This window comes from Gallinula chloropus, assembly GCF_964237585.1.
Source record: "Gallinula chloropus genome assembly, chromosome: 19".
Lineage (NCBI taxonomy): Eukaryota > Metazoa > Chordata > Aves > Gruiformes > Rallidae > Gallinula > Gallinula chloropus.
The window spans coordinates 515,565-582,795 of NC_140104.1; the positions used below are offsets into that span (position 1 = coordinate 515,565).

At 47.1% G+C, this 67,231-nt stretch overlaps 2 protein-coding genes across 3 annotated transcripts; one reads left to right on the forward strand and one right to left on the reverse strand.

The window, feature by feature from the left end:
- Positions 1-25,610: 25,610 nt before the first annotated feature.
- LIG3 (DNA ligase 3) lies at positions 25,611-39,715 on the forward strand. 2 transcript variants are annotated; one of them, XM_084272936.1, is made up of 20 exons: positions 25,611-25,705; positions 25,947-26,516; positions 26,983-27,120; positions 27,813-28,010; positions 28,435-28,586; positions 29,502-29,668; positions 30,620-30,697; positions 30,809-30,977; positions 31,884-32,039; positions 32,494-32,625; positions 33,138-33,217; positions 33,465-33,552; positions 34,180-34,257; positions 34,484-34,607; positions 34,816-34,958; positions 35,704-35,778; positions 36,320-36,466; positions 37,289-37,463; positions 38,309-38,400; positions 39,198-39,715. In XM_084272936.1, the coding sequence occupies exons 2-20, from the start codon at positions 25,967-25,969 to the stop codon at positions 39,429-39,431; spliced, it is 2,976 nt and encodes a 991-aa protein (XP_084129062.1). In that variant the 5' UTR covers positions 25,611-25,705; positions 25,947-25,966; the 3' UTR covers positions 39,432-39,715. The 2 variants fall into 2 exon arrangements, with proteins under 2 accessions (XP_084129062.1, XP_084129063.1); XM_084272937.1 differs by having other exon boundaries at positions 25,613-25,705; positions 26,048-26,516.
- A 736-nt stretch (positions 39,716-40,451) lies between these two features.
- Positions 40,452-58,561, reverse strand: RFFL (ring finger and FYVE like domain containing E3 ubiquitin protein ligase; the record flags this gene model as incomplete). Its single annotated transcript, XM_084272982.1, has 7 exons — positions 40,452-42,969; positions 43,513-43,536; positions 44,262-44,469; positions 44,827-44,910; positions 46,939-47,343; positions 52,162-52,352; positions 58,534-58,561. The coding sequence occupies 7 exons, from the start codon at positions 58,559-58,561 to the stop codon at positions 42,788-42,790; spliced, it is 1,122 nt and encodes a 373-aa protein (XP_084129108.1). The 3' UTR covers positions 40,452-42,787.
- Positions 58,562-67,231: the final 8,670 nt, after the last annotated feature.

A 67,231-nucleotide genomic window follows, 5' to 3' on the forward strand; every position in this document is an offset into this window, starting at 1 on the left:
CAGCATCCAGGGGAGGGGTGATGCACAAATTCAGAAATATGACACATCCTTTGCAATCACTCTTCATGGCCTTGACTCCTTAAAACACCATGGGCTGCAGCAGCATTTCTTCCACAGTTCAATTGCTCTCATGTAGCGCTCTGCCACCCTCCTCCTGAGTTATGGAGGGGCTCAGCTATATTTCTAACATGAACCACATTAGCCAGTGGAATGAACGTGGCTACAAGGATCCACATTAATATTTCTTTTTGCCCCAGAGGTCGAGACCCTTGGGCTGAGGGGAGAAGAGATTGAATTCTCCACTAAAACCAATGCTTAAGGAAAAGACCTGGCAAGCTAGATCCCAAATATCAATGCAGAACTGGAGACAGGACCTCCCTGCTCTGCAAAGGATGTGGTAGAGGACTTCTGCAACACTCATGTTTCCCATCCATGCACAAGGCAAGTGAGAAAAGTTACCTGGAGGGCTGCAGCCCTTCTTCAAGATGCAGCAGTCTGCAGAGGGGGGAGGATTGGTATTATGAAGATAAAACTCCTGTTGAAAAGCACACTGCCTCTCTGAACTAGGTACCTCTTGTTTATCTAGGGATTGCTGCCCTCTCTGACAGGGAAAAAAATTCAAGAGGGCCCAGTCTGGGAATCCTGAAACTATCTGCAGAGAAAAATGGGATTGGAAAAGTCCAGATATGTTTATCCTCCCACACAACAGGAGGCTGCCCCTCAAGCAGGACAACAGCTAATCCTAGGTGTGAATCCCCCTTCCCACTTATCAAACAACACTGTAGCAAAAGACTTTCCATTCGTATCCTTAGAGTAAGGAAAACTTTAATCCTGCTGAAAAAGCCTTCAAGACAGCCTGGCTTCCCACCCAGCCTTCCCAGCAGCAAGACAAATCCCAAGTGCTTTTAACTCCATTGCACTGTAAACATGTGAGCACTAAAGAGTCCTCAGAAGCACATTTCTGAGTAAGCCTTGGGGACCTTGGGCAAAGTAAATAAAGTGGCAGAAAGCCTTTCTAGAGGTTTCATAGCCTCTAATTTCCTCACCCAAGAGTCACAAGTACAGCAGCTGTCACTTAAGGCTCTCAGCAATTCACACTTCCCAATCCAGCTCTTGCTGTTCAGTGTTTGAGAAACACTCAAAGCCATCTCCTCAATTGTCTCCAGAGTAAATAAAGTTCAAGGTAGTATGACAAGAAAATTAGAGGCTGTGAAGTCTTGAGAAGCAGTTGTAAGGTAAACTGTCTTGCCTGGTGCAAGGTGCATTAACTTACAGTCCCTCCTAAGTCATTTCTCCCTGGCTGGAGTTTTCACTCTGCAAAACTAGCTCCTCTCTAGGACACTCCAGTAAGTCCCCAGCTGAACAAACTGGAGTAGATGCTGCTACCCTGACCGGTGGGCATTCAAAAGACAGCGCACTCGAGTGTGTCAATCCGATTTCTCCAGACCTGAGGGAAAAGCAGAGCTGGCTCACAGGTGAGTGCTGCAGAGATGTTTCACTGGTGGGTTGTGTCTGGTAAGGGGACTGTTTGTGCAGGAGGGACTCCAGGCAAGTGGAGGAGCAATGTGAAAACCTACAAGTGAGGAAATCAAGGAAGAGCATTACACAGAAACAAAGTTTTGCTACAGAGCAGGAGTAAAATGGGAAGAGGACTACAAGGTTCTAGGCAGGGACAAAGGGACAACTTACAACAGATGGGCAACTACAGAGAAAGTACAAAGGAAATGAGAAACACAGTGCTGATTTAGACAGAGACCTTCTGCCTACCACACAGTGCAGAAGCTCTCAGGATACACACAGAAAGAGCTGGGCCAAAAAACATGAACAAGCCTACAACAGAGGTGAAAATACCCATTGATCAATCAGGTTTGAACACAGAAACTAAATGCAGTATGTCCAGGAACAAAAATAAGAGGCAATGGTGGGACTATTGATTCACAACAATAAAGAATACCTGTTAAATAGTCCCCAAGGCTCCTGAGTTTTGATTCCGGCTTCTGGAGGCTTCAGTTTGTTGGAGATAGTAGGTAAAGATGGAGGAGAGAAGATGAAGACAGGAGACTTTAGTCTGGCTTAAGGTCATCTTGGGGAGAAAATTAAGAAAGTTCTCTGGGTGCTAGTAGGCTGCTGGTCAATTTTGAATCCCCAAGGAGAAACAAGAAGGTATTCCTAAGCAAGGCTGCCAGAGTTCCATGGTCTTGGGCTCGGGGCAGGGAGGGAAATTTGCTTCTCAGGAGATCTAACTCACTGTTCTGTGCAGTGTTCTTCCTTTGATGGTGGAAAAAAAAATTAAGATGGAGAGGATAAAAGATGAAAAGTTAAGTGTGGGCAAGGAACCAAAAGCACAAAGACTACAAGACATGCAGTGCTGTGAGGGGAGGAGGAAGGTAACAGGTGGAATTCTACTGAGAGTCCTGTGATCCATATGGTCTAAAAAAAAGATAAAAAAAAGTTCTGTGGTGCCAGAGGCATTGCATTTCAGTTGTCATGAGAACACAAAGGAGGCAGAAAGAACTGCCTGACCTTGAACCGACGAGACACAGAAATAAGATCAAACCACCTAGAACAGAAGAGTTTTTGTCATGCATTCACTTCCCACAAATAATGGAGCTTCTGGACAAGTTTGGAGTCTCAGTCCTTCCAAGACCAGTTAAATAATGTAACTGTGACAGGCCAAGTGTGAGAGGTGAGGCATTTCTAACAGTGACAGAGCAGCAGAGAAACCTCATCTTTCCCTGTCCTGTTCAAAGACACAACACTGAGGCATAGAGGACCACCACGAGGATGTTAACAGAACAGAAGGTTTAACAAATGGACAACTGTGATTTGCAGTACTTCAGGTAGCTGCACACAGAGCTCCCAGGCACTCCACACTCTTCCCAGCAAGACTGCCCAGAAGCTGGAAAGCTGCACTGGCACAGCATGAGGCCTGGCTTAGTGCACCTCCCCAGCAAATGGCCAAGAGGTTGAACTTGCTGTAACCTTGCAAAAGAGATCTACCTTTAATCATGCTTTGTGGCTGAGCTTCCAGGCTGCCTCCCTGATGCAGAGACATGAGAGAAAAAAATTGCAGCCTAAACGTTGAGCTTTTAAAGAAAAAAGCTTCCTCTGCTATATACATCATTACCCAACAATACAGAGTAGCTACTTAGACTATCTATGTTCGTTTAGTAAGAGACCCGATTTTAAAAGCCAGCAGCTTTATCCATGGTGTAATGTATCAAGTGCAAGCTGAATTGACACTTATGCAAGTCAAAGCAAATGTTTTTAAGATGTGACAGCAGAGCCATTACCAGCTTCATATATTTCATTCTACTTTTGTGCACACAACCAAGCATATTATTGGCTTTTTATTTCCCTTCTTGTTTGCTTCAGGATTCTGATTAAAGCACGGAAATATTTCATGAACTGCCAGGTTGTGCTTAAACCATTAGGTCCATCTATGAAAAATATTTATTGTTTTAGGAAATGGAGAAAAAGGGAAGCTGGAGCACTGGTGATATATCTCTTCCACTTAAAATAGAGAGCAAAAGCTTTTCAGATCCTTGCTAGCCCCAGCTCTGTTTCAGGAGAGGCTGAAGTTGGCTCGATATCAAAAGCTGAAATGGCCAGATGATACAAAGCCCTGATCTGGTCTAAAGCTCCTGGATTTGTCCAGCTTCATATTGAAAATGTTAATGATGGTAACAGAATTTATGCTTGGTTAGTGTCTCGCAATGAAATCCCAGAGGCCTCTGGAACAGTCCTTTTTTGCAGCTTCCCCTCTGCCAGTGCTGCTGGAGGTCACTACATGACTGCACAGCTCCCTCAGCCTTAGGACTGCAGCACTGAGTCTCCTTTGGCAGGAGCCAGTGGGGTTTTACCCCCAGCACTCGTGAATAACTGCTTGCTTTACCTGACATGAGATAGCTGGAAGGGAAGCAAGGTCCAGAAGACACAACTACCTACTGTTCATAGTCCAAACTGCAGCAAATTCAGGTGCAAGGACTTGACTTGCTGAAGCTCCCGGAAAAAAGAGAACACACAGTGCATCAGTCCACAGGACTGCAGAACAGCCCTTCTCATGCTGGGATCACCACGATCACATGCAGTGCTGTGGCTCTGAAAGGGCTCCCCCAAGGGTGAGGGACTCCCAGTGGGTACTTGGCAATGCCAGAGCATCGCACACCGTGTCCAAAAAAGAGTCACAGCCGGTCACAGCTGACTGTGGAAGGAAAAGGCAGGGCCAGCAGTCCCAAGAACCCCCATTATGCAAAGGTATCCAGCACGATACGAGACAGGGTGAAATGCCAGGCAGCACACCAAAGGCTCACGTCAGTCCGAAGTCACTACTGCACCACCTTTTTGACTTCACTGGGCAGCTGCTTTATTCACACTTGGATTCAGAGTCACTGTGAAATTACAACCTGAAAGACCTGTCCTCTACACCACTTAGCTAAGCAGAGGTGGGCACATTCTCTCATTACCAAATATGAAATGAAGCAGAGAAGCACATTGTTTCTAGATTTGCTTGGGATAACAAGACCCTCTGGGGTAATTAGGGTATTTTCCAGCAATGCTGGAATGAGAACATGCCCATTTTCACTGTATCTTAGAGCTGGATGCGGTCTAAAACCTGCCACATTTAACATAACCAGCTCAAGGGCAGACAAAACCAAATCTTCACAATGGGAAAACATTGTTTTCACTTTTCATTCTTTAGGGAAACACAAGGCACAACCGGAGCTGGTCTGCAACAGAGCTGGAAGAAACCAGCACATGAAGTTTCTGCTCTTGAAGCTTCCACAGAGGTGAGGGGAGAGTCACAGCTGAGGTCGCAGCTCACAATGCCCTGTCTGCATCTCCAGGGCAGGTACAGAGCTGAATGAGTAATGGACGGGGGGGGAGAAGAAGAGGTGATTTATTTAAGAGGCTTCTAGATCAGCCCACTGAGATGGCTGACCTTCTGACAGTGACTTAATCAGCACAAAACATTTTCTTGATTTGTCACCAGGGAACGGCAAAATATTCTCGGAAGAGCTTCATCTTTTATCTTCAGAACTATTTACATCAAGGAGGTTAAGACACAGCCTTAACCACACATATAGCACAACCTCTGGAGCACCACCCGATCTGCTGGGCTTAAGAAACACTACCTGGAAACACAGCCTTTCTTGTCTTGACTTCTGTCTGCTTATCCACAAAAGAGAAAGCTCTGTGTCACATCGTTTTTATTCACAAAAATAAATCTATTGTGTATCATTCTAATGATCTCTTAAGTCTGCAATTTGTACCATTTTATAGCACTAAAAGTTAGAGATGCAGTAAGCCATGTATTTAAGGCTGGTAACTTAATGGGAACAGCACTAACTACCATTTCAGACTTTAGTTCTGTCCCCCTCCCCATCCTTTGTAATTACCTTGTTACTTAACAGCAGCATCAGCAATTTTATTGATGTGCTTTTAGCACAGGCCACTACCAGAGGACAAGTGTGCTGGAGCATGTTACAGCCTCCAGAGTAAATTTTGTCTCCTAGTCATTTTAAAAATAGTATGGGAGAATTAGCACCTCTCCCCTACCCTAAAAGCCATGTGTGCATTGGCAAGGCCTGCTGCACAGGCATTTTTAGCTAGTCCTCTTCTAAATGCTAACACATCACTTTTGGCCCCCAAATTAGAACCCAGGTTATCCCAGCAGAAAATATCCTGTAACAAGCCTGGCTTCCTTATTTCTGTCATAACCTTCTGGGGTGCGAGAATGGGAAGGAACTCTGCAACCCCATTACAATCAAGTCTAACTCATGATGGAAGTCTCTCTGAGTAAGTAAAGAAAGGTTTAACAAAAATATCATTGTGATCCTTCACTTACTTCTGACCTGGGCAATACTGGCCCATGAACCTTGAAACGGCCCATGCCTACTCATCCTGCTTCCTCTACCTCAGACAAAGGAGGGACCCCATGTAAGCATCCCCCCTGCAGCCAGGCCTCTTACCGAGGAGACACCATGCCTGCAAACAGCCAGCTCATATCAGGACTGGCCAGCACTCCTGCCCTGCTAAGCTACCTTCTCAGCCTTATAAACCAAATAATTCCACATTTGGCAATGTTCAGCCAGCATCTACCCTCATTACTGAATTTTCTGTACATCCCCACAGGTGCTGGGGAGAATGAACACTGTCTTGTAACAGCCTTTACATGACTGGCAATGGATTTGGGGAGTTGAATCTACTATTCCATTGTGCATTTTGTCCTGTACACATGCACCAGAAGAAGACAAAAGGCCCAGCACAGAGCTTATCAGCACATGGCAGGCATTTAAGCCACCTAGCAAAGAAAAAAAAACATGTTGTGCATGTAAGAGAAGGAAATCCCTAATTAGAAACACAATTGTCTGGTAAGAAAGGCTCCAGAATCAACAGCCACTCCAATTTATATGGTGTTTATCAAGCCAAATAGCCCCCAAGAGCTTTGCAAGATGAGACTCTAATAAGGCTTATAGAACTAGCCCTCTATAATAGAGGCTAGGGTGGGGAGCGGGGGCGAGTAAAAGGCCTTTAAGCATGTGAATTGTAACAGAAATGTAAGCCTGTCAAATCTTCAGCTGTTGATGAAGCTCGGAGGGGGTTTCATAAAATCATGGAATCATAGAACAGTTTGGGTTGGAAGGGACCTTTAATGCTCACCTAGTCCACCCACCCTGCAACTAGCTCAGGTTGCTCAGGGCCCCGTCCAGCCTGACCGTGACTGTTTCCAGGGATGGGGTTTCTGCCACCATTGTAAAAAGTGTCCTCCTTGTAACTAGTCTGAATCTACCCTCTTTCAGTTTAAACCCATACCTGTTGTCCTGTCACTACAGGCCCAGCTAAAACATTTGCCCTCATCTTTCTTATGGCCCTCTTCAGACACTGTACCCAGAGACTTCTCTCCAGGCCGAACAACCCCAACTCTCTCAGCTGTCTCCAGAGCAGACATGCTCCTGCCCTCTGATCATCTCCATGGCCTCCTCTGGACTTGGCCCAACAGCTCCATGTCCTTCTCATGCTGGGGGCCCCAAAGCTGAATGCAGCACTGCAGGGGGGGTCTTATGAGCATGCAGTAGAGGAGCAGAATCCCTTCCCTCCTACAGCCCAGGGCACAGTTGGCCTTCCAGGCTGCAAATGTACGCTGCCAGCTCATACTGAGCTTTTCATCCACCTGTAGCCCCAAGTCCTCTGCAGAGCTGCTCTCAATCCCTTCATCTGCCAGCCGGGACCTTGCACAACTGGTTTCAAGTCTATTTTGAGCTGAACACTGGGGTTGTCAATACCTTTCTTCTAGCAGTTCTACCGTGGTTTTAAAATAGCCATGGAAAATTCCAGACAGACATTTGTTGCAGAAAGAAACGTCTCCTTCCTTTTGCAACAAAGAGAGCAAGTGCTTTAATTGGGTTTACATGTTCTAAGAGGTGCTCTTTTGTGAGCGAGTCTGTAATGGCAGATCTGTGCTTTGTGGTGATGCTTTAAGAGGGATGTACCCTGCCCTGCCCTGAAGTTGGAAGGCTGCACACAGCCTGTGTTTCTAATCAACACATGCATGTCTACCAGTGAGCTAAGAGATTAAGTAAGGCTGTCAAGAGCTTCAGTGCCTTAAGATTATCTTGCTGAAGTCTAGGAGGGAAAAAAAAATCTTTTTTGACATTTTCTCAGACTTACAAACAAGTGGTACATGAAAATCATTGTGGTTCCAAGGGTAAAAAGCATGTCCATCTCTAGGGAAAGGTATGTAGTTTCAGAGCCACATGTCAGGGCTTCAAGTATATCAATAGGCTCTGCAATCACATGCCTTTAAGAGTTCCCCACAGCTCAAGACTGACCTCCAAACTTTGTCACAGACTGTGGCCAACTTATAGAGGCAGCTTGTGGCCCTGCAGGCTTCTGCACACACCCCTGCTCTCCTGTCTCCAAGCCACTTCATTTGAGCCACGGAAGAGGGATGAGCTCTCTGCAGAAGTTCTCCAGGCAATCACAAACATCCCACTTCTGGCATCGCATTGTACTGGGACCACGTTCCCCAGCCTGCAAGGGACAAGCAGCTTGGCACCCAGAGGGAGTGCTGTGAGCACAGCCACCAGAAGACAAAGCACCTGATTACCCAAAGGAGAGAATCACATGCACTTTTCAGCAAGTGCCTGCGACTGACCTGCTGGCTTAACTTCCCAGCTTGACCCTGGACCTGCCTTGGCACTATGAACTGGGCCAGTGATTTCTGGGCTGTGGCTGACCCTGGTTGCTCTCACTGGAGCTGCTCTGCTCCTCCTGCTGGGGTCCTGTGGGACTGCACCTCTTGTCTGCAAGGCCACAGCCTCTGCTTGCCTTGCTGTCACCTTTGGCTCCCGGCTCGTTCTCCCTTGCTGCTCCCTGACAGCATGAGCACACGAGTACGCCTGGAGTTAGTAACTTGAGTGGTAGAGGGGAATAAAAGCAGCCAGACAGGCAAGTAACTGGCCTCGATAGGAGACCAGCTTCCTCTCAAAAATACAACTCAGGTATGAGTAATGCACCAGAAAGCTCATGTCTCAAGTAATCCCCTGCTCAAGACTTTATCAATAATGCAAAATTGGATTGTGGAATACAAAACCCCTGAAACTTAATAAAAGAACTAGCTTAAGCACCACGTTAACATCATTGAAATTGACGAGCAAGGAAGGACAGCCTCAAACAAATTACACCTCGGAGCCAGATAAGACCTATCTCTAGTAGACTCGGAAAGACAAGGAGCTCAGAGTCGCTGTTCTTGCATCAACGTGAAGAGGCTCTGAGTGGAAAACAATGGCTGGAAGAATTAAACACACTTTCCAAACAGATTCTTCAGAACTGAAGGATTATAAACTGAGGGGGAGGTCCATCTAATGCTATTTTAGACACGCCGGTACTTGGCAAAAATTCATCCAAACATGGGGGTGGGGTGTTGGTACTACACCTGCACAGTGTAAGTCACCCAAAGGGCCTGGCCCCATACAACTCCCCCAAAGCTAGCAGAAGCTAACAGGATAGAATGGACCAGCCCAGCACCTCTCAATATCACCTTTATACATTGCAATCCAGAGTGAGAACATCTAGTCTGGAGCCAGGCTCCAACCCAGCTCTGAGTACCAACTGCAGGGAGATAGCTGAAATTAGAGTAACACAATTTCAATATCCTCACAGAGGTAAATGCATTCGGTTGCCTCAAGGCCTCTGTAATCATTAATTATTAACTTAATGTCTGTCTTCCCTAAGGTATCCATTATCCTGTGTATTAATGTGCCTTCCAATAAGGCAGGGGGTAAACAGCTTGCAGATTACCTGATAGTATTAATGAAAGTTTGCAAATTGATTTGGTTAGATTAGAAAGTGCTTGGCAGTTAACTGATCTCAGAATTTGGAAAAGCAGCCCTGTACAACGGAAGATATTTTCTTTCCTCTCAGCTTTATCTGCTCAGAAAAGAAGAGGAGCCAGGCACGGCAGTGCTCGCTGTTCTTTTGGATGCTGCTTCTCCCTGCCTTCCATCCAAAGTGTAATTAAGGAAAGCCTCAGGCAGAAAACTCAGTTGTAGCAAGAGGTAATATTAATGCTGCCATGTTCTAAATGCCCCTTCACAAAAGTTAAGTCAATCTTATTCCTAAACCTGGATATTTCCTTCAGGCTTCCGTGTTTTCACTGCCAAGCTATAGGATAGGCCCAAGGGGTCAGAATCACAAAAAGATTTTAGTGAACAAATTCCAATCCAGCCCAACACTGTGATCCTCAGAGCTGCCTAATCCTTTCAATACCTCCAGAGCCACAAGCACAGAGTGAGGGAAGGGTGACAGGCTGAGTATACAGACATTTACAATTTGCACTTTCTTCTTGCATAAGCTGCTGCTCAGCTTATTTTCTGACTCCCAGAAAGCTGCTTTTATAACCCTCTGAAACATCTCATTTAACCGAAGGAGTTTTGTTCATTAGCGTTACTTGCAGCAGGATGCACATGTCAGCGTGGGAGTTCAGTCCCCGAGGATATGACAAGACAATTCATACTGCAACACCCGGACTCGAGAGATGCTGCTGCTCAGAGTTTGCAGCTCAGCTCTCACCTCAGTTCCACTGGCTGCCACCTCCATCCTGGCCAAAGAAACACGGTCAGTCGGCAAACAGGACAACATCTGCAGGCTGTCCCAGATAACACTGACCAACACTAAAAGCCAGCATCTCCCCCTTCAAGAGATAAGGCAAGCCTGAGCAGATTACCATTAGTACTTTTCATCCCGAATGCCATATGCTTCTAATAGCCACATGCACAACGAGCAGCAGTCACGTTTCCAATCTGCCGTTCGCTTTGCTGAGCCCCTTGCGCTCAGAGAGAGATCTGTATTCTCTGATGCTATCTGAATGTCAGGGAGTGATTTAAAGTGAGACCAAAAAACACTCCTGATAGATTTTTGGATACACTGCAGTTTGCTGTTTAGTCAGGTAGCATCTGTTCTTCAAGCAGAGAAACATGATACTGCTTTTTCATGTACATTTATGGAAGAAGTTATGATTTTATCCTATATCCTAATAAGGATTCAGACTCAGTTTTTAAAAGGGGAACCTTGTTTGTGCTGGAGTTTTGTGCCTGTTATTTTATCATAATTTAAAATCAAACTAGTCAGACATTAAATTATTTCCCGCTGAGAAATGTGCAAAAGCTCCCTTTATTCCTATATCCTCTTTACCGCTGGCATCTTGTATTTATAGAGTGTAGATGGAGAACTTAACATCCATGTTTTCTCCTTTAAAGTCTCTCCTTTGATCTAGTCATCCATCCAGGAGATTGCTTTGATCCTCGCAGTTTTGCTAACTCCAAAAATGCAATTATGCTTATCTAGTCCTGGAGGATCTGAATGTTTCAAGCTGTCCCTCACACACTGCCAGTTTACCAATATACCACAGCTCTAATCAAAAACAACTTGTTCTTGCCCAGAGCACTACAGGCTACAGACTGATCATCTGCCATCCTGAAAATCCCAGGAGAGCCTGTGTCTCCGTGCCTGGTCACGTCACAGGATGACAGGTCTCTTTATGGCAAGCAGGATGGAGAAAAGGCTGACCATGCAATAGGAGGGGATCTCACTGCACTGAAAATTGACATTGGTAAACAAGTGGAAGAATCCAGAAAGAAACAGTCAGGATGCTGCGGGCTCTCAGACAGCTGCACTGGCTGGAAGCCTGTTAGGTCACCTGGTCACGGTCTTTCCCTCCCTCTTACACCACTTTTCAAAAGCCATTGATTACAGAGCTGGCATTTGATGCCAGGAACCAGGGGGTATGTGAGAAATGGACATCATGGCCCACAAAAGAAGTGAAGTCACTAGCACTGGCAGCAAAAACAGCACAAGCGAGCAGCTCTCCAAAAAGACAACAATATTCCTCCTACCATCAACCACAAGGAAACTGGGCTGCAACTCTTTATTCCAGGCCTGTTTGCTGCTTGTTTTTAAACATCTTCTCCCTTATACTAGGCCACATGAATGAAGACTCAGGTTCTCTAAAATGGCCTGATGTATCCCCAGGGGAGCAGGGAAGAGAGGCAGAGGAGGAGGAATACCATTATTTCATGATGGCATCTGAATTAGTAGGGGATTTCCTTCCAGAGGATTGAAACAAATTGAGATACATCATCCTAATGCTTCATCACTGAGTATTTTGACACCAAATTACTACTTAGCACCTGAAACTGATCTGATGGAAGACATGACCACAGCCATGCTTTCCTCTCTACTCCTAACTACTTCTCTGCCGTTTCCCAGTTTTGTACTCAGACAGAAACGAAAACGTTCTTTAACACTTTGAAGAGTGATAGGAAAAAATAAAAAGGAAGGAGAAGATCAGACAATCTGAAGAGCCAGCAAGTGGCCACAGCAACAGAAAAAATGTTCTCCTTACATGAGCCCAGACAAACCCTCTGGAGGTGCAGATTTCTCCCTTCGAAAGGTAAGTGCAGGTTCCTTTCCCGAAAGTACAAAGGCTAATATTTCTGTTCTTTCAAACTGAAGGTCAAAGTGGCAGTTTCTGTGCAAAACCTTCTCCTACCAACAGCACAAGGAAGAAAAATTACCTACTATGGTTTAGCACCACCCTGGCACTACCAGCGGCTTTTCAAGTGGCAGATTACACATGGAAGGTAGGGAGCCGGGCCGTTAAATCACTCTCTTCTATCCAGCAACCCTGTCAGCAACAAGGCAAAATACATTTTTCATGCTTTGCTTCAAACAAGACTGACAACACCAGAGCAGCCCCAACAACACCTTGTATTTAATAAGTCAGTTGAGGGATTAAATAGGACTTTATTTTGCCAGTCTGCCCTAATGAGAACAACTTTTCAGGGGCTCCCAGGAGTTCAGACAGCTACGTGATAGAGGTTCGGTGTCTGCCCACGCAAAGTGAATCCTGATGCCATGAGAGGGTGCAAAAAAGAAGCCTGCAGCTGGGAAAAGACAACTGTTACCTGATCCTGTTACACTGCTCTAGTGAGAACCCTTCCAGGAGAGTTGTAGCAGTGGAAAATGAAAGTGGAGCTTTGATGAAGCAGTGGAGCTTTGATGAAGTCGGCTCCCATTGCCACACCGCAATGCTCTCGTGCAGGAAGAGGTTGCTTCCTACAAAACTTCAGTGGCCACTATTACCTGAAGTTTCAGGCAGGGTCACTGAAATGTCTCAGCGGAGTTGTGTTTTGCAGACTGACTCACCACTTCAAAGTTGCAGCCTTCTGAACCAGCTTTTCCAAGCCGAATTACTCGCCTGACATTTGATAAATCTCAGTGAAATCCCTTTATTTGTAAGGGAGAACCTGTAAAATTCATTCTTCCTTCTATTACAGAAATTCCCATCTACTCCTCCTCAAGGAAAGCTTAACACTCTGGTAATGCTGTAACAGGACTTCCCATCCCAATATATTTTAGAGTATCTGTCCTAGATGTGAGATAGAGTGGTGCATGTTTCTCGGCTTCACATGTCCATGTTTTGCCTCAAAGAGGATGGTTAATTATACGATTGTTTGTAAACTTAGTGGGGGAAAGACTGGGCAAGTTTCAGATAGGAAATCATTAAGCACTTGGTAAAGATTTTTGGTAAGTTTAAAAAACAGACCTGGAAACAAAGGTGCACTTTTTGTGACTGCCAGTTCAGTAATTCCCACTACAGCCTCAGCACTTGCACCTTCACTTTCAAAAATACTTGGTCTACTAGAAAGCAGGTAGATTCCAGGCTGCTAAAAAGCAGGTTCAACTTACTCTGAAAAGAGATGTCTCACTAGGTGATTCTACAGGCATTGAGCTGAAATATATTTAAAACTTGGAATTGCAGTGCCTCGCTTTGCTGTCCTCAAAACGTGTCTGCACAAGAGATGCACCTCTGGTGGCATGGGGTCAAACCAGAGGGGAAATTGGAGTATACAGAGGTCATGCATCTTGGAAAGATGAGAGGAAAGAAAAAGGGGAGGAGGGGTAGAAATATCATGGGAATACAAATTGTTCAAGTCTCATTCGTTTGCACAGAATACAAGCATCAGACACATAACATGGTCCCAACCAAATGCAAGCACCTAACACACTACATCTGCAAGGGCAGCGAAGAATCCAAGCATATTTTGGATGGCAGATGTAGGACTAGCACGTATCTATCTGCCTACCTATCTATCTGGAGATCTGATCATCAGATAAACCAGTATCTGCCTCACAGCACAGAAATTCAGAAACCCATAGTCTGGAAATTATCCAGATTCAAAGCTGCTGCATTTGATTTTCATGCCTGTTTTACCCTTACAAGATAGATAGCTCAAAGTCACTTGACATTTGTACTAGGAAGCCAGAGCAAACAGACAAAGCTGGATAAGGGCTTCTCTGCTACGTGTGCTAACAAAGAAATGGACAAACATGTCAAGCCAAAAGCTAGAAGCTCTGGGAAGCTCATCCATCAAGGCTGCAGCTCCTAGTGTGCCCAGAGAGAGAGGCTGTAACACTTTCAATGCGGAGTGCAGAGCTAATGATGCTAGTAAGCAGCTGTAGTTGGCATTGGTTGTTAAAGACATCTCCCATGCTTGAGGGATGGCTCTGGGGGAATAGGAAGGGATGGTAATAGAGGGAAAACTGGAAACTTGGCTTCCATAGCATCAAACTGCCTTATGAAGATGTGATGTGATCTACACAGCCGCTGCATGCACAGTCACCCTCCTACCAAATCAGCAGCCTCCAAGCTTGATTAGATTGCAGAGCTGGATGGCATGGGGTTTATATTACAGATGAGAGACTTCTCACAGGTTTTTAAAAAATGCAGTCTGACCTCTGTTCTAAAGCACTTTAGGGAATCTTTGTCCCAGAGCTTGAGAAAAAGGTAGCACTGTAAATTAAAATTGCATTAGTAGTATCTGTGGTGGTCTGCAGAGCAGGAAGAGGAGTAGAAGGGAATTTTTTTGCATTTATGAAAAGTTATAACCCAAAATTATGTGCAGTGCTTTAGCACAGAAACACAGATCCACTAAAAAGAAAAAATAAAGTTTAAGCACTATATTGCTCAACAGAGAGGAAATGGCATTACCAAGACTCTAGTACATTAATTGCTGTTTCTAGCACTGTAATCCTATAGTTTTTTTGTGATATCTACATAAAAGCATAAACCTCTCTTTCTTTTTGAAATAACTCTTTCTATGCTGTTTCATATACATGAAATGTACAAAATTTGGACATGTTTACTTGCAGTTGGTGCTACTTCCAGGCGATTTCTTGTTAGTGCTTACAGAACTTTGATCCAGTTTTAGCTAAAAATCAAGTTATATTCCACACGTTGGTTTTATACTGAAAGGGTAGTCTGAGATTAATCCACAGACATACTACTTTATTGCTTTTGCACTGTATTTCCTGTTTTAATGCTAGATTTTGTGATGGAAGGTAGCAATCATTTAAACATTAAGAACAGTCATCTTGGGGACACAGCTGTCAGATTTAAGGATCAGAAATTATATAGGCAGCTATAAAAGGATAGGAAGTGAATAGATCAATATTACGAGGTCCAGTAATTCTTTGAAGTATTAAAATTAAATGGGAGAACTGTTTGTAAGAACAACTTGATTTAAGTTTTGCAGCAACTCTAGGGGCAAGTAAGAAAGCAGCTAGCAACCTCTCTACAGTGTCCTGAAAGAGTTAAGGGCATCTTTATTGGAAAGGTTTTTGCTCTGAAGCAAGGGCAAGCAAAGCAGGACTTGCAGTACGATTTCTTTCTCAAGGCTGCCAAACAGAAAGCCTCGACAATTTTAGTGCACAGAACAGCACTGGCAGCCACTTCATCTGTAGGACATTCACTGGGGGAGTATTTATAGAGAACAGATCTCTAACATTACGCAGCCCGTTTAGAGGGTCCTGTCAGTGCCCTGCATTTCGCTATCTACATGCAGAAAGAGAGCAGTCACTGAATTAACCTTCCATTGTTACCACACAGACAGTTAAGCACGTTTATGAGCAAAGCCTTAAGCACACAGTAACATACTGCTTTGTGATATCAGTCCTAAGAGAATCTGGCATTGTTTGGAAGCATTTGGTCAATGACTTTTTGGTGCTCATTTTGCATGCAGAGGAGGAAAGAATGTACCATCACATTAACTAGAGCACAGGTTCCCTGTAAAGATGTGGGTATTTAAAAGCAAGCCCAGGATGCAGCAATCCCACAGGTTTGAAGATCTACTCAGAATTCACATTAATTCAGGAAGAGGTATATAGAGCTCACACGGAAATGCAGCGACTCAGAGCAAAGCAAAGCCAGGCTTAAAAAGCTACACGTAGGGTAGGGCAAAGTCGGGTATCCTATTCCACTCTGAATTTCAACCCCGATACATGAGACTGTCATCTGTTGTGTGGGGAAAGTGATCCAACTCGTGTGGTTATTCATCCCATCTGACTACGCATGCAGTACAGGTGACTTTAACTCTTAATCGAAGATGACTTCATGCATTTCACTGGGATTTCAAAATTTAGCCTGTAGACCTAAGCATTTCAGACAGGTCCAAAAAGCACTTACTTGGTTTAGTGATTTTTCTAGGGCACAGACATTTAAGGCTGCAGCACGAAAGTTTGGAACCTTTCATACTTTGGTGGTCCTTTGAACACAACAAAGCAATTCCTCCTCACTACAGAAGTCCAAACCAACAATCCCTATTTCTCTTCCAGTCCCATTTGAAAATAAATCTAGCTAAAAAGCCCCTTTATCTGTGTTTAGGAGGTAACTTTCAATCAGGGAAGGAAAAAATAAAAGCTAATAAGATTATTTAATTCATGAAGAAAACAGCTGCTTTTGATTCATTTTCCTGGTCCTATTATTTGCCAAGGCTTTTCAAATAAGCCTTTGTCGACAGATCATAACAGTGCTGTTAAACAGAATCCAAAGTTTCAGGTCAAAGTACTCCTAAAGCGGAACATTCCCCAAACTGCTTCAACTGTACCTGGTACTGGGAGACTACACTTGGAGGTGAAGATCACTCTAAGTAACGAGCATCTATGGAAACTGTCATCCTGGTTATCCCACTGAAGTACAAGAGCAAGATCATTCCCACTGTGTTTGGGCATACTGTGTTTCAGTCCTTAAGAGCCTGGGGGACATCTACGATTCCAATTGGGAGCCTGTGATTTCAAAGTTTTGTCAGTAACTTGGTGTGCTTCTCAGCAGTGGCATTAACCCAGGCCATATTTAAGCTAGCAGTAGCAATTCAAAGCATTGCAAAGCAAGCACATAATTCTTACGGGGAGTGGAAACCCTCCTTCTGACATTTTCTAGCAGCAAACTGGTATAACCCTAAATTAGCAAAAACCAGACCAGAACAAAGAAGTTTCCCATGGGAGAGAAGTTAACCCACTTGTTTGGGATTTCAGCTAAGAGGTTTCAATAGCAGGGTAACCTCTGCGCCTGCACTATGTAGTGAACACAGCACCTATACCTACTAGCTTACAGTAATAACTCTCCTCACACACTGCATAATGAGGTCCCATCTATAGCCCCAGAAGTTGTTTAACCCTCAAAAGTGACTTATTCCAGGCTACCAGCCAAGTGTATGCTTAAGTAGAATATATGTAGCTATGATCTGCACAGGCTTGTATTCATAGTCTCAGAAATTGTTTAGGGCAGAGAGGTTAAGAAGAATAGAGTGCAGGTTTAAAAAAGATTTGTTTCTAAGAGACACTTCACTGGATTCATTCAATTTAGTGAAGAAACTGAGGTTAGGAGAATGCCTTTTAGAAACTACTGTCTCATAGTAATTTAATACACAGGTTTTCAAAAGAAGACCAAAAGCAGTTAAGAAATGTTGCAGTTCAGTTAGATAAGAAGCTCTCTCATTAGTATGGATTAGATCTAAATACCTTAAGAATAGCTGTCAGCCTCTTTACAAGGCAAATCCTACCTCCCTTCCTTTTAGGCTCTACAAGCCAAGCTACCCAGAGCTTTTAAGGGGTCCTGTCATATCACAGACTTATTGATTAGTCTAAAAATACCCCAGAAAGTAAGAAGAAAAAGACGCTAATCTAGATAAGGCAATTAAAGAAAATTCACTGATCAGACAGGCATCGTTCTCAAATACTATTATTCAGCACAGCATCTCCTATCATAAGAGAAAGGAGTCTTCAGAAAAGAGTAAAACTTCTAGCTCTGAGCCTGAACACAGCCCACACATCTCTCTCCCCAGGCAAAGAACCAGCAGAGCTCCTGCCTGGGGTTTTTATAACAGCATGAGGCAGGTTAATTGGGTTTCATCTGCAGCAGGTGGGTGTTTCCAACACTGTCGGCATCTGCTCAGACAGTTAGCGTGACCTTGTGTGTAACAGTCATGGTCTAACTGCCAGCAGACTGGCTTCCTCCAAAATACCAACAACAGAAGATAACCTAATAAGATGGAAAAGCTTTTTTCAGTGTTGTTTTAAATGCATTTGCTTCAATGTGCAGGTATTTTTACTCACTCATGTTTATTTCAATGAGATTCCAGAATTGGAAGAATGAAGGGGGAAAACTGGGAACCAGGAGGGAATGGGCTGAGAAGACAGAGAGCCAGACAAGCCTGGGTTTTAACTAAGGGGCCTCAACAATCTGCAGAAAGGGACTAACAGAAACCTCATGAACTCTGCAAGCCCCCTCTTACCTGGGGCAGTTTAGTCCCTCTGTGTAACTACAGGCTGGAACCTGATTTTCTGGACAACAGCCCTGCAGAGGAAGAGCTGGTGTTTCTGATAGCAACAGAGTAAAAGTGTAGCTATTTGGCTGGAGATACACGGGAGCCAAATGGCAGCTCGTCACTAGTCATTTGCAAAAGCCTTTAAGATAGAAAAAGGAGTTGCATTTCACTGAAAGCAAAGCGATAAGATATCCCAAGCAGCAATAAACTGGCATCCCTCAACATGCTCTGAGAATACACAAAAACATAAGTCCCTAAGGCGACATCTGCAGATAGGCCAGAGGGTTTGCATTTGATTTGGCTTTGGGTTTATGTCGTTCCCATGCCCCAGGCTGCTGCCAGTGAGACAGGGGAATTGTGACACCCCCTGCACTCTCCTGAGGGGACAAAGAGGCACTTTGCAAGCATTACTCAGCTGTTCAGCAGGAACCCCAAAACCCCTGGTTCAGCACTGGAATGAGGTGCAGGGTCTTTGGAGCTGAAGCAGCAGCAGAGAGCCCATCCCTGGAGAGCTATTCCCTGCATAAACAGCTCTGCCGTGGCAGTCACAATCCGGCTCTGGAGACTTTTATGTCTCCAGTTTCTAATGAAGATAAGTTTAATATTTTTTAACACCCTGCCTCCCAAATAAAAGTCAGCTCCAGTGTAGAGCTGGCATTAGGAATTGCAGTCCCCTGATCACAAATGCTTTCAAGTGTTGTGGCATGGTGATCAACGCCAAGGCTGGAGTAAGGTTTTAGGCTGTAGTTTTTGAGCATCATACAGGTCTCTTTACACACACAGCCCTGAGCACAGCAATGTGTAACACTGCACTAAACAGCAGAACATCCCTTCCAGGAGAGGTCTGTCTGTGCCTTCTTAGCAGGTGGCATCCTGAGGCTCTGTTAAGCCCACAGAGAGCAACTCCTACCCTTGAACAGCAGAGGCCAAGAGCTGGGGTCTCCAGAAGTCATCTTGTACCTGAATTTCCATCTGCCTTCTGAAACACGTGGAAAGGCCAAAGAGTGCTAATACTGCATACAGCCAAAGATACCCCACAGCCTCCTCGGGCAGGATAAACCAGAGCAACTGTCATGACTGCTACTCAGGTATCAGAGTGAGATGAGACCTGCAGTCAGGCATACCTTGGTCCCACGCCGCAGGCAGCAGGGCACAATCTATATTGAATTTGTTCAGGAGTTTCTCATTTAACTGTCTTTGCTTTCAATGTATGACACCCATACAGACCAGCTGTCGAGTACAGGTTTGACAGATGTGGCTTGAAAGAACACAGGAAAGTGCACAGCAGCCTTGGGACTACTTTGTATTAAAGCAGAGAACACAGGTTACCAGAGACCCAAAAAGAAGTTAAAACTGCCTCAGCCAGGTCTGTTCTCTATTGGTACACAACTGCCACTTAGTATAATGAAGAAACAGGGGAGAGGAATTGGGGATTTGCAACCTGCCAGACTCCTGGCTGTTGAGATAACAAGCAGTGCTTTGCACACCTATGCTTCTAACACAACAACAGGGACAGTGAGAGGTCGGCACCGATTAAATTGCACCATTTTCTTTCTGGTCACAACTGCTACTTTGCAGGAGAACTAGTCAGAAGTGTTTCAATAAAAAGCTGTTTGCATTCAAAAATAGCCCTTTCATCAGAAGCCCTAAAGACTTTCCAAAAGAGAAAAGACAAAAAAGTTTACAGTTTTGTAGCCTTTCTTGAAAATATTCATGTTTTTTTCTGAAAATAATTTTAGACATTGCAAAGAACGATATCAAAACAATCTCTAGGTTTTAGCAACAGTGATTCCCAAACAAGGTCAATAAAAAAAATTCAGCCATGGTTTCAATCTCATTCTCAAGGATTCAAAGCTAAAATTTTCAATCAATTTTTTTTTTTAAATCTTCTCCAAGCATGCAGAAATTACAAATGAATTTGGGAAATGCTATGAAACAAACAAACAAAAAATTGCCAAGCTTTTCTTTTAGCTTCCCTTTGTTTTCCAAAAATAGGTGTCATCTTTCAATCAGCACCAACATATAGCAAGACGTTTGTGTTCACTATACTTGCATGTGTAATGATGCTGGTATAATTTGCAGCAGATGTACATTTGGGGAGAAATTATTTTCCTCAGAATCTATTTGTGTGGGAGGATGAAGTATGGTTATAATGAAGGTGCTGTGGGAGCTGAATGACTTTGCATCTCAAGTACAGGTGCACTTGGGTGTAACTTAAACATAGTTTGCAATCTCTCTAAATGGAGCATTTATAGCCAATTACACTTGTCATTCACCTTGCAAATACGTCTATCTAATTTAACAGCATATGCAGTAAGCAGAAAAATAAAGGATATTATATTAGCTGACAGCAGAATAGAGGTGTAGATGTCAGCATCTGTATATATTGCACATTTGGCAGATTTCTGAACCGAAATACAAAGAATTTAAATAGTGGCCTCCAATGCCCTTATTCTCTCTGCATCAGGAGCCTCCTGTCAAAAGTGATTTCCTCCAGAAGACATGAATCTAGCTGAGACTTCCCCAAACCCGTCCAAGTGATTTGGACACTCACTTCTCATTAGTATTAGCAGCAAACGGGCATGAGCATCTCCTAAATGCCTTTGGAAATCTCTGACACATTTTTCGTGGCTGTTCAATGACTCTTTGGGCAACCTGCACTAGAAATGACGAATTTCCCATTTGTGAAATGACACTCAGATACCCATAATGGCCACCCAAAAAATGTCAGGGTTTTCCCTCAAAAAGACAGCTGAGATGTGGGAAGGAGGAGGGGAGAGACAGACTTTCGCTGCCTTTGGATTAAAGGACAAAGTTCATATTCCCAAGCTGTCTCCTCTGCAGAGGGCTGTATACACCAATTTGAGGATAATACCACGTTCTCTGTCATCTCCCTGTCTCCGCCCTAGGCAGGCACGTCGCTGCGATGGGGATGGGGATGCAGAGGAGCTACATGGCTGCACATGTCACATGCACTGACTCAGAAGTGCCGCCCTGGAGAGGGCTAACACGGAGGGAAAGGAAAGCAGATCACCTTCCATGCACCTGACAACACGTCCTGCAGAAGGGAACAGCTGATCCTTTGAGATCCAAATTCTGAGCGTTACACCTTAGATCACATCCAGTCCCACTCACAGTTCCAGGAAACAGCCATCAGAAAACGTGAACCGAAGGACAGCAAACTGCTTTGCAAACTGACAGCAGATTACTTTCTCCCCTTTCCCCACCAAACTGAGAGCCAGAAAGAGCCTTCTAAGAGATTTCATTCCTGTTTATACATATCCAGCTTCAACTTTTCACACCCTTAGAAGCCAGAAAGCCTTGTAAGCCACTTCTCAAACCAAAAGCACTGCGAATCCTTTCAGACTTAACTGCCATCTACCACTCTGCATTTGACTTCACCATTAAGCTGGTAGTGGCTTTTCCTTTCAAAGCCCCAACAGAGTCTTAACAACAAATATATATGCAAATAAGTGAGTAATATTGAGCTTTATAACTCCCTTACATAGCTTCTTGATCTGTTATTTAACTGACATCACTTCTCTTTTTTTCAAAGGTATTTCATGTATATATGTCTGTTTTCTATAATCTTCTCCATTTCTCTTATCTCTTGTATTTTAATAAACCACATGTCCAGATTCGGTATCTTCTTTAGCAGCCAGAGAGGGAGATATATTTGTTCATTGCAGTTATTAAAATTCTAAACATCTCCCTCCCTTTATTTGATTTTAGTGAGATTCTGGACATTTTCTCAATACCAAGAAGATTGGATTCATTGGAATGTAACTCTGCAAGAAGTCTTGCATCAAAACTTTCATTTCGGTTCAAAACCCCATCAATTCAAGGTATCCCCAGAAGATCTGGACAAGGTGAACCTTTTTTTATGAACTACTCTCAACACTAGCTGCAGATGAAACCAAAATTGTTTTTTGCTCTTTAAAACTGAGGGAGAAAACACAAACAAAACCAGAGACAATTATTTCACTTTCATGTGTATTTCAGCTCCTGACAGGACTCCTGATGGCCACTTTGCTTAATCAAGGACAGATTTAAACCTTTAAATCTGACTTTTTGGGCATTATCCTCCCTGTATTAGTGAAATAAACTACTTAAAACACAGTTCTACTTTCCTAGGAGCCTCTCTGCCAGTCTGTCATTGATGACTTGTACACAGAGAGTGCATTATGTTAAGAGGCTCATCTCAGCAATTCCAGTATTAGCTACCAAGAGAGATGCCAGCAGTGATTCCTCGCTGATCCTTTGAGAAACAGCACTGGCTTGTCTCCTTGTTTTCTCCCAGCTTTCTGTGAACTCAGTGCCCTGTAGTTTTGTGGAAGGATGCTCACTGGATATATTGCTGTAGTCACAGCTGTTTAAAGGTACATCTTGGCCAAAGAGGGAGTTGGAGGAGTTTATTCAAATAAGACTGTAAAACCCCAAGTAATTTTAATTCCTCCCCTTGCAAATGTACTTTCCCACTCAGAGTAAGAGCAGTAGATGCACACTGCAACTTCAAGGGAAGAAATTACTTATGTAGAAAACTTAAGAGTGGTGGCCAAAGTCAGGGGCCTTCACTGCCACACCAGTTGAAACTTCCCTATTGCTTCCTAATGTCATCTCTGACCTGTGAGCTCAGAAGATGCATAGTTTCGACTTTTCACCCATTCCCTTGGGGCCACAGTGGAAGAACAGCAGAATGAATGCTGCAGGCTGAAGAGACCACAGCTACATTGCTCCAGAGAAAGAGAGCTGGAATTAGGAGTGCCCCAGCTTTGCTGCTGTTATTCCCAGGCCCCTCAAAAGCAACATCAGCTGCCTCTGTTTTCCACTGAAGAAATTAATCTGAAACTCACACTTTCTCCCAGCAGCATTCTGCCACCTGCCTGCACATACTGCACTTCATCACAGGTCAGGCCATCAATCTCCTGTCTCAGCAGGACTCTCCAGAGGGGAGCCCTCCTACTTCACTTCCCTGCCCATGCTGCCATCTAAACACCCTCCAGAATGAGAAGAGCCAGAAGACAATTCATCTCACCCCAACTCCAGCCTCTGAAATGCCCTCTGCAGGTTCCTCTACTGATTATAGACGCAGCCTAGTATAGATCATGTTGCTGCCTTCTAGACAGTAAAAGCAGGGAAGTGAATCCCTCCACTGAGAGGTTGCTCAGCTGCCTTATTTAAACCCAGTAACGATGCACTGCAGTGTCAGCCCCTGAGCCCATCCTTCCATCTCTTCTACCAGGGGTGTTTAACCAGTGTGTTTTCTCAAACACACAACGAATGAGAGATCTCCCCAAAGGGGATGCTGTGAACACTGCACTGTGCTCCCAGCAAGCTCTGTCTGAACAGTTTACCATCCATGCCTTTTCCTGGATTTTACCATTTTCTTCCCCTACAAGAGGCCACTGTTAATGCAAACTGTTGCACCCGTCACTGCTGGTTCTGTAAATAAATTTGCAATGGTACATTCTTTCAAAGCAATTTCAATGATTACAAATGTAACCACATTAATCCTGCACACATACCTTTAATCCAGGTCTGTCAAATGCACGGTCTCGGAGCTGAATGCATACAGCCTTTTGTTCAGCATCTTAAAACTCAAGGGTAGTGTTGTCTGGACGCCTTCCACTTCAAGTCAATAGCAGTCAAGAAGTCTTTTGTGAACTCCATGAATCCTTCTGCAAGTCCTTTTCAGTGACTCAAAGCCCCAGTCAGATTTGGTCAGGGGTGCTTGGTTTTTACTTCGTTTTAGGGTTTCCATCACTTCTGGGCCATGAGGAACACAGGGTGTGTTACTGTTCTGAGATCATGGATTGAATGCATTGTCCAAAAGCCAGGCATTGCAACGTGAAGTACTGCGAAGTACTGTGGACTGACTGCTTTACAGCCAGATCTTATTGATCAGAAATGCTTATCCCCTGGGCTCCATCCCTGTTTTGTGACCAGACGTAGTTGTTATACTCATCCACAGCTCCAAGTAGGGTGGTTTGTGTAGCTGAGCTTTGATGTACTGCCTGTAGCTTGCCTTGAAACTAGCTGGAGGCCACCAAGACGACAGACACGTGTCTGGTGAAGCAAATTCTGAACCTTATGCCTCATGCTCTGCGGTGTAACAAATCAGGTGAGGGACAGCCCAGCCACAGCAGCCTACGTGGTTGTAGGTACCTTTCCCAAGATGAAGGCAGGAAGCCTGGTGATGTGTACAGCATCCTCTCCAGCTTCTTCAGCAGCCTCCTGGCACGGTGCAACAGCACTTTCAGAGAGAAACAGGGACGGCCACCGCCAGGAGAGAGCCGGCAAGCTGTGCATTGCAGCCATGAGCCCACTGCACTGGGATGAAGGGCTGCTGTCAAGGGGCTGGGCTGACACGGCAGCGTCTCAGGGCCGGAACACACACAGCGTCAGGCGTTCAGGGGGATGATTCCAGGCCAGGCGACAGGCCGGCACCTCAGGCGCGCAGACACGTTCAGCGCCCCTGGCGGGCCTGTTTCGGGGGCGAGGTAACAGGGCCTGAAACCTGCGCACACACCGCACCGCACCCTCACGGGGCCGGCTCCACGCAGTGGGGAACACCAGGCAGCGCTCCCGCAGAGCCAGTTTCCAAAGCCGGCTGATACAGCTGCGCTTCGGGCCCGCTCCGAGGAGGCGCGGCACCCTCAGAGGGAGAGGCCGGTGAGGCCAGGCGCGGAGGCACCGCGCGGGGCTCTCGAAGGACCGCCCCGGGAAGCATCGCCTCACGCCGGAGGGGACACCGCCTCACACCGCCTCACGCCGGGGGGCGGCACCGCCTCACGCCGGAGGGGACACCGCCTCACGCCGCCTCACACCCGGCAGGGACCTCGCCTCACACCGCTTCACGCCGGGGGCGGCACCGCCTCACACCGCCTCACATCGCCTCACGCCGGAGGGGACACCGCCTCGCGCCCGGCAGGGGCACCGCCTCACACCGCCTCGCGCCCGGCAGGGACATCGCTTCACGCCGCCTCACGCCGCCTCACGCCGGGGGGCGGCACCGCCTCACGCCGCCTCACACCCGGCAGGGACATTGCCTCACACCGCCTCAGACCGCCTCACATCGCCTCACGCCGGAGGAGACACCGCCTCGCGCCGCCTCGCGCCGCCTCACACCAGGGGCGGCAACGCCTCGCGCCGCCTCGCGCCCGGGCGCGCGGGGCAGAGCGCGCACCTGCCACGCGACCACCCGCGTGCCGGGCGCGCGGGGCAGAGCGCGCCGCCGCCACGCGACCACCCACGTGGCAGCCGCGCGGCGTCGCCGCCGGAGGTGGGACAGAACGTGCCTGCGCGAGGCGGGGAAAGGGGCGTGGCCAACGGCTCCCACCGGCGCGCCGCGCGCACGCGCACGATCTGGCGCCACTTTCGGGCGGAAGAGGTGGGGCGCGGCGCAGCGCGCGTGCGCCCTGCTCTACGGAGGCCCGCTGGCCGCCGCTAAAGGCCCGGCGGTGGCGGCGGCTCCGGCCTGAAGCGCGGGCTGCGGCGAGTCGGGCCGCCGGCGGGATGGCGGCGCCCTGAGGATCTCGGTGAGGCCGCCGCCTCCTCCTCCTCCTCGCGGGCAAGGGGTCGGGGGGCCCGTGGCGGCGGGAGGCTGCCGTTGGGTCGGGGAGGGGAGGGGAGGGGAGGGGGGGGGGGGACGGGGCGGGAAAGCAGCGGCGGCGCGGGCAGGGCCGCGGGCAGGGCCGGGGCGATGGAGGCCGCTGGGGCTGCGGGAGGCGGCGAGGGGCCCCGGGGCCCGGGGGTGGCTGAGTGTCTCCTCTCCCGCAGCGCTCCCCGGAGCAGCCCGGATGCCCGCGGGCAGCAGGGCGCTGTCGCGGGCCGCCCGGGCGCTCGGCTGGGGCACAGGGTTTGTCTCCCCGCACACGCAGGTCTCCGCGCCGGGACCCTGCCTGCGCCGGGCGGGCCTCGCCGCCGCCTGGCCCGCGTACCGGCTGCCGCTGCGGCGTGTGCCCCTCCCGCCTGCGGGCGGCGGCCAGGGCGGCGCCGGGGCTGTCCCTTCCTGCCCGACGCTGAGCGCCTGGCCCCGCCGCGCCGGCTCGGCTGCGGGGGACATGGCGGAGCAGAGGTACTGCGTGGACTACGCCAAGCGCGGCACGGCCGGCTGCAAGAAGTGCAAGGAGAAGATCGTGAAGGGCATGGTGCGCATCGGCAAGATCGTTCCCAACCCCTTCACCGAGTCCGGCGGGGATATGAAGGAGTGGTACCACGTGAAGTGCATCTTTGAGAAGCTGGAGAAAGCCCGGGCCACCACCAAGAGAATCGAAGACATCACAGACCTGGAAGGGTGGGAAGAGCTACAAGATGGGGAGAAAGAATTGATCAACAAGCACATCTCAGGTGAGAAGCCAGCAGCACCTGGGTCAGTGTTGTGCACTGCTCGTTTCCACGGCGTGGCACCCACTGACACACAGCCATGCCTCCACCACGAGCGTCCTCACTGCTGTGGTAGCATGACCTAATGACAGAGCTGCTCAGACCTGTCTCTGCTCTGCAGGGGAGGGAAGTAACAGTCACCTGTGCAGTAGTGTTTCTTAATTTGTCACAAGCAACTATGGGGACGGTCCTGGTGGTTTCATTCAGGTGCAGACACAAGCAGATAAATCCCAGGAGGAATCAAGCATCAGTCATTTTCCATTTTCAGCTTTTCTTCATGGCCTTTAGTAAATTACATGGACTTTTTCTCCTCCATCCCCAGCTCTTTTAGAACTTGTTTGCTGCTGTATATCTTACATATACAGCATATATGTTGAGAGATGCATGGATCTTATTTCTGACTGCTGGTTTGAACCTTGCTGTTTTACAGAAGCGAATTCCAAGGCTGGAGGCACACCGAAGAAAAAGGTGATTGTCCAAGCTAAGCTGACTGCCACAGGACAGTTAACCACGAAAGATCCGCTGGCTCTTGTCACTCCATCACCAAAGAAGTTCTCTGGCTTCACAGGTGGGATTGAAAACTGATTCTGGGAAATCCTCTTCTAATAGCCGCACCAGTGGTGTTTTAATTTGGCTCACAGTGGTAGTTTTGCATTTACAAGGTGGTTTAGTTTTAATTTCTTTATTAAAAACTGGTATGCCAGAAAGTTGCTAGTGCTTTCTCAGGCTGTCAGTCTTGAGAGAGCTGATGTTTGACTTTCTGGTAGTCCCAAAGAAACAAAGGTTATGCAGTAACCTTGTTGTCACTCCACTCCTGTCGTAGTCCACTGGCCATTTGTGAAGATACAGAGTAATGATATCCCAAGAGGGGTGGGGACATTTTCCCCAGCTTAGAAGCTACCTTGGGGAAGCAAGTTGCTATGAAGGGCAAAGACCTATAAAGGAGAAATCAAACAGAAGCACCTGCAGCAGGAATTCCTTTTCACCAAGGTTTAACCGTGTTTATCTGGCAGAAGTAAGGTCCAGAACATTCTGGTGTGCTGTGAAGAGCAGAACTGATGAAAACTTAGTTTGTTTTAAATGGTAATTGAAATTTAAATTCACAAATTTTGGTGTGGCAGAGATTGCTCCTCAGTTCTGAAGCTTTGCCAGGCTGCAGGGATTGTCCTTTGCAGCTTGCCAAGCAGAGGTGGCCTCAACTTCAAGGTTTGGTCTGTGTTGAACTAGTGAGTAAAGCAGCTTCCTATGTGTTTGATGCAGCCAAGCCAAAGAACGCGGAAGATGTCTCTGCAAACTCTTCCCACAAGTCCAGCCTGTCTGCCCAGAGGTGTGACCCGAAGCACAAGGACTGCCTGCTGCGGGAGTTCAGGAAGCTGTGTGCCATGGTTGCGGAGAAGCCGAGCTACAACGTGAAGACACAGATCATCCAGGACTTCCTGAGGAAGGGCTCTGGTGGAGGTGCGAGTCCTGCTTGGCATCCTCAGTGCATGAGAGGCCTCTCAAAACCAGCCTGGCTTCAGAAGCAAGGGGGGAGTAAAAGCTGGGTGCTGTGATGACTTGTGAGCCAGGGAGGTAACGCTTGCAGGGTGAACTGTTGATCTGAACAACGAATTCGGATGAGAATGGCTCAGTCTGGGATTGTGGGGAAGGTTTGCAGGTGCCACCAAACTCAGTGCTGAGATGGGATTCAGAAGACAATCGCAGGTCTTTCCCCTAAGAATTCTCCTTTGCAGTGAAGCAGAACAGGATAGTGGAAAGAGGAAGCCCAGCTCTGTGTTTTGGTGGGGTTTTTTCCCCCCAGGGTCATGCTGGTGGGCACAAACACCCCGAGTCTGCAGGTGAAAATAACTTGTGACAGTTTCTAATTGTGCTTTGTTCCCAGATGGCTTTCATGGGGATGTATACCTGACCATTAAGTTGCTGTTACCAGGCGTCATTAAAATCGTTTATAACTTGAACGATAAGCAGATTGTAAAGCTGTTCAGTAGGATTTTTAACTGCAGCCAGGAAGAAATGGTCCGAGACCTGGAACAGGTGAGTGTAGACAGCAGTTCTCTGAATTTCTGCTGTTCAGCCCCTTGGTATGGAAATTGTGGAAGGGCTTTTTTATTCTCACTCCTGTTTGAAAGATTGCTGGCTTGACTGTTAAGATGGGAGTTGGTGATTTTCATTTTTCCTTTGCTTTAGCAGTTTTCATAGCACTTTCTGCCATCTGGAACCTTTAGAAAATGTTTGAACATAAAGCAAGACATGAATTCACCTGCTAAACTTTAGCCAGCAGGACTAACAATCCCTAGGCAAGTCGGGCTGCATGTGCTTTGTCTGGTGTATTCCTACATAACTGCTTTACGTGACTTCTGTCAGTAACATCATGTATCTAGAACTGATTCAATTAACAGGTTGGTACTGTGGGCTTAAGTTTATTCATATAATTAAGCTATGCTGACACAATTACAAGTGCTTACACGTGTGCATTTAACTCCTGTGCATAGGAGTTGGTAATTAACTGTGCACACTTCTGATTCATTGCAAGATGGAGAAAATGGGTGAATTAGATAATGAAGCCAATTCTTCCACCTCTGGTTACTGGCTTGGTGTATACTGCCTTCTAGTGACATCACTAGATTGTTTCAGATCCTGGGATTTGCAGGTGGATTCATGCTGAGGAACTAAAGGGTCTGTGATGCTAGAGCAGTGAAAAATAAAGCAATGAAATGACACTGGTACCATAACTTACCCTTCTTTTTTGCAAATGAAACAGCTGAGAAGCTTTATCCTCTGTCGTGGCAGCTTTATTTGAATGTTTGATTCAAATTCCTTCATGCAATCCCAGCATCGTTCCTGTTCTTTATCCTGCTCACTGGAACTATGCTGAATGTCCATCAGTGTCCCCATTCTCTAGCTGTAGCACTGATCCATACCCTTATGTTGTGGTTCCTTTTGAGACAGGGAGATGTTTCCGAGACTATCCGCCTCTTCTTCGAACAGAGCAAGACTTGTCCTCCAGCAGCCAAAAGTCTCCTGACTATCCAAGAGGTGGATGAATTCCTACTCCAGCTGTCCAAGCTGACGAAGGAAGATGACCAGCAAAGTGTGCTGCAGCATATCTCTCGCAGGTAAGGGAAGCAATCAGCCTCTGCAGTTTACTCTGTTAGTGGTTTGATGAAGACACCTTGACTACTGACCAGTGATGGAGAAACGTGTACAGCTCCTGTCGTGCCAGAGAACGTCATCCCTGCCTGTCAGCACATTGTTCTGCCACTTACTAAACAAGCAGCTTGCAGGGCTACCTTAATGGGACTCAGCTGCTAATTAAGTGTCTGTTCTTAGGTATGTTGGGAGAAGCCTTCAAGCTATTTAGATATGTGGGGGATTCTGGGTCTGGCTTGCTTTGTGTTCATCTGAGGCAAGCTGTATGAGGAGTGGCTGCAGGAACTGGGATTGTTTAGCCTGGAGGAGAGGAGACTGAGGGGAGAGACCTGATCACTTTCTACAGCTACCTCAAAGGAGGTTGTAGTGAGGTGAAGAGCAGTCTGTTCTCCCAAGTAACAAATAATAGGATGAGAGGAAATGGCCTCGGGTTGCACTGGAGAGGTTCAGTTTGGGTATTAGGAAAAAAATTCTTCCCTTTAAAGAGTGGTCAGGCAGTGGTGCAGGCTGTACAGGGAAGTGAAGGAGTCCCCATCACTGGAGGAGGTGTTCAAAAAGCATCTAGATGTGGCACTTTGGGACATGGTTTAGTGGGCATGGTGGTGTTGGGTTGATGGTTGGACTTGATGAACTTAGAGGTCTTCCATCCTTAATGATTCTGTCACTCTTGATGCTTTAAGTGAATTTTGGAAGGTACATAACGCTGAGACAGAACCAATATTGGCATTCAGATATAAAGCAGCTAGGAGGCCTTTCATATATCCTCCCATGCCTCCAAGATGTCACTGGTAACGTGTCCTCTTTGCGTTTAAACCCTACAGAAGGGAAGGCCTTTTACAGGGGCCTGGATCAGTTTATTGTGACTGGGAAGTGGTCGAGTTAAATGTCTGCCACTCCTGAATCCTCTCACGTTTCAGATGTACGGGCAACGACCTGAAATGCATCATCAGGCTAATTAAGCACGACTTGAAGATGAACGCTGGAGCGAAGCATGTGTGAGTCTCACCTTTCTGCGCGAGGTGAAGCCAGCAGTGGGCATTCGCCTCGTTAGCCAGGGGCAGCAGACCTGGGGTTGACCTGTGTTTCCTGCCTCTCCTGTTCTAAAGGTTGGATGCGTTGGATCCCAACGCCTACGAGGCGTTCAAAGCCTCGCGCAACCTCCAGGACGTGGTCGAGCGAGTGCTGAAGAACCAGCAGGAGGCTGAGAAGGCGCCGGGTCTGAAGCGGACCCTCAGCGTGCAGGCCTCGCTGATGACCCCTGTGCAGCCCATGCTGGTAAGGGCGGCTGCCCGGCTCGCGGGCTTCGAGGAGTCCCAGGGACTGCCGGGGACCCTCACAGCCAGGGCACAGCTCAGTGACAGGGTTCAGCAGGAGCCAGTGAACACACAGTGCTTGTTTTTATGTTTAAAGCTGTTGCATAAAGTGTTTCCTACTGAGAGGTCAGTTCTTCAGCCAGGGGACAGGGGATGGGACAAGGGGAAATGGCCTCAAGCTGCACCCAGGGTCAGAGCAGATGTTAGAAAAGATTTTTTACTGAAAGAGCTGTGGGGCTGTGGCACAGGCTGCCCAGGGAGGGGCTGAGTCCCCACCCCTGGGGGTGCTTAAGAGCCAGGGGGATGAGGTGCTCAGGGATGTGGGTCAGCACAGGAACAGTTGGACTCGATCTTAAAGGTCTTTTCCAACCTCGTGAGTCTCTGATTCTGTACTCAGCATACTCAGTACTTGCAGCCTCAGTGATGCTGCACAAACAAAAATCTTGACTTGCTTGCAGCCCAAAAATGACTTTTTTGTTCGACTGCTGTCATCCCAGAAGCTGATCCTCTCTCTGGAAAGAGCGTCAGCTTTCTGTGGGGTCAGAGAGTCACAGACACTTGGGGTTTTCTTTGAAGAAATCAGAGTTAAGTATTTACTAACCACACTCCTGCAAAAGGGACAGTACTTACACCCCTAAGTATTAGGAGGAGAGAAGCACTGACAAGCTGTAATTATCTGGGCGTATGCAGATGACTAAGTAAATGAGTAATTAAGAAAAGGGAAACTTGCACTGGGTACCAGAGCCCCAGACAAAAAGATCTACAGAGAAATCGGTAGTTCATTTCTGACCCTAGGTTTCAGGAGCTTTATTTTTAAATGCATCACCTGAGTCTGCTGGGAACTTGTCTCTCTCCCCACCTTTCCAAGGCTGAAGCCTGCAAGTCCATCGAGTATGCCATGAAGAAGTGCCCCAACGGCATGTACGCGGAGATCAAGTACGACGGCGAGCGCGTGCAGGTCCACAAGAACGGGGATCACTTCAGCTACTTCAGCAGGAGCCTCAAGCCTGTCCTCCCACATAAAGTAAGCTCCTAGGAACTGTCTGCTCTGTTGTGCCAGGAGCTCTGTCCCTGTGACTGAATTTCACAGGGGTTTCTATAGGCCAGACAGACACCTTCTCTTGTAGACTTGCTTTCCTAATTTCTGTAGATACTGGAACCCGGCAAAGCAGCACTCAGTAGAATTGTCAGCCCTTAGTTGTGGTGGACATTAAGAGCCTGAAACTGAAGTTCAGCTCTGTCTGCCTTGGAGTCCTCCTGATGCCTTTGGGAGGCTTGATGCCAGTTGGGTGACGTAGGAAAGTCGGGTTTGAACAAATACACCCGTTTGGAGACTGTGCTCTCTCTGCCATGGTAGAAGTAAAGCTGCTGCAGCTGTGCCTAACGTGCCTCAGACACACTTGTGGTGAAAACATCCACACTGGAGCAAGTCACTCTCTTCAGCCAGTAAACATCTTTGGCTTTATTTTTTTCCCAAGGTGGCCCATTTTAAGGACTTCATCCCCCAGGCTTTCCCTGGAGGGCAAAGTATGATCCTGGATTCAGAAGTGCTTCTGATCGACAACAAAACTGGCAAGCCACTTCCTTTTGGGACTCTAGGGGTGCACAAGGTAAAAAAATTTAAAAATCCATCTTTCTGTTGTGTTTGGAGCACAGGGCAGGCTGGGAGGCCGGGATGAGGCAGGGGGTGTTCAGGCTGCGTGGATGTTACGCAGTGCTTGTGTCTGGGCTGAATGGTGGTGAGGTCAAAGGCAGTAAAAGGAAAATTAAATCATAACTGCTTTAACTTGACATAGCTGTTAATCTGCTGTGTCTAGAACACTTTCTGGTCCTTTGTTGCAGCAGTACTGACAGATGTTGCACTGCCTGAAGTCATTAATATCTGTGGGGTTATTTCCCTGTCACTATGAAATCATCAGCTTTTATTTTCTTAACTTGTGCTTTGACACATTCAGTCTAATCTTGACTCTCAGAATATTTGTGTCTTTTAGAAGAAGCCCAAGCTTTTTATGACTAAAAGACTATGGAGATAAAAAATACAACCTTCTGTGTCTGTTATTTTTCTAAAGCTCCGTGGCGCTGCGTGCTACAGCTGCAGGATGTCTCTTTACTTGTCTTTCAGAAAGCTGCTTTCCAAGATGCCAATGTTTGCTTGTTCGTGTTCGACTGCATCTATTTCAATGACATCAGCCTGATGGACAGGTACGTGTCTGGCACAGAGAAGCCACACCAGCTTCCCAGCACGAACTCGCTGGATTGTGCTTCCACCACCGAGGGAGCCGTTGGTATTGGCTGTTAAGACCATTTACCCTCTAAAACCAAACAGCAAGGGGGGATCTTTGTTCTGCTGTGGAAAGTAAGAGCTGATTGTCCTTTCTGGAGCTCTGGAGAAGTCGTTCAGTAGTGGAAACAGCTCTTCTCAGTGCCTCTTGGTGTGTTTCCCTGTCAGGCCGCTGTGTGAACGTCGGAAGTTTCTCCACGACAACATGGTTGAGATTCCCAACCGGATCCTCTTCTCGGAGATGAAGCACGTCACGGTGAGTGCAGAGCCGTGGTGATCTCTCAGCTTGCCCTGGGGACACATCACTGCTCCTTCACACAATCACAAGCTTGGAAAAGCCCTTTAAGATCATCGAGTCCAACTGTCCCTGTCCTGTGCTGACCCAGATCCCTGAGCACCTCATCTCCCCTCTGTTAAACACCCCCAGGGCTGGGGACTCAGACCCCTCCCTGGGCAGCCTGTGCCACAGCCCCACAACTCTGCCAGGGAAGAACTTTGCCCTCCCATCTGCTCTGACCCTGCCCTGGGGCAGCTTGAGCCCATTGCCCCTTGTCCCATCTCCTGTGCCCTGGCTGGAGAGACCATCGCCCACCTCTCTGCACCCTCCCTTCAGGTAGTTTTAGGCCGTTATGAGGTCTCCCCTCAGCCTCCTCTTCTCCAGACTAAACATAGAATCATAGAATGGTGGGGCCTTTTCTATGATTAAGGCTGCAAATCCTGCCCTTCCCTGCCTGTCAGAATGGTTCTACTTCTGGCTGGGCACAAGGCTTCTTGAGCTAGTGGTGTTCAGGAAATCCACACCTGTGTTCCCATCAGAGAAAGCCTGAAAAGCACAGCCCTTTGAGCCTTGAGCCTACCACCATTCCTTTCTTTTCCTTTCCAGAAAGCTTCAGATCTGGCAGATATGATCACACGAGTCATCCGGGAGGGGCTGGAAGGACTGGTGTTGAAGGATATAAAGGTGATTCACATTGACACTTCACTAGTGTGCTGGGAGTTTGGGAATACAGAGGTCTGGGGATGAAGCACGTGGAGCTGAGCATCCTCAAATCAGCACTGACATCCAGTCCAAGTTGCTGCTCATATGCTGAGCACCACTGTGCTGGATGAAAGCACGGGCTGTTTGAGGAGACAGCTGTCCACCAGATGAGCTTTCTGACTGGGGCTTCTGGCCTTGTTTTGTGCAGGGTAATTATGAGCCAGGCAAACGACACTGGCTGAAAGTGAAAAAGGACTACCTGAACGAGGGGGCCATGGCTGACACAGCAGACCTGGTGGTGCTGGGAGCTTTCTATGGACAAGGCAGCAAAGGTATGTCCCTGCAGTTAGCTTAAGTCAGATATCTGCTGGTTCAGAAAACTCAGCCTTTTTCCTGTCCTACCAGAAGGACACTGGCTGCAACAGTCAGCAGCTGCCACAGCAGCCCAGTGCTGCCAGGCTGTTTGCTGGGGCTCAGCTGGCAGTCCCCAAGAAGAGAAGGGGTTTGGTTCCTTGCTTCACCTGCTCTCCCCTCCTGCAGGTGGGATGATGTCCATCTTCCTCATGGGCTGCTATGACCCCAAGAGTGAGAAGTGGTGCACAGTGACCAAGTGTAGTGGGGGCCACGATGATGCCACCTTGGCGCGTCTGCAGACAGAGCTGGACATGGTGAAGATCAGCAAGGTGAGAGGGTCTCCAGCACACTCAGCAAAGGGCTTGGTAAAAGCCTTCCTCCTGAGCTGCTGCTGAGGTGTCAGCTAACTGTGGAGTTGAAGTGCTGTGCTGGGAATGAACAGGGCTGGGTCAGAGTTAAACAGATAAAGGACTGACACAAGTGCGATGTAGGTGCAGCCAGCTCCCCAGGTGAGGCTCTGCTGGAGAGTTGTGTTCACCCACCGAGTGGGAAGCCAGGCAGCATCTCTTTCCTGCTAAGACAAGTTTTATTGGGAAGAAGAGAGCAATGGCACTGGTGTGAAAACAATCACTAGATGGGGCTGGAGGTGGGAAAAGCTGGAGTTGGACTGTTGCCTTGTGGCTGGGTAACCTGGCATGCTGGGGTTTAGACTTCTTGTTAGGTGAAGAATGTTACTTTTCAAGACTTGACAAACAGGGAGCTAAACTTTGACACCCTGAAGTCCATCTGCATCAAGGCTATAGAATTATTTTTTTTAAAAAGGTACTTTTATATGGATCACAATTAGAGCAAGTGTTACTGGAATGACTGTGAGGGCAGTGTTGCAGATAATTCCTGTGATTCTGTAGATGAGAGAAGCTGCTGCAGATCAGTGCACCTTACACTGCAGGCAAAGCAGGTTTCATCCATGCAAAGGCAATATAATGCCTAGATGCAGATCTGCTGGCTTCTTTTGCAGCAGCAGGCTCATATGTGATCAGAGGTGCTATCATTTTCTTCTTGTGCTTTTAATAGGATCCCAGTAAAATCCCAAGGTGGCTGAAGATTAACAAAATCTACTACCCAGACTTCATTGTCCCAGACCCAAAGGTACGTGCTGACAGTGTCATTTAACTGGCTTTTCAGCCCTGATAGGGGAGTTGACTGTACTTGATTTAAGTTTCCATGTTTTTCTCTTCACACTTGGAACAGGAAATTAAGTGCAAGTTTTGATCTCAGAATCTTGCAGGTGTGTTTGAGGGTAAGAAAGAGCTTCATGGAGAAATCACACCTGCAGCTCTCCTGGGAGATATTCTTGTGCATTAAATCCCTTCCAGGAGTGAACGTATTTTAAATTTAAGGCACGAAACATCTGACTTACTCTAAATGGTTGAAGCACAACTGTAACCCAGAAGTTGCTGCTGTTTAGAAAATAGATTGGTGTTCTTTGTGCCATGTATCTGAGTGGAAAGGGGTTATAGATATTACTGGAGGAGCTCTGACTTGCTGGAATATAGATAGGAATTGTTCTGGGCCAAGCAGGTCAGTTTGTGTGTCTGGAACCTGTGCTGGAGGGGTGGTGGTGGGGTAGAGGAGTACAGGTATGGTGAGACAGCACAGAAGTGTGACATGACTTCCCAACCCTGCTCAGAAAGCTCCGGTGTGGGAGATCACGGGGGCCGAATTCTCTAAAGCCGAGGCGCACACCGCGGACGGGATCTCCATCCGCTTCCCCCGCTGCACCCGCATCCGAGACGACAAAGACTGGCAGACAGCCACCAACCTCCAGCAGCTCAAGGTGAGTGGACGCTGCATTTCTGCAGCCTCTGACAGCAGCCTGCGTGCAGAGGGAGTTGGACAGCAGGGTATGTGGTGAAGTGCTGCTGCCTGGGATGGCACGTTAAGTTTTCCGTTTGTTCTAGGCTCTTGCTGGGTTATTTGGGTGTGAAACTTACTCTGCATGGGGCCCCTCGAGTCTCCTGAGCTGCTGTGTTGTCTGCTTGCAGGGAAACCTGTGCTGGCAGCTCCTTGTATTGGCTCTTTTAACAGCCTTCATGGAGAGGAATTTCCTCCCTGAAAAGGGTGACCTTTATTCTCTTGTACCTTGATGGTCATCGGGTCTCCCATTAATTGCTGAGATTGGGGGAGGCATCTGGGAAGTGGCTTTGGGGCGGCTGACCCCATACCGGGGTGCGGGGGCAAACAGCAGTGTGGCAGGACCCTGGGGCTGCCCCCACCCCGCACAGCTTCCCTCACAGGAGCTGTGATGGTGGCCACCCCCAGCTGTCAGCCAGGTCTCGGCCACTGTCCTTTGCACTGCCAGCAGATGGAAGCAGGGAGTCATGCAGCTCAGTCTTCCTGGCTCCCTGTGCGGGCTGGGGAAGGTGAATCTCTTTCAGGCAGAGCATCCCCTGTGTGTGCCATGGCATCATTCCTTCCTCAGGCTCTGAGAACACAGAGAGCTTGAGCAAAGGATGATGGCTACCAAGAGGTTTAGGAAGAAAAAGCATGTGAGCAAACACTTTGAGGGGAAACAAGAGTAGCAGATGCATTGTATGTCATGTCTGGTATCGGAGGCTTTGCTGGGGCTGAAGCCAGTGCTTTGTTTCTGGTGGGACAGGAGCTGTACCAGCTGTCCAAGGAGAAGGCTGATTTCAGTGTTGCTGCTACAGAGGAAGATGAATCTACAGCTGGGAGCAGTGGTGAGAACGAAGGAAATTCCAGGTCTTCCACACCACACAGTACTGTTAAAACTCCCCCAAGCAAGTCACCTGCCAAAGCCCAGAAGGCAGAAGGTAAGATGGTGCTTTCCAGGGAGAGGAGCTGCAGGGTGTGTTCTCTGGGGCTGGGGCAGTTTGGCTTCTGTCAGCGTTTGAAGATCCTGTGGCAGCTTTCCTGTGCACAGCAGGGCTAACGGGCAAAGCTGGTAAGACCCTTGGTTTGGCCTGTGTTACCCTGTGTGGATGGAATACCCACAGCTCTGAGGTGTGCCAGGGAACAGCACTGATGATGCTCTGTAGGCTGGTGCTCAAACAGCTCACTTAGGCAATGAAAGGTCTCTGAGGTGATACAGTGCTTGCAGCAGATAGCTTGAACCTAGCAGAGTCTCAGTTCTGCTCTACTTTGGAGTGGTTTCTCAGGGACTTGCAGTCCCTTTTAATCTTAGCTCCCTGTCCTTCACAGGCTGTGTAACATTGATCTGAAAGCTCTGCTGCCTCAGCTCCTGCAGATCACAGCCCCTTTGGTTGGGTGTTTTTGGCCACGAACTGGCATTTCATTTCATTTGGATGAAATTCATGCTGCTGGCCAGAGGGGATCTCCAGGTAGCAAACTGCAAAGCTGTGAAATGAGTTTGCTCACCAGCATTCGTCACTGGGGAATAACTCGAAGCAAAGTTCTGAGCAGTCTCAATAAGGCAGGGTGGTGACAGACAGCAGGGAGGGAAGCTGAACAGCAGCAGCCCAGAGATGAGGGCAGGAAGATGCCCTGAGCGATTTGCAGTAGAAAAACGTGTCTTACTAGTTACATTCTAATTCATGGATTTTTCCAGAAGCAGGAAAAACCTTTTCACCCTCTTTGCTCTTCTCCCCCCCGCCCCCCCAACCAGTTCTGCACAAATGAGACAACTTTTTGTTTTTAGAAAGCAAAGCAGTCATCAAATCCCCTCAGAAAGCAGAGGAGAAGCGAGGGGAGAAGCGAAAAGCATCTGAAATGGAAGACAATGGAAAAAAGGTACAGAGAGCTGGAGAGCAACCGGGCTGGGGTGGGAGGAAGCTGAGGCAGCTTCAGTTGTCTGTCTGTTTGGCATTCTAGCTAGAAGGTCTTTGAAATCTTCCTCTAGCAGCACCCTAAATTAAAATGAAATGTAAAGGCAGAAACAGGAGCAGCCACTCCCCTTGTAAGGCAAGTAGATGGCTGCAGATCTTCCTGTCTGTAGAGCTGACGTAACTGGGTTTGTCATGCTGGGGCCAACACTTCACCCACCAACCTCCTGCTCCATGCAGCACTGCGACTGCTGAGCAGCTGCTCTTCCCGAGCGCTGCAGGTGGGAGAGTTGGGAGCTGTCAAGGAAAGAACTTTCCTTTCTAGCCCAATGGGCAGCAAATTGTAGGAGTGGATTAAGAATCACTGAGCTATAGTTTCCTGATAAGCCTGGAGTAGCTACGCTGACGTAAACAGCGAGCCCCTTCCCAGGGTGGTTATGTTCTCCTACTTTAAGAGGCTTGTGAAGGCAAAGACATTAGGATCATGTTTACTGGGCCACATCGGTGTCAGTGCTGAGGGGAATAATGGGGTAATGACTCCCCTTAGCTGTAACATCTGGCTTCCCGAGGAACCGGCCGGGTGTTGCTCCTGTGTGTGAGTTAATGGGGTGCAAAGAGCAATTTGGGGTTATTAGGTGTGGGAGTGGAATGATAACCTTGGGCACTGTGAGCCGACTCGTTCACGCCTCGAAGAATTCAGTGTGGTTTCCAGACCCGTCTCCTGTGCTTTCCCAACCTGTGCTTCTCCTCTTTCCCACCACACAGATGCTGCTGGACATATTCACCGGTGTGAAGCTGTACCTGTCACCCTCTGTGAAGGACTTTGACAGGATCCGGCGGTACTTCATCGCGTACGACGGGGACCTCGTGCCGGAGTTCGACACCGCCTCGGCCACCCATGTGATCGGGGACACTGCTGAGAACCCCGAGGCGAAGCGCGTGTCTCCCAACTGGATCTGGGAGTGCATCCGGAAGCGCAGGCTGGTGGCCCCGTGCTAGCAGCGGGGGCAGCCCACCAGCCCTGACACCAGGGTTCCCTGAAAGGAAGAAACTGAGACCCCTCTGAGACACGGGTAGAAAGGAGACGCCCAGGTCCATGGGGTAATCACCAAGGTCCCTAACAAGCGTATGAATTAATTAAAACAACTCTGAGGAAATGTCACTGCTGAATCCCTTTCTCTGCCTGTAATGTAGACCACTGCCCTCCTCTGGGTAGTGGTTTAGTGTCCCTGGGTTTTTAAAGTTTGGGTATTTTTATAGATAAATAAAACTGAAGCAGTTTCTCCTTTGCTGTCAGGACTTATTTTCCAAAGGTTCTTTTCTGCCTGGACAGGGAAAGAGACCACTGAGTACATGGAGCTGTCGGCTGCAGGGGCAGCATTGTTTGCTGCATGGCTACAGTTTAGATGAAAGACTCAGTTCTGGTCTGACTTTGCTTTCCTGTTCCTTAACATTCAGCACAGGCTGTACACTGGAGCATTTTACACCTCTGCCACGGCTCTCACATTAAAACTGAGACACCAAATAAGTTCCCATTACAGCAGCTGCTGAGGAGTTACCTGAGGAGCCTCTCAGAGCGTTCTGGTTCTCTAGGATGTGTCACTTGTGATCTGCAAGTCCTGTTCCAACAAGTCAGAGCTGAGAAGGGAACTCTTCCCTCTGGACCTTCAGGGTAGCTGAGAAACTGCCCTAGCTGAAGCTGTTGAAAATGACTGCAAGCACCTGAGTATTAGTAAAATACAGATTTGGCTTAGAAATAGAGGCTTAACTGCTTTGCAATGACAATGTGAGTTTGCTGAGTAACTCATACTGGTCATGAGTCAGCAAGTTCCAGAGCGTGCTCTCCCTGGTAACCTTCACTGATGTTTTACCAGTACAACTGAAACTGAAAACACAAAGTTTGCTTTGTCCTTGGCACCCACCCACTAACGCTCTATCACCATCTCTGGTTGAAGTTCAGAAGTAGCTGTAGGATCTGCTTCTCCTGGCCTGCTGGTAACAGTCAGAAAGCAAAGTTAATTAAATCACATTTCAACTTTATTATAAAATTATAAACCAGACTTCTGTACCAAAACTAGTTAAGTTTAACCATCATAGTACCAAGAGGAATTAATGGAGGGTAACATGCCATTTCAAGTAGAATATTAACTTTTAAAATATTTAAACTATGTACAGTGTATATAAAGCACATAAATATTTCCATTTTCTTTTATTAGTTCAGATTATTATATTCCTTTGGACCATTAATCAGTTTCTTCCAGAAGTTGATTTTCCTTTAAACCCATTTTTGCACAGGAAACACTGTAGTCAGGAGAAGCAAACCAGAGTGCCACCTTCAGACAGCACATTCAGAGGCATGTGGCTGGTCTGTCTTCTCATTCCTGTCAGGCACAGATCTGCAACTTGATTTTTCTGCTGTAGAAAATAAACCTACCCTCTGCAAGTGAAAGTACATCTGTCCACAGGGGAATCATCTTCCTGCTGAATTCCCCCAGCCCTGAGTTTATTGAAAAACACGACATGAATGTTCACAGTGAATTCACTAGATGAGGCTGTTTAACACTGTGTGTGTGTCCTGCCCCGATCACAGAGCTCCCTGCCAACCTCCTGGAAAGTAGATAGTTACAGCTTACCTGCATGGGGGGGGTTAACGTGATGCCTTGAATTGTACTGGTACTCTTCTGGAAGCTGTTAAACCTTAAGCCAAAGGTTAGAGAACAACCTGCACAGGGAAGAGGTAAACTGAGGAGTGTGAGTTCAGTAAACCTCTCAGCAGTTACTGCTTTTGTGGGGGTTGGAGACCCCCTCAGTAACGCAGATGTTCTGCTGCCTCCTGAGTGACAGATCTTCCCCTTAAGGGTGCTTGCAGAGTGGAGACCCTCCCCTCGCTCCATGCCAGCTGAGAAGCAAGCTGCTACTCACACAATTTTCATGTTCAAGATTCCCATGAGTTGGGTTTGCTATTGCAGATGGCTTTGGTGACCGTTTCTTCCACCTCTGGAGAAGCTGGAAGCAGACAGAGATGCAGTTTCCCCCATAAAGGGGAAAAAACCTGCAGCAGAAGGTGCTCGAGTTCACAAGTGAGTTGCAGTGAGTGTGCAACCCCATGGTGGCTGGAAGTTTAAGGCATGCAGATTCCAAAACTGGTGAGTTCCCAGACAGATGGGCTGAGCACTTGGAGGGCAAAACACACCAGTTACAACCTTCTCTGGAGGCTTCCAGGTGAACATGCTGTTCCTGAGCTGTACAGGCTTGTGGTTCTCACGTATCAGATCACAGAACCTCTCCTACCAGCCTCACAAGCAGCAAGCACAAAATACATCGCTTTTGGTAAGCAGTCTGACTGAAAACAGGACTAACATGGAGGGGGGAGCTCATCACTAAAGAGAAGCAGCTGCAATGATCACTCAGCTAAGTCATTCAAGGGAGGTGAAGTTTGCTCTCTTTCACATCTCCCCTCTAAAAAGAAAAAGCCACCAGTATTTAAACATGATTGTGTAGCAGTGGCATCCCCACTGCTCTCTAGCTGTGTGTTTTCCTCACTAAAGACTCGAGCTTCATAGCTCCTTAGCCAAGAGTCAGATCAGTTTTCAAGCAATTGCTGGTGTACACTAAGGAAGCCTGTGAAGTCAACAGAATCAACAAACAGTCAAACTAGAAGTCTCTCTCTCACTGGCACGTACACAGACCACCACCACACAAGGTAAGAAGGCTGCATGTTTCACAGCCTCACTCCCCTTACATTCCTTTCACTAATACAAAGTCCCATCTGCAAATAAAATTACACATTTTCCCCAGATTTGCACTAGGCTAGAATTAGGTGTGTTCTGGGTACAGAAATGGGAGGCAGTTTGCCTGTCCTGCAAGCACAAGTATTAAACAAATTTTAACAAAACCCCACAAAAATAGGCACAGTAAATTTTTAATCTTTGAAAATAAAGTTGTCAGCGGATGTGTAAGCCAGTGGGGCAGAATGAATGTCCCTGTTTGAACCTCAGTCCACTAATGTTCAGAAGAAAATAAGAAGCCTCTGACTGTGAAGTTTGTGGTGGAAAGCCAGGGGTCCATCTGTCCCCAAGGCTGGTGGATGGAGTTACTCCAGAGCGCAGGTTGTTAATGGTCTCTCTCCTGCCAGCAGTAAGCTCCGAGGAGTCCAGGCACTGAGGTGTAAAGCACGATGGTGGGAAGAGCACAGCCAGGCACGGCTGGAGTAAGAACAGTTTTCCCCAGGCTTCATCCTTCCCTCACTTCCAGTTTCCAGCAGGGTCCACAAGCTAATCCCTGACCTACCTAACGATCCTGACCACTTACCAGCAGTTGAGGCTCTAAGGCACAGCAGTCCTCCTGGCACACACTTAGGACTTAAAGACGTGCACAGCCCTGATGACGTACTGCCTGCATATGGGGCACTCGCTCATCCGCTTCCCGCACTTGGTGCACGTCACCATGTGGCCGCACTCCAGCAGCACGCAGTCGATGGGAGCGTCCATGCAGATTTTGCAGAGGTTGTCCTCTGTGCCAGGCAGCCCAGCGCCACCTGAGGAAAGAAGAGACCACAGTTTGCACCAGACCAAAGAAAGGGGTGTCAGTCTGGGGGAATCTGTGAGTTTGTTTAATCAGTGGGCTTCCCCCATGGACCTCTGCATGCTGAAGGGCTGAGAAAGAATTCCCCCTCTCATCTACCCAGACATGGATCTATCTGCTCCATCACCTGGCAAGGAGCAGGAAGTTTGGGCCTTTACACAGCCACTTCATGGTGAGGAGAACAGAAACACCACCGAGACTCTTGGCAATGAGGCGAATGAAGCAGCACCAGTCTCTTCTCCCAAGTAACAAGCAATAGGACAGGGGGAAACGGCCTCAGGTTGCACCAAGGGAGTTTAGATGGGGTACTGGAAGGGATTTCTTCATTGAAAGGGTTGTTCTGCCCCATCCCTGGAGGGGTTTAAAAGCTGTGTAGATGTGGTGCTTGGGGACATGGTCTAGTGGTGGGCTTGGCAGTGCTGGGTTAAGGTTGGACTCGATGACCTTACAGGTCTGTTCCAATCTAAATGATTCTGTGGTTAAGAATATCACTTACCAGTTTGATCATCAGTGTCAGAAACTGCAATGCAAGAAGAGAAAGTTATTTGGTAAGAATAAGAGGAGTTGGGAAACAAAATACATTCAAGCAGTGTTATGAAGCAGGAGATCAAATTCTCAAAGGGAGATTACTCATCAAAATGGCTTTTTGCAGAGGGTCAGGCTGAGCCCCGAGCAGGACAGGTTGTTTCACTGGCAAGAAACTTTTTACTGAGCTTGCACAGTAGTAAACCCTACACAGAGACATCAGTGCAGACAGTTGCTGCCTCAATTTTTAAGACAGCCTTGGAGTTCGTGCTGTTTGGCTTCCTGGATCTGCACTGTCAGTAGCCCCCTGTGCCGGCTTCTTTGGTGCTGCACAATCATGGACTCAAGTTGGAGCACAGGGAGTTCCACCCCAATCCGGGGAAGAACTTTTCCCCAGTGAGGGTGAGGGAGCCCTGGGACAGGCTGCCCAGGGGTGTGGAGTCTCCATCTCTGGAGAGATTCCAGCCCCGTCTGGACACCGACCTGTGTGCCCTGTCCTAGGGACCCTGCTTGGGCAGGGGGTTGGACTCAATCTCTGGAGGTCCCTTCCAACCCATAAAATTTTTTGAATCTCTGAATCTCCCCAACAGCACTCAGCCCAGCTAAAAACAGGCACAGGCAACAGCCATTGAGAGAAAGAGATAAACTCTGTCAAAATCATAAGCCAAGTTCTATTTCCTTCTGCAACCTGGAACACAAGCACAGGTTTACATTTCTTACCTAGATGCTGAAGGTCTTTCTCTTTATAAAGACGAGTCACCCTCTCCAGCAGCTCCCACTTCTCACAGCAGCCTTTGTAGTTGACAAAGTTGCGGGCAAGAATTTCCTTCAGCTGTCGCACAGAGAGCGCATTGATGTCTCCGATGCTTGTTAGATCAGAAAGAGAAGCCTTCCTCCCCTGCACCAGGTTATCTTCTGAGTCAGTAGACTGGAAGGGAACAAAAGAGGAATGATTCCTGCCCTCAACACCTAGCACTACAATGTAAATCAACTTGCAACACATGCACTATCAGGAATTGGAGTTTGGATGTACACAGCTGACTCCTCTGTAAACTCCCCCCTCTCAGGAGCGGATGGAAATGAGTCATTTCTATCTCTGTAGCGCCCTCTGTGTGGGGGGGGCAAGAGGACACTAAAGACAGGGGTTGGTTTGGTCTGCCAGTGGCCAATCCGAAACACTGTTTAGCTGCCCATCTCTCCAGTAAGGATCCCGGGATTCACCCAGGATCAAACACAGCCCTGAAAGCCTGGTATTCCTTGTCGTGTAATTCCAGGCCACACAAACCTGTGTCTCCTCTTCTGTCGGTGCTTCTGCTGCATTCTCAACTCCTGCTGTACCGACCGGGGTTGGAGGCACGTAACCATTGGCCTAGAAGAAGAAATAAAGCTCTCACCAAGAGCACATCCCTGTGTCCAAAAGGAGATACAACTCCACAGCTCACCGTACCCACAAACCCTGCCCACTGGAAGGACAACGGGCAGCACGAGGGCCCAGGGCGAGGCCCAGAGGCGAGGCCTGCTCCCACGAGGGGCAGGGGCGAGGCCTGCTCGCGCCAGGGCCAGCAGTGAGGGGCAGAGGCGAGGCCCAGAGGCGAGGCCTGCTCCCACGAGGGGCAGGGGCGAGGCCTGCTCGAGCCAGGGCCAGCAGTGAGGGGCAGAGGCGAGGCCTGCTCCTGCAAGGGGCAGAGGCGAGGCCTGCTCGAGCCAGGGCCGGAGGCAAGGCCCCGCTCCCGCCAGGGCCGGAGGCGAGGCCTGCTCGCCTGAGGTATTTCCTGTGCTGCACTTACCAAAACCCACACTCTATAAACAGTAACGCTTCCTGACTCTGAAGCGCATCATCTGACCCATTAAAGCTCCATTTCATTCAAACCCTGACAGAGCATCTGCACAGTAAGATCCCACACGATGTTCTTGTGAGGCCTGGGTCAGGAGGAGACCGAATGGACACAGGCAGGGCGTATGTCCATGCAATTGCAGTGTGACACGGTGCGTGGTATCACAGCTCTGATGGCACACTGGCTGGCTGTGCACGGCTCTGTGTAAGACTCCTCTGTAGCACAGCACAAAGTCAACAGGCCATCTTCAGAGTAACCCTACAGAAACACCTCTGGGGGGTTCTGATGGACAAACAGGAGATACCAAGTGCAGCTCAAAGCTGGAGAATGCGAAGGGGCAGTTGCTTTGAGCACTCAATAAAAGGAACCTCAGCGTGATCCTAGCTGACTTGCCCTCAGGAGCTGTCATTCCCCTCTGGTTTCCCCCCGACAAAGAAAACTGTAATGTCACCATCCTACTTATCTAACCAGTGACTCGTTAATGTTTACATAGTAAAAGAACAACAGTAACTGCATCAGGATGTCCTGCTAGTAGAGACAGGAACCTGAAATGTAGCACGGGGCGCTAAGGGAAGACAACGGAGCTGAATTTGCCATTCTGATTTTTACCAGCAATGTCTAGAAAAACAGAGATTGAAAAGGCCTTATAATGCTCTGTGAAACACACCCTCCCAGGAGGACTCTGCTGTTGTACTAGATGTATCTGCAGAGAGAGCAGAAGGTACATAGCTTTTCCTGGTCCACAGGGAACTAAACACACCTATTAACTTCCTAACAGGACTAGGAGCAGATGTCAAACACTGAGTAAACTTCCCACACCAGATAGCACAAAGACAAACAAAGCAAAGTCAATAAAAAATAATTAAGCCCAAATGCCCCTGACAATGTTTGTCAGAACTTCAAGGTTTGCCATAAACTTAACACCACTCAGGTTTTCTATTGATCCAAGCACAGAGGACACCAAAAACCTCACCCATCTCATCAGTTTTGGGTCCAAAATTCCTTCAAACTGCCCTTGCTGTCTTGCACAGAGATTAAAGAACAGTAACAACTATTTCATCTAACACCTACAAAAAAATGTCACAAAGTTGTCAACATTAACACACAAGATCACACAGACATCACCAGCGAGAGGAGTATCTGGTGGCAATAGCAAGTGGGGACCAGAGCACTGGGGAGAACACACCTCCAAATGGTGATGATGTTCTCAGAGTGAATACTCAATCTATTCACCATCAATTCCACCAGTGCAGAAAGGGAACAGCACAAAGGTGGTGACAGTGAGTCACAGTTTCACACAGAAAGGCAGCATAAAGTAACTCAGCTTATTTTCCTGATAATTCTGTGAGGAAGTGTGAGGTCCTCAGGTCAAAATTAAAAACAAACCTGAGAAGAGCACATACAAAATGCTACTGACGTCTTGTGTCACCTGTTCTAAGAGAACCCCTCCTTGCTTTTTTGGCACATTATCCACTTGGAAAACCTCGTGCAATATCTTATCAGTGAATCCAAAATTAGAGATGAAAGAGTTTGCACAAGATGCTTCAGGCTAGAGACCGTACCTGGGGATGTTCCTGAGCTAGTGAACTGGAGATGGGATCTGCAGACACTGGAGACTCATCGCGTGAGGTAGAAGATGCTGTGCTGGTTGGTGGGAGAATCACAAAGTCTTGCTGTCCAGAGGCACTAGTATTAAATGTGTTTGTTCTTATCTGATCTTCCTGGGTAATTACAGGCTGCTGGCCAAGAATCAGAAATACCAGGTCCTCCTTCTCCCGACACAGCTCTGTGGAAATCTCTCGCAGCGCCAGATAGTCCCGCAGGTCCTTCACCTTCATCTTTATCAGCTCCTCCCGCTGGAAAGCGGTGGCTCGGACGCGCTGGCACAGGTGGCAGAGCAGGGGACCCCCTTCGGGCTGGCTGGAGCAGGACGTACAGAAGCTCTTCTTGCAGTCCAAGCAGATGAGCTGGTAAGGAGAAGGGAACAGAGTCAAACCGATCCAGCACACCCTGCGACAGAGCTGCACCGGGCCGCAGGCAGCGCTCCCTCTGCCTGGAAGCCAAAGTCACTAGCAGCCTCCTTAGAGCACAGTCAAACCCTTCTCACTCATGAAAAAGTGCCAAGTATGTTACTCATGCTCCTAGATGAGGAAAAGGCTTGATGCCACCAGCAGATCGCTCAGTTCCTCACAGCTCTTCCAGGAGCACCATGTACACCCCATTCCCCTGGGATGAAATCTTGCCATCTCAGGTAATTCGCTCAATGACAGGAGTTTTCTGCACCTTGTTCCAGACCTGTTCATCCAGTTTAAACCACAGATGGAATCAGGAGACATCTATGGGGCGGCAGACTTTCAAGTAAATTACAGCTAGCTGTGCACTGCTTCAGAAAGCTCAAGCATTGGAGGGAACTGCTTAAAAACATTTCTCTCATAAATTTAACACTTGTTCAAGTGACTCCCTCCCCCCCTTTTTTCCCTTCCAATTTGTTACACCCACAAAATTAACTCTTCATTTTTCACCCTAATAGGAAAGAATACAGCAAGGCTCTCCGTGTCTGACAGACCAAGGATTCAACATTTCTTTACACAGCAAAATCACCCAGGCTGTTTTGAAGGTAATAGGCACACTGTGCTGGCCAAGTGCTGCACAGAAAGCGATGGAAGTTTTGGAAATATTGGGCCTCAGATGTTTAAAAACTTTACAGATTAAATCAGGGTTTTGATGTTTCTGTTTTATACTGCTCTGGTCTCCTCGCTCAGGGCTTGATTTTCAGAAGTTCCAAGCACTCACAGGCCATGTTGATTTCTGCAGAAACTTTAGACGCTTTGGAAAGTCAAATTCTACATTTTCCAATAGGAACAGCAGCAGAACAGCTGCATTACAAGCCTTTGAAAAAGTCCTGAGAGGAGAAAAGAACTGGTTTCAGTGCTGTTTAAAAATGCTAATTCACAGTCTCAGAGAAGACAAGCATCTCTATGAAATCCTGACATCCGGACCCTTCGGAGCCATGCAAGATAAATAATACACACCCAGGGTTAAGGAAGCAACAAATACAAACTCAGAGGGGAAGAAAGTTTCATGAATTTTTCCTGGTGATTAAAGGACATTTTTAATTTCACAGTTCAAAGGAAGGTGTTTCTCATGCTTTAAAAGGTGTAAACATACTACTTGCTTACATAAACTCCTTCTAATCCCCTTTACAGCCCCCTTGTCCCACACACCCCAATTACTACAATTATAACCGACAGACCTCTCATTAGACCCTGCAATGGAATGACAGTTAGTGGAAAGAATCCCAATTTTCTGCCATTTCAACCACAGAGAGAATCTCTGGCCATGTGAACTTGAAACCTCATCTCAAAATTGCTGCTTGGGGAACTGCCAAGTAAAAGTGACTCTCATCAATCACAAAGCAAGACAGGAAGAGCAATTTCCACACACCATCCAGCTCTGAGAAGTGTTCCTTAACTTCGGCATTAGAAAAACCATTAGTCTGGAACTGACTTTCTGACCCCGCGACTGCAGGAGCAATCCAGCTCCTTGGGAAATCTTCAGGGCAGAGACAGGAGCTGCTGGCTGTGCGTGTGTCTGGAGCAGGGGAACAGATGCTCCACAAAGGCAGAGTGATGGAAAATAATCCCCTGACAACAGCCTCCCCCTCTCCATCACCCATCTCTGACAGGGAGCAATCAGAAGAGCTGAGGAGAGAATAAACCAACCCAAAACCCAAACAGCCCTGCTTTGCCCTGGCAGGGGAAGCCTTCCCTGCACCCCACGGGCTGCCAAGCTGGCTCCAAAGGGACCCACTGTATGGCTGAGCCAGAAACCCCCTACTTGAGTGCTGACACGTCTAGGGATCACGTAAGCAAGCTCAGCACAAGGGCTGCGTTATCCAACGTGTTTTCTTGCAAGCAATTAACAGTAATAACACCAGTCTGCCTTAGATGTTAAATGATACATTTGAGAAGTCAGAACAAAACCAGGCATGTCTCTGGCTGATCGGTTCACCACCAGGATTGCCCCTCAGAGGAAAAAATTCCCCAGGCTGCCTGCAGCTGAGCGTGGAGTATGTGAGCAGGTGCAGAAGCTGTTTGCCACGGCTCTGCGGAACTCCGACTGACAGAGAATGACGGGAGACACGACTCTCTCCAGAACAGCCACATTCAGTGCTGTTATAAATTGAAACCAGGACTCAGAAGGTCAGACCACTTTTGAGCGATGCTCGTTTACCGGTGGCACAACCAGGGGATGGTCAGACAGAAGCAAAGGCCTTTACATCAGAACCCTGGGCAGAACGGACGCCGGTCCCTGGCCGTTTGCTCCAACAGCCTCCCAGAGACAGCGGGATGGGGCTCGGATACACTCGGCTCTTCTCTGTGTGCAGGGTAAAATGAACAAGTGCCAACGTTCAAGCCTTCACCACAGCTCCTGCTGTTCAGGGCGTTGTGGGGTTTTATAATCTTACACTCCAGCTTGCCAGGAGCAGCTTCTGTAAGGATGCAGAGGAAAGCATCCTCCTGAGAACACAGCCAACTTAAGGTGCTGCAGCCAGAAAACGGGAGGAAGGAATAGCAACCTAACATAGCCACAGCTCTCTGAGCAGAGGGAAAGGAAGAATACTTGGTTTAAATTTATCAGATTTTATGGAATCAGTTTGCTGCAGAAAGCCAAGATCAAAAAAAGTAATCCAAGAGCCTGATTAATGCTGAAAAGCCTCAGATTTTTGCTACCACAATTTTGCCCAGTTAAAGGAATCTTATGAAATAGATGGCTCATTTAAACCTCCTCTAATCCTTTCAGTAAGAAATAATCCATGTTATAAGAAAATTAAAATGCAATTACAATAACAGATCAAGTACCTGAGATACCATCATTCTGCTTTCTTTGGTGGTGGTGGTTGGGTTTTTAGAAGCAATCTAGGTTCACCTTATGGTCTCCAGAGCAGAATAAATTAATTTTTATCTATGGTACTTCAGTATAAACATTAACTGGACTCGGGAGTTCAAAGGCACTGCATCTCTTGGGACAAAATGCAGAGTTCTCAGGGCTCTCCCTGCAGCAAAGTGAGATTTCATACACTTCTTGGTCCACATCAACAGAATTAAAGAATTACCATGGCTCACAAACACCTGGGTGTTTTAAAAGTTAGGTACTCAGGGCTTTTACCTCAAATTCTCTTGTGGAGACCAAGGGCTGATGACTGATCGAGCAGCCCTTCTTGCGGCTGTTTAAGCTTTGTGGCCATCTGGCTCCAGTCAGTCACAAAGATTACTGCCCAGGAGCTGTGGTGGCAGAAGGGATGCTAAGGAGCCCCTGCACATTACAGAATATAAACCTCAAACTCAGTTTCATTGACAGCCTGTGCCAAAGGGGATCAGCTGAGACATAAGCACAGAGCCCAGTCAGTCTCAGGATGTTCTCACAAAGCTCTAGTGATGACTTTTATAGAAGAGACTGCCTTGAAGACAGCTATGTTAGAACATGTATTTCTGAAGACACCAGGAAAGAGACCGTGGTTCCAGCACTGCTACTGTACAATCCATTCTTAACTGGGTGTTTTCATTTCAAAACCAGAATCACCTTCATCCACTGCTTTGCATTCTGCAGGACTGTAAGCACTAGAGCCAGAGTCATTCTTTCCACTAGTGTTTGTGAAGACACATCCCATTAATGAGCACAATGTTAAAGACAACACTGTGGGGTCATGTGCAGTGACTGCACCATTCCAGCTGACCCAGATCTGCCTACTGTCACAAAAAGTCTGTGCACCCTTACATACCCAAAATATATATTCCCTATATTCACAACCCCCCAAATATATTCCCACAATTTAAATTTCCAGTGATTCCTGGAGCAGTAGCACCTCCCAGTGCAAAGATGCATCAGTATCCCTGTTGTTCCCTAAGAAATCAACAGCTCTGCAGAGACTTTACCATTGCTCAGCTGTGTGTCAGCACCCATGAAAAGGTGCAAGAAAACCCCATTTATGAATTTCCCCATCTAACCTAAAAGGACTACAGCCAAAATTCACCATAACGTTTAAGTTCTCACATTCTGAAGTTCATTAACATGCCATATATAAAGATGCTTATTAAGCCCCAGAGTTGGGACTAACAACTTTCCTCACTAAACCATTTTTCCAGCAGCACTATAGGAACCACCATGCCCAGACAGAGTTTGCTGTCTAACTAAAAATACTGTGGCAACAATTATTTTGGCATATCTACGCTCACAAATAAATTTCACAAACAAGATAGCAGAGACTTGATCTGCTTTTTCTTCTCAGGGAGCTTCAGCAATCCAACATACTCCCTCCATAAATTTCCATGGCTTTTAGTCTGAGCAGCAGCAGCTTGGAGAGATACTGGAAGCACAGATCACTACACTTCGTGACACACTTTTATTCATTTTTTTTTTAAAGGGCATGTTTTTAAAGAACAAATTAAACAACTCATGTTCCAGTTAATGCTCCTGTAAATGATTTTAAGCATTTTGGCTTTCTTCTTTGGCTGCCTGGGAAAGCCAAGTCTGCTGAAGGTTAACTACCACTTTTCCAGTCATCTTTAACTACGTCTGCTAATTGCGCAAGGATGAGTAAAGGCACAGAAGCCAGAGCAAGCTGTCTGTTCCCATCTGGTACGTCCTCTAATCAGAGGCCTCCCATGTGCACCCATTTCTCCTCAAATTGGCTGTTTGTGATGACTCAGAGGTCAGATGGCACGCTGAGTCAAACTGAACGCTCGCCCGAGCCGGCAGCGCCGCAGAGGACGTTCGCAACTCACCTTGCTCAAGGAGCTGCTGAAGTGCACGCCACAGGCTTTGCAGCTCTGCTCCGAGGCGGAGGGAGACGGGTAGGAGCTGTACCCAGGGTTGGAGTAGGCTTGGGCGCCGGGTCCCTGCTGCGGCTGCGCCTGCATCTCTTCAGGTGAGCCATCCAGACAGAACCAGTTACAGCAGCTTGCCCACATAGTAACTGAAAGCGGGGAAGACACACGTTAGAATGACACAGGAAACTGTCAGGGGCAGGGAGCACAGAGCACAGTGTGTATCTCAACTTCCCCAGCACTGAAGTTCTGACAGCATGCTCATCTTGCCTCTGACTTCCAAGCACATGCAAAAACCACATCCTCACTGCAGCACGGTATTCCTTTAGTGAGGAAAACAAAGGAAGCTCAGGATGGTACCAGAATTTCTTAGAGTTAGGAGATCACAGCCCAGGGAAGAGAAGGTTTATGCTGCAGTTGGCAGTAGGAGACTCTCTGAGCCAGTCTGCTGTACCAGCCTGTCTCTGTTCCATGTAAGGCAGCGCAATGCGCTGACTCGGGGGTTTGCACATGGGGGGGAGCAAACAGAAGCACAAATTGGGTCTCACACACTATATTTAAATGTAACTTAACATTTAAATCAGCAGCAAGTACATTCTTCCATTTTATTCTAAATCTCTCTACAGATTTACTGCTACAAATCTAAAAAGATAAAATGAAAGACAAGAGCAGCGGAGCCACAGGCTGAACGTGCTCCAGTTCCCAACTCAATCTGCAGCATTACAAGGCTAAATCATCCCACAGCAACTCCAGAAAAATCAAACATTAGCTTCCGGTAACTTGTTTGGGAAAACCAGAGTTTCTGAGACACATAATCACTTGCTTTTTTCTTTTTTTTTTCCAAGCCAAACAATGATTGAGATATATATAGATACACACACACAGAGTTACCTAAAATCCTAACAGCCCATGCAAAATGCATAGTTTGGAGCTGTCTAAGACCACCCATGCAGTATTCCAGAACAAAGCTGCTATAAACTTGCTGTTGGGAGTTTGGAAAGAAATCTGACTTTATCTGGGCATTCAGTTGCTGGAGGATACACCTGTGTCCCCACTGATAAACAGAACACAATTGCCTCTTCTGCATTTCTACACTCTCTCTGTAGTTCCTGGGCTACATTTATCAGTTAAAAATCAGATCCATCACTGACAGTGTTCTGCAACTGCTTGATTTTATAAACTTCTGGAAATAAATAATCTCTCAGCTACCCAGCTGATTCACTTCTATTGGATCAGTGTTGCCCTTGTAAAAAGTCCAGATTCCCAAGGGAAGGGGACTGGTACAGGTCCTAAAGCTTATTTGGTACAATGCACCAACATCCAGTTCTGTTGATTTTGTTCATTTATTTAATTAAAAGCTGCATTCAAAGTCTTTTGGGAAGCCTTTGCAGTTTGGTGCAGTTCCAGTACCCGTAGCTTCAGTGGCAGTCTTTAATCCTTGCAGATCTAGCTGAATTGGACTCGTCAGAGCTGGGCTGTCGCTGTGGCAGACACACGCCTTTCACAACCCACAATGGTGAGATTAGCAACAGGTTCTGCCCTGCAAGCTCAGCAGGCTTTAACCTCCAAGTGATCATCCACAGATTCACCCACTAAACACCCCTGAGTGCAACTGAGGAGCGGAATGCTGCAGCACAAATTGCACTTGGACTGGCCACAGGAGCTCCAGAATAGCAAGAGACAAGCAGGAGCTCCAGCTGTCTGCCCAGAGGCACGGCACGGACACACTGGGCACAAGCCTGTTCTTACCTGGGGTCAGAAGACAATGAAGTTGCAACACGGTTATTATTTATAAGCATAAACAAGGATCAGTGAAAACCAGTCCAAGTTCTTATTGACACATAGGGAGCTGAACCCAGAGCCATGAATGGTGTAACTGGTGCATCTTAGCCTGATGCCGAGTTATGAGCAGGGGTAATTATCATTTAATAAATACAGAGGGAAGCATTCCATGAACACAAATAACATGGCATCCATCTGTATCAGCCCTGCACTGCAATCAAAACACATGCTTTAGAGATGTGCTTTAAAAAATTTACTCTCTGTTTCTTTCTGCGTGTTAATTTTCAAACAATCCAACTCCAAAGTTCACACAACCTTTCTACTGCTAAAACACTGCCATTTTATTTTAAGCTATGCTGTCTGGAGGTTTAATTTGCTCCTAGGAATTGCAAACCTAAACACCACGGAAGCTGCACGGTGAAACAAGCATTCACAACCTCCACAGCAGCGGAAAAGTGCATCCAGAGTCAGTTCTCTCCCTGTTTCCAGGACCCCTGCAAACCAAAGGCCACCCACAGTAACAGAATACACAAGTGCTACTGCCTGCCCCAAAACTTTGCCTTCCTAAAAAAAGAAAAAAACAGCCCTGTAATTCACTCTGGAACACTGCAACATGTCAAACCCTGGGAAGAAAAACACAAGGGAGGGCACAAACCAGCACAAAATGAGACAGAACTCAGCATTCAGCTGGAGTTGTAGCTCTGTGTAATTGCCAGGAAATGAAGAGATTGACAAAAGGCTCAGATGTTGCTTTGGAAGAACCTTAACGCTGTGCAACTACAAAAGCACGGAGGGGAAACATCCATAAACAAACAGCTAATAACCAGGACTGATACGTATTGTATTTCCAAAGCTGTCTCCCATCTTTAAGAGAAAGGAGCACACAGAAACACCGTGCCCATTCCTACCACACAGACAGGCTGCCTCAGCCCATGCCAGTGTATGCCAGGTTTCATTCCTCACACACCTCCACACAGAGGTGGGAGTTTAAATCAGGGCAGCGATTGTATCGACAGTGATGCTTCATGACAACAGCTCTGTGCTGCTGGTTGGTTGATAGCCACACAGAAAGGAGCAGCTCTCCCTTCACTATCAGCCCCCCCGAGCACGTACGTTCACAGAACTGTAGGGCTTGGAAGGGACCTCAAGAGATCATCGAGTCCAGTCTCCAAAGGCAGCGGGATGCCCAGTCACTCTGCGCTGTGAGCAGGCATCCCACACTCCTTGTGTGCCACTGCCAACTCCTGTCCAGAGCGGGATTCCTCTCCAGGCACAGAGAGGTACAGGTGCCAGCCAGCAACCATCGTTTCTCAACACAGTGTACAGGTCGGGGACAGCACCCGGGCGATGCCACAGTCTGCTCCAGCTGCAGCTCAGGCTGCTCCAAGTGCAATGAAAGGAGCTCACAAATGTTTCCACCTCTGCCCACACTGCAGCCACCATGCTCTGCATCTCAGTCACCCTCACCCCAGCTGATTCTGTAGATACCTGTTTCCAAATACCTGGGAGACAGCTGAACAGCAAGAATCACCCTGTTGATTCCTGGAACACGCACTGGCTGCTACACGGAACTCGAAACGCTGCCACCAGCCAGGTGAAGCTTTGCTACCTGACTGCTGTAGTACCCAGCAGACATGACACAGGCTTAAGATCCTGACATGTCTCTGTCTGCCTGCAGCTGCATTAGGATAATGACAAGGAACACAGGGAAGATTCAGCAGCTGCTTCCAGAGGAACTTTTCCTTTGTTCCAGAGGAACTTTTCCTTTGGAGCAGTTCTAGCCCTGAGAAGCAAGCAGTGCTGGTGGGAGAGGACTTTCATGGTGAAATTTCAGGATGGCAATTTCCTAAAGATCTCCACAATGTTTGCTACAGCCTCATTATTCCCTTAGTTAGTTACCCAGAGAGATGCAGTTGGCACTGTCCAGAAACTGGCAATTTCTGTAAGCAAGGCTTTGATGGATGGGTTGTTGGTACAGATGTGGCAGTTTGATCATCATAACTAGAAAGCACTGCCCCGTGTAAAACCTGTCAGTCCTTTCCAGATGAATGCCTGTTTCACATGTGAGGAGCTCCCCAGTTACACTGAACAACAAATAAATGCCAAACCAAAACATTTACCAGTGGAAAGAACTTCTTCGTTGTGTTTCAGGGCTCGCTAAATACTTACAATAACCTGACTAATATGAACACGTTGGTTTGGAAAAGTTAATCACACCACAGATTTCAGGGATTCTCAAGCAACTTCATGAATAAAGGATGTTGGCTTACTGGCACGATTAATGCTACAGGCATTGCTGGTATCAGCAGTCTTCGTTATTCTTGGACACGATGCTTGTACTGGCCAGTGGGAGCCACAGAAAGAACTGTTTTAACTACAGAGCTGAGCATGGCTTGGGGAAAGAGAAAGCTATATGGCAGGCACTCATCAGGTGAGTTCTGGCAGCCAAGAAGTAACTGCCCCTGAATCCCAACTGCCCCTGAATCCCAACTGCCCCTGAATCCCAACTGCCCCTGAATCCCAACTGCCCCTGAATCCCAACTGCCCATTGTGCTTGGAGCAGCTACAAGAGCAAACGGAGAAGCAGCTTCACCAAAGGTGGAGATGTAAGATCAAACAGTCTATCCTGGACCTGCAAACACCTCCACCGACATGGCAATCATCATGCTGGGCTTCTTTTTGGGAAGGGAGAATGTTTTATCTTCTTTTTTGAGTGCCTTTAGGGAAAAGCCAGAAGAAATTCAATAACTATTCGATGAGGCAGGGAGCGTTTGCCACAGTCTGTGGGCAAAGCAGTGCTAGCACTCTATCACGCTCTGCTGACTGCTTTTGCTTTTGGGTTTTTTCAGCATGAAGCTGCAAACACTGTGATTCCCTTCGCTGGTTTTAAACTGAAGAGTGAAATTCATCTCACCACCTGTTCATCACCATGAGTTTTGTATAAATTTGCAAGCATGATCTAATTCCAGGGGAAATATCAGTGATGTCAAAGCTTTCCTCCCATACACCACTGCAGATAACATTCATAATGCAAGCCTGGAGTTTTGTATTTTCCACCTTCATTACCAAAGGCATTTGAACTCAGGTTCTCACTATATATGCAATAGTAGTGCCATAACCCTTCTGGCTGGGGCGTTGGAGACCGCTGCCTGCACACAGGGTTTATGACACATGCCTCTCTGGATTTCTATCAAAGGGTAGGCTTTGGCAGGACAGGAAAACTGTGGCTTACATTTTAATATAAAATTTCCCTTTCCCCAAGAATACAAACAATAAGGGACTATAACAAGCAAAAGGACATCTCAAAACCACTGAGCTCTGCCTCTACAAAAAAGCTCTCCATGGCTGCGCCCGGGTTCTTTTTGTGACTGCTCAGGAGTTTGGGGGCTGGAATTCAGTAACACCAACAAGACACTTGAGTTAAGGGATCAAAAGGAACTGAGCTCCCACAGGCAGCTGATTTTGCTCCCACATGAGGAGAAGGCCCAGCAACAAGTACTCCTCCTCCTCCTGAGAGGCCTCCAACCACTGGAACACCAGGGCTGATGACCCTTGAGGCTGCAAACGGAGAAGGGTGCCAAAAAGGGAGGGAGACGCAAGACAAACAGCAGCTTTGCTAGGACATGCTTTCCTCCCCTGCCGCTTGCTCATTAGCTCTGCCAGCTGCCTTCCCACCTCCTGTTCACCACAACCAGCTGCTTTTTTATAAGCTCCCTGAACGGCCCAACTGCTCTTTCCATCTCATTCACCGATGGACCATCCTCCCTCCCTGCCTCATTCCTTCCTTGCAGACACCCCCACCCCACCCCCCGTGATGCCGAACTGTTCTGTTTCTCAGCAGTTTCCAGGAGATCACTGCAGAGTGTCCCAGGCTTCTCTCCCCACCCTCCCCTCGCTCTTTATCAAACACCAGGAAGGTCCATGTGCGTCACCTGCAGATGCTGTCCAGCACCACACATCCAACCTCTCACCCACTGCATGGCCTCTCCATCAGCAAACCCACGTTCACAGGCAAGATGCCACTCCGAGGACAACACACCAAGACCAGGGTTAGCATGGCTCACAAAAGCAGAAGTTTCTGCCACTTCTAGTAGCTTGAAGATCTCAGACATCTATTCAGGAAGCCTGAACACGGCTGGGCAGCTTTGAAATACCAATCTCTTGCTGAAGCACATTTAAAATCATTACTTTTGCATTATTATTCCATGCTGTATCCCCTGAAAAATTCATCAGGTCCCACTTTCATGCATGCTGTTCTGCAATGATTTAAGTCCTTAATGAGTTCACCATCTTGGTGCTTATTAATAGCACTGCACAGTTGTTTGTTGTTAGAATTTACTTCTTTTTTTCCCTTTAGTAAACCTGCCCTGATAAGAAATACCTTGCTAAAATTAGTCTCACTAATAACCTACCACTCAGAAACTAAATTCACAGCTCACTTGGTCAAAAAAATCAGCATTTGCTTGATAACAGAGCTATAAGATATCTATTAAATGACATTTATGCCCCAAGTATTACTTTTATCAGCCTGCGTCACAGCACACAGACCTGAATTGTGACAAATGGGAGCAGCCATATGTCAGGACAGGTGGAAAAGGCAGCACATTAACCTTTCAGAGGAGGCAGAAGGGAAGGAGGTAGGTTGACATTTGCAGACGTGGCATCTTAACCAGAACAAAGCATGAGAAGATGAAGAGTGGGTAGCAGCCCTGGCTGCCTATCACCAAATGCATAAGTCTAATTTGCAATGTACAACATCTGGATCTGGCACATGAGATTTTTACCTAGGGATAGGTAAAGGTACTAGTTCCCATGTGTCCAAGCATGTACATCTTGAAAAAAATACATAAATGAGTATCAGCACTGTATCACAGCTGGAAACACAAGTGTTCAGAGAGAAGAGTCTGGAATTTTGGGATGGAAGGAGGAGAAGTTTTTCCATATTACTCTGTTTTCAAAATGTCTCTGGACGTTTCACATCCTAATCATCAAAGTATGAACAGTAATAATCTTTAGAAAGACAAACATACAATTGGTCACCAGCCTGATCAGCAGCTTTGATATCAGTCTATAATTTTTCAGGTGAGAAAGTGGCCAGCTAGAAAGGCAGAGGATGGAGGGTCAGGTCAGTCTGCACCAAGCAGAGTCAGAACCACATGGCCAGGTTAGTTTCTGTGGCATCTTGTTCATCCAAGAGCGCCCGTGGGCACATCAGGACTAGCAGCTGCACTTGAACAGCGTCTGCATACTCACCTCCACTAGCTGCTTTCGATGGACAGAGCAGGCTGATACTGGCACCACGTCCCCATACGCTGTCTAGACCTTCTCCCCCAGCTGTGGATGACACATGGCTGGTAGTTCAGGTTGTGCCTTCTGGCAGTCCATCTTCAGACCCTCTTTGATGCAGCGTGACACAGCTGCATCTGTGCTTCTCCACCTCAGAGATGCCTTCAAAAGCCTCTAGGTGTGGGGACCAGAGGTCTGTGAAAGCAGGAGAGCCAGCCCATCCCAACAGCCCCAGCCAGGAGGCAGACCACGGAGCGTGGCACACAACTGGATCGAACAGCGTGTGCGTTTACTAGGTGAGCTGCTTCTCCAAGTGCACGAGCCCAGAGGAAGAGGCTCTGGCTGCACACCAGCATTTTAATGAAGGAAGTGACATCCGTTCACCACAGAGCAGAAAGTAAACAGCATGGCCTGTTGGGGCAGGGTGCAGAGCAGCACAGGAGAACGCACAGCCACAGCCACACACAACCTCAACAAAATGCTACTGCCTTAAATTACCAGTGATTTGAGAGAAGTACCAAAGCAGCTCCCTACTCAGACAGCACAGAGGAAACCATTATGCAAAGAGCCTTTTACACCGTTGTAACCTGGTTTACAGTGGAGTAAAAAAAATATCTGCAAGGTAAGCTCTTAGAAAATTTGCTTAAACAAGAGGAAAATCCAGCATTAGAGTTCTCAAACACACCAAAACCAGCATGTTGTTACAAGTAACTCACAAGCTCAGTCTCAGCATCACTTGTTGATGTTCTGTTTGTTCCAAGATGTGTAGGCAGATCTCCAGTGGAAGCACCTTTTCCCATCAGCAGATCCCACCGATACTGTTAGAGCCACAAAGGATCTAAGCTTCAAGCACCTCTTCAAAACTAGAGAGCCACAATTTTCATTTTAAAACTGAGAAAATGGGTTTAGAAAGCTGTGTGATTTATAGAGCATTGTGTGAGAAGCTAATTCCAGTGGCAGAAGCAGAAACCTCTCACTTGACTCCCAGCCTTGCACCTGAATCACAAAATCGACACTCTCACACCTTCTGTCTCCTCTGAAGCACAAGTAAAACCAAATGGCTCTCCCCAATACATGAGAAGCTTGGAAATCCTGTTTGGTCTTAAAAGGAACTGGGTACCTAGGGTGTGTATTGCTTCAATATAAACTGTTTATTTCAACCCAAAATTGCACTTTATATATTGAAAAATATTTAGATAAGAAGTTCTTCTTGCTATTAACTGTAATTAGGTCCTCAGACATCTGCCAAGACGGAAATTCAACAGCCTTTTTCCTTTGCAAGTCAGTGACATTCTCCCAGCAAGTTAACACAAAACAAGACAAAGTGATTAATGAAACCATGTGACTAGTTTTAGAAGTTACTTCGCTGACCCTGCCTATGGCAATTCCTTAGTCCCACACCTCTCCCCAGGTAACGCGCTGTGGCCTCGGATTAGCTCCCTTCTACTCTCCTACGCTGACAAGTAACTAAAACAATCTGGTGCTCTCTTTTTGCCAGGATGGTTTTCATCAGCGAGACAAAATCAAGTCAGCTGTAATATACAGCATGAACCAAGTCAGAAAGACAAAAACCCAAAGTCTCCAGGGAATTAAACTCCAGAGTAAGCGCTCCATTCCCACCCTCCCGGCATCCTGCACGGGTGTGCGTGTGTGTCTCCCCTTTGTCCCACACACAGGAGTGGCAGTGGAAGCTCTGTCAAACCTTTAACAACACGCAGTCCGAGAGTCCTGGCCCATCACATACCACTTCAACCCGTCCTTTTCATGATGGGGAGAAAGGTCAGTGCTGGCTTACGCTCTGGATTTTCTCCTCTGTTCATTCACATCACAAGTCTTCCTTGGGTTTCTTTTCAGCCAGCTGGATTTTTCAAGCAGTGACTAGCTGCTGAAGCTGTAAATACGCAGCAAGAAAACTGAAACCCTGAAAACTTAAATAACTCTGTAGCTTCTATAACCATCTCTAAGGGAGGTCACCATTCCATATTCTTCACACTTCATCTCAAAACCCACCTGGACCACGCTTCTGTGACAGCCACCTGGCAATAGCTGGGGAGGTTAGCAGGATCTGTGCCCACCTGAAAGCCAGGAATGTTCTCCAAAGGCTTTGGTCTCCATAAGCTTTTCTGGGAGTCCTTCTCAGCACGCTACAAATACCTTGCTCTCTGCAAGTTTTGCATTGCCAAGAATAGAAAGCTGCTCAAATTAAGTTTCTGCTGCACTGCAAAAGACTGCTGAGAACGAAATGACTTCAGCACTCAGATATTACAAACAAGGAGGAGCAGTTCCACGATTTAACTGGGAACGTCAGGGGAAGAGCTTTGAATCGCTTCCTTTTTTACCACGGAAGAAGGTAACTGCTGTTGGGTGGTTTTAGCGATGCTCTTCTCCTGAATGGGGGGATGGAGAAGAAAGGAGGAGAAAGGATGGCAGTTCGTATTTCCATCGTAGCTCTAGAGTTTCCACTTCAGATAAAACGTTGAAATTCAGCTATTCCCGTTGAAATCCCTGGCCCAAGAGGCCTGTGATGACAGCTGCACATCTTATTTCACTGTGACAGGGGCTTTCTCTCTAACTGGATAAATTACATATTCATCAACGGTTCATCTTTGGAATGAAGCACAAGCATACGGGGGCAATTGAATGCAGGAGAAAAAAGCATTTATCCCAGACAGAGCTCCCCAAACTCCTAAAACCCCTTTCCCTCAATCTACAGAGGCAGGGACACAGGAAACAGGAGGTATCTCCCCACAAACTGCAACGATAAGCACAGAAACTCCATCCCACCTGGAGTACAAGATTCAGAGAGATGAAGTACCATGAAGTAGCTGTTCCCAAATTAGAGACCGTTCTAAGTACGGTCTTCAGTCCTACAGTGGTGTTCATCCAGCAGCTGGGCTTGGGTTGGAGGTGGTACAGTATCAGTCAGAATTACATAGAGTTTGCCTGCAGTTGGGAGTGGAGTTGGCACAGACGCTTCGTCTCAGACACCCAGAATCGAGAGTGTTTGCTGATCAAGCTACACTACCAGTTGGAAACCCCATAAATTACTTTTCATGCCAAGCTTTGGGTTTCTATTTAAACAGTAAACTTCTAATTTATCCCCCCCCACCTCCCGAACTCAGAAGATAGTCTCAAAATTCCTCACACACCAAGCCTACTCTTTCCACCCCCTCATTTCAAGACCTGTTAGTAGAAAATCAGCTGAAACCCCATGGGATTCATGCATGTGAAGAAGCACACGTGCAGTAAAGCTGCATGCAACAAAGATCTGTGCAGACTGATGAGCAACCTCTAACCTATTTAACTGTTAGCCTGAAAAAAGAGGATGATTTTTGTGTGGCTAGGCTGAGAGAGATCTGAATGTATGTAATTGAGGCACATCGTAACAAGTACAAACACCGCAGACTCATTTCGTAGCTATGCCTATTCCAAATTAATCTGAATTCAAATCCAAACTAGGTGCTGAAATGAAGTGCAACTGCATATCATCTCCTTTGGTAGACACGGACAAAGACCAGCACATCATCACATCTGGAACGGCGTGGAAAGCTCTGTTCTCCCAGCCTGCAGGAATCCTGACGAGTTTGTCAGCACTTAACGAAAGGTCCAGGATACAGAATGCAGTACTGGAAAGCAACGAACCTGAATACTGGTTTTGCTACTGAGACAACAACAGATATCAGAGTAAAAGCTTATTTCTAGCTTAGCCACTTCATCTGTAGACAAGGAAAATTACCCCACCCTGATTCGAAGTTAGTGAGGGCAGGTGAAACGGCACCAACTCTTTGAAGTTGTGCTCCGACAGCATTTCCATAAACATCAACTATCACCTTTGTGCCAATCTCCGTTTAGCACTGAAGGGTTTGAAACCCAAAATTGTTTACATGCAGCTTGGAAACGGAGGGAAAGTTCAAGCCTTACCACCCTGTGTCCATGAGCTATTTTAACATTCATGGGGCAGATGATGTGAAAGAGTCCACTCACAGCCATCGCTACAGCACTCGTTTCTAGGGCTGAGGGCTTCACGTCGGCCCTCTCACCACTGCCCTTCCTCACCCTCCATGCCTCTTCTTCCAGCCTCAATCTCTGCAGAACTCTAAGGACTAGTAACCCCAAAACAATGCAGGCTGAAATCTGGGCTTCATTCAAACTGAAACATGAAAGAACCCCACAGCCACCTTGCCCCATGTTTTCAGTCACTGAGTTGAAGGGTAACATCCCTAGGAGATAGAGACTGAGAGGATACTAGGCAATGACAGCTTCAAATGGCCTTTAAGGACTTGCATCTTCCAGATTCCCTACCGTTGCCATCAACTCCCTGAAAGGAGGTTGTATCCAAGTGGGTGTTGGTCTCTTCCCCCGAGTAAGAAGTGATAGGACAAGGGGAATGTCTTTGGATTGTGCCAGCGGGGTTAGGTGGGTATTCAGAAAAATCTCTTCTCCAAAAGGGTTGTCAAGCACTGGAACTGCCCAGGGAACTGGCGGAGTCCCCATCCCTGGGAGATGTGATGTGGTGCTTGGGGACATGCTTTAATGCTGGGGTGAGGTTGGACTCATGACCTCAAAGGTCTTTTCCAACCTAAACAACCTATGGTTCTGAGAGGAAATTTCCCATATAGGGCCCAAGCCGACAAGCAGGCCAGGGTCACACTTCAGCTCACAGCTTCTGGCAAACCCAGGCATTCAGACATCATGAGTCAGGGCTCCAGAAATCACCCCGCTCTGTCAACCAGTAAATCCATTTCGTTTTGTTGGGGGGTGGGGGTGGTGTTTGTGGGTTGGGGTTTTTCAGTTTGCCTTGGATTTGTTGGGATTTCTTTCTTCAACCCTTGCAGTACACACCAATCTCTGTGACTGGGAGGAGCACTTTTTCCATGCTGGGTTTGTTTGCTTTGTAAAATGCCAGAGAAGATTTTCATGTTAGACTAAATCCTGGCATTGGGGGATTAAGAAAAAAACCCAAAACATACCAACTGTCATGGAAGCTGGGAACAGATACTCTACTTTTTTGCCCTTTAGCAACAAATAGCAGTTATTTTTAAAATAAAACCTCAAAACATCATCCCTTCTGTTCTTCGACCCCAAACACACAACAACTTATCTGGCATTTCAGCACAAGCAGACATGACTTCTGCTGCTAAGCAGCTCCCTGCTACACCACCTTTTCCACCAATACCCTGAGAACATCAACATGAACTTTCTTCACCCCCCACCCCAAAAAAACCCCCCACATACCACTTATTTCTATTTTTAAAAAAGACAAAGTTCAACAAACTCCATTGGGTAATTACTTTTAGATTGATAATGGGATCAACTATGATGGGACAACTGGGGCTGAGAGGTTTTGGTTTCAGATTCCAGCTCTGTTATGGATGCTCTGTGCATCTGGACCACTTCAAATCCCAGTGCCTCAGTTTCCCATACATAACATACAGATAATGCCTCCTCAGGGAATGGAATCGAGTTAATATTTCATTTCTTCAAAACAGTACTGTGTTCATAATGGAGTTCAATACTTTCAGAGAACTACCACAGCTCACAGAAGTAAGGCACTTCTGGGAAGAAATACTTACAGTGAACAACCTCCTTGCCTTTCTGCAGAGCAGCCTCGAAATTTTACATTAGAACAAAACACATAAATATGAAAGGAAAACCAGGCCAAGGCAAGATGATTTCAAGGCCAACTTGAAGTTTCACACAAGTGCAGTTAGGTTTTTTCAGTTTTTTGGTGGTGCCCATTTTGTTTTAACTCTTTACCAGTTCACAGTGAAAAGGATGGTAAGAAGTACTGCTCAGAAAGTTTCCTCTTACTTGATGGGGCATTGTAACTTAGAAGTCCAACTGACACTGACAAGCACGTCATTGTCAAAAGAAGACAGACAGACAGTCTTGGTACTTGAGACAAGAATAACCTCTGAAGGAGACAACATGCTATTAAAATAATGTTTAGAGAAACAGCCAGGATTTTAGATTTCAAAACTTATCTTGTAAAAATTCCTTTTTATGTCAGAGTTCAGAAGGTTTAGACTGTTTCCTCCATAATAAAGGATGAAAGCTGGCCGGTCAAGTAGACACTAGACAGTAATAGTTTATATCCTTTTCTTCACATTTGTTTTTATTAGGGGAATTTTTAGGAAATACTTCCATGTTTTACAGACTTAATGTCAAGCAGAGCAATAAAAGCCTTAGCTTGCACTATTAACAGCCACATCCACCAGCCAAGCTTAGGCCTCTGTGACAATATCTTACCAAGTTCCTCGGGTTTTGAGCAGAACACCACTTGGAAAACACTGACAAAGAGACAGGACTCAGTCCAAGAACGATCATCTTACTTCGACAAAGTAAAGCCTTTCATGGGTTAGGCTGGGGCTTGGCTGACGCTCTGCTGTACGAAAAGGCTTCATTCTTTGCTGCTGAACACGTCGTTTGAAAGCGTGATGCAGGCAGCGAAGGTGAGCAAGCGGAGATGGTCCAATATCAAATATCAAACACGCTATTTATCATCCCTCAAATATACACCTTCTGAAAAGCTTTCGATGGGTTCTCACCCAGGAAGAGCTCGGAGATGGCATCAGCACCACTCATGGCTCTCAGATAAAGCCATCTGCGGGTTGGAGGTGTCTCTGAAGACCTTGGCAGATGAAAAGAAACGCTGCAAGCACTTTGCTGTTAAGCGTGTTGCTTTTCTATATACAAGCAGTCATTTACTGGTGCTTTGAATTCCAGCTGCATTCCCTGTGCACATTTTGTAGGCGCTGCAGTTGGCTTCTGAAGCCCCAGCAGCAAGCTAAACAACACATTTCAGTTCTTTGCAGGGATTTCTGACTTCACTCAGGATGACATTCTGTGTTTAGCTATTTCTGTTGCAAGAATCAGCCTGTGATCTCCCTTCAAGGCAGAGAAACAAGTTACAAGAAGAGAAGGATAAATAACAACAGAAATAGAAAGAGTAATAAGTTTGTCAAAAAGAAGGCTGAGGGCTTTAAACAAACATTGAGGGCCCAATAAACTTTGGGCTTTATGTTTATTAAATCCCTCTCACTTCTCTTTTGCAGATAAGATGAGATTGTACCCCTCTTACCAGAGAGCCCTTCACTCCAAGATGCACAACGACAGACTGGCTTTGACTAAGAGACAATAATCATGGGGTTTTCCCTTTGACAAGGAAATACACGGTCACATGCAACAACTGATAAGCTGAGGAACACAAGGTATGAATTAGGCAAGCATCAGCCTCTGACTGGGAGAGACCAGCTTTCTGAGCTGCAGAGTGCAGATCAGGCTCTATATAAACACCAGCTTCCATTTCTACTTTTTTTTTATTATTATTATACAGTCAAAGGGGGACTTTGAAACCTACACTTTATTTGGAATCTGAAAAAATAAACTGTTTCCAAACTATTTTGTAATGCTTGTGTAGCAGCCTCAGGACAGCGGGTAATTTAGGCAGCTCTGCCACCAGCCACAGAGCTGGGCTTTAGAAACAGCCCTTCCTAGGAACAATCGAAACTTTCTCCAGGACAAAGTCCACACACAGAGCACAGTGTTTCCCTGCGAGCATCTAACAGTTTCATTATTGTTTAACTACCAAAAAACAGCTCCGACAATCCATCAAGCTTGACGTCTTACCCCTCTCTGCTGCTAGCCCAGAGCACACAGCCTACATAGGAAGCGGTTCGAGGATTCAGTAAGTTATTTTGTTAATCTAAACAGAGACACGTTGCCCTTTTAATGATTAATTTGTCATTTTTAAAACCTCTTCAAGTAACCAGGGGCCTGTTTGTCCTCCAAATTACTAAATCCGAGTATCCATAAAGAAACTTATTCCACCAGATGAATAAAAGCTCCATTTTAAGCCAGGTATAAACCCAACTGAAAGGCGACCCTATGGACCAGGGAGGGAGCAGCAGTGCCGGTTGCAGCATAGCCCAGTGATTATTCCACCACCGAACACAGCAGA

Bases quoted from the DNA above. Each gene is read 5' to 3' on its own strand.
- LIG3 (XM_084272936.1), top strand. From the start codon at position 25,967: ATGCCCGCGGGCAGCAGGGCGCTGTCGCGGGCCGCCCGGGCGCTCGGC. The intron at 29,669-30,619 runs GTAAGGGAAGCA...CTCACGTTTCAG, and splicing joins CTGCAGCATATCTCTCGCAG to ATGTACGGGCAACGACCTGA. The intron at 33,218-33,464 runs GTACGTGTCTGG...TTTCCCTGTCAG, and splicing joins GACATCAGCCTGATGGACAG to GCCGCTGTGTGAACGTCGGA.